The sequence below is a fragment of the Sarcophilus harrisii genome, chromosome 1 (genome assembly GCF_902635505.1).
Source record: "Sarcophilus harrisii chromosome 1, mSarHar1.11, whole genome shotgun sequence".
Lineage (NCBI taxonomy): Eukaryota > Metazoa > Chordata > Mammalia > Dasyuromorphia > Dasyuridae > Sarcophilus > Sarcophilus harrisii.
In genome coordinates, this window is record NC_045426.1 from 48,758,675 (window position 1) to 48,819,383 (window position 60,709).

The window sequence follows — 60,709 nt, forward strand, 5'->3', positions numbered from 1 at the left end:
GTATCCGGTTATTAATTTCACTGGCCTTATCTATGGACACAGAGAGCACACTAGTGCTGGGAAATGCCACATGAGGTGTTCTCCCTATGTACAGAACTGGGAAATCCATTGGTCGTCTTGATTTTTTTCTGGCCACTAGATTTTGATGACTCAGGAAGAGAGAGTGAGGTGATGATTTGGCTCAGCTCTACCTCATTTAAATCCAATTCACATCCAAGTCAAGACATCATCTCATGATGTCACCAGTCCACTTGAGAGAAAGAAGGACAATTGACAAGTGAAGCACAAATCAGGCTGGAAGTCAAGTTCTGAATTCTAACTCACTGAGTTCTAGCTCATAGAACTTAGAAAAAAGGAGGGACCTTGGTGATGGGAAGGATGGAAAGGTATAGGGAAGGAAACGGACTCAGAACAAAAAATAAATAAACTGTCTAATGCTACATCAGTAGAAAGAAACAGTAGATTTTGAACTCAGGTCATAGAATAACAGACATAAAAGAGACCTGAGAGACCTTCCAAGTCAACAGAGATTAACAAATTCCAAATCAGTGAGTTCTTAAACAAATAACTTCACTTTTCCCAATCTCATTTTTCTTATCTATAATATATTAGGGGAAAAACCCAACATCCACAGAAGAGATGCTTGATGAATTTGTTGAGCCCTAAATAGCCTAATAAAGTATATTATTGTGCAAGAAAAGACAGATTTCAAGAGCAAAGGTAACAAGAGATTTGATATTATGTATTGCCTAACAATAGGTTCCAGGCCAATGGAACCTAAACCTGGAACCTAAATGACCTCACTTGGTCATTTTCTGGGCCCTAATTGGCTCAGGGTAAGTGTCAATAGCAATTGTTTCTATTTGGGCCAGAAACCCTGAGGGTGTACTTTTCCCAGATTGATAGACACCTCTGTGTGTGTGTACACATATAAAAACAGAGAGAGAGAGAGAGAGAGAGAGAGGGATAAGGAAGGGGAGGGAAGAAATGGCAAGCATTGTTCAATGCAAAATATATTGCAAGAGTAGTTCTCTTTTTCAGCTCATGGGTAAATTAAGAAGATTGGATTATATGGTCTATGAGGATCCCTCCAGCTATAAATCCTATGATGAAGATATGTGGATGACTCACAATCTGGTAGCTTCTTATACTGATATTGATTATAAGTTGCCACTTTAAGAGACAAACAAGAGAGACAGAGAGATAGAGACAGAGACAGAGAGAGACAGAGACAGAGCAAGATCTGACATTCTCTGCCTCATTTTCTGCTTAGCCTTAATCACTAATTGGGCATTGCCTCAGTCAAACTGAGACCTTGAAATGCCTTAGCTTAAAGAAGCCAAGTCACCCACTGCATCCAGGGCCATCTTCAGTCATCTTGATCTATATCTTCCCATTGGACCCAGATGGCTCTGAAGGGGAAAGTGAGGTAGGTGACTTTGAACACACAGTCCTCCTTCCTTTCAATCCAATTCACTCACATGTCCTGGCTTCACCTTCCTGATGTCATGGTCCTCTTCAAGAATGAACATACAACAACACAAGTAAATAAATAACCTGTAAGGGACTATAAAGGATACTCACATCATCATGTAATCTTGGATAAATTGCTTATACATGCAATAGAGAGGCAACCATCTTACAGATGTTCCTTAATGCTACAACACTCTGTTAACTTGAGACTGATGTGGTTAATTAGTTCATGTCATTAGTTCTGATAGGGCAATCTGAAGTTTGGAACACAAATCCATTTTGTTTTATTTAAATTTAATTACATGCATCAGGCTTCACCAGGGACCTTGGAATATTAAGCAACCATATCTTAGAGCTCCATATGTTGCATTTAACCTTTTCAAAAATACGGGGGTTGATCTAGGAGATCTCAAAAGTTCCTTCCTATGTACTGTGATGTCATACACATCCATGGAGATAAGTAGAGATACTGTGAGTCTACGGTGAAAGGCACACAAAGCTAAAGACCGGACACCTGTTCTGGACTAACTGTTGCTTTGAATTAAATCCTGCCTCCGTGGGTCTCAAGTTCCACCTCTTCAAAATGAGGGGCTTGGCCTAAATGATCCCCAAGGCCTCTTGGAATAACATTGGGTGATTGTGCACACCCAGGATCAGAATGTCACTGACAGCAGATACGGTCCCACAATATAAGACAGGGATGCCAGGACCATGAAGTAAGCGGAGGACTTCCGGGGAATGTTGTGAGCCTGTGGTACCAGATATGAGCGCTGGGCGTGCAGTCAGCTCCTACCCAGAGACATAAAAGCCAAAGCCAATTGGATAACCGAGGCAGCAATTTGAAAAATCCAACACTCCCCCTCCAAAGCCACCACAAATAATCCCTCTTGCAGGTAGGGAATTACAGAGAGAAAGAGAGAGAACACACATGAGAAAAGCCTTTATTAAGCATTTATCTGTAAAGCAAATTACAAAAGAAAATTAATCGATAATAGGTAAATATCATCCTTTAGCAATTCACAGAAATACCATGGTATGCATTTGGTAGGACAAAGGTAATCGCCTCACACTTAGCATCTTGAAGTTTCACCACAAGTCAATGAAAATTTCTAACCCATCCTCTACAATCTGAACTGCCAAATACATTCATTTCCTGAAATTTCTAACATAAATAATTTTACCCTTAAATATGTTACTATCTAGATCCTACCAGAGGCAGATGCTGAAGGAAGCTGAGGATCCTTCCCTCAGATCAGCCTTTTTATCCTCCCCCCAATCTGACGGACTGACCAAGGACCCATTAGAAATAGGCCAGTAGAGAGTCCTTCTGGCTCCTCTATCTCAGACTTTATTACTCAGATGCTCAATATAAATTTCTCACCTCTCCACTCCCAATGGAACTGAACTCCATTTCATTCCAACACTCAGATCTACCACCCCATTCTGAACAGTCACTCATCAGGAACGTGGCTACCCATATTCCTTGGATGACCAGAAAATCACCCATAATTCTTCTGACAAGATGGCAACCTACTGTGCTGTGCTACTGGACCTTTTATTGTTCCATAATGTCCACTGAGATTTACCATACTATTTACCCAACCGCCATACATTCTGAACCCTTGGCCATTGCCATCTAACCTGACATTGCCCTCTAAGGATTCTTGACCCTTATCACCTACTCTGCTGCTGCAACCCTAAGAACCCTAAGGCCCAGGAGGGCCTTCCATCTGCCCTACAGCCATGCCCTGCTATACATATATACATACATATATACATAGCATAAATATATGCTATATATGTGCATGTATATATATAATATATATATTTAGAATATAGGATTCTTTACTATTTATATCTTAGCACAGTACTTTGCACGTTGCTTAATAAATACTTTTCCATTTCATTTTGAGAGAATTTTCCATTGTCCATTCCGAGAATTAAAATTTAGCCCCATAATTTTTAGAATCTAGTTATTTTTAACATTTCAGCTTAGTAATAAGATTAATAATAGAATTCAAAGCAGGAGTTGCACATTCCCTCCAGAACCATGTATGTCTTCTCCAGAAACTAGAAGCTAGAAAAATAAAGAAGTCTCTTTTTCCAAGGCTCTATTCCTCATATAGGGGTGGACCATAGAATTATTATTTTCACCAATGGGGAGACTCTATGTAGATATCTAGGTAAATAAAAACCTGGAATGTTAGTACCTTTCAGAAATTCATTTGCAGCCTCAGCTTCGCTGTAATTCACTTGGGTTTATTCAATTCTTTAAAAGCCCTTCTTTTTTTTTTTTTTAATCAAACTTCTGGTCTGTTTACCTAAACCAGATTGTCCAATATGGTGGTCATGGCTACATTAACCTAATGATGAATAACCCCTAGTTAATCTGTACCCTAGAGCAACTGTTTGCCGCTCCAGAACAGAAGCAGCTGGTCAGCATTTTTTCCCTAACTGTGCTAACATAGCTCTTAAAACCCTAGATTTTCTGTTCCCAATTTTCCCTTCTCCTTCTAGCCACATGCCCTACCAACCATTCATGCATTCCTCATTACAATACTGGCAAGTAACACAACAATGAAAGCACCGCTGCTCTACATTTGCCCTAGATTTACCTTAAATAAGAATGTTTGGAAGGCTACAAACATTAATTTTTGGTGACTTTTCCTTTTATACAAGATCTGTGGAATTATCCAATATAGCGAGTTACTTGGGCCACGGAGAAATGAAGTGGCTTGCCCAGAGTCACACAGACTATTTTCAGAAGCAGGACTTCTCTAGGTTATCCCTCTCTCTCCATTCTTCCAGGCTGCCTTTCATTTCAACAAAGAATAAAGGCAGATCCACAGAAGCCATCATCTGCTCAGGAGGGAGGAGAAGGGAGTCTTGAGTACTTTATGGGGTCAACAAGAGATCTTGCCAGAAGGCCCAAAAGATTGGTCAATAGATAGGAAATGGTACAGAACCTCCATAAGGGGTGATCATTTTGACTATTAGGTCCATATTTCTGGTACCCCATATTGCATGGGCCCAAGTTGTATCTATGTACAGAAGCTTATAATTATACATACATACATATATATATACACATACATTTGTACATAGACCTCCATGATAGGTCAGAAATTCCCTGCAATACAAAGTTAATTAAATTCAGAGACTTCAGAACCCTTTGTGTGTGTTCTTCTTCATTCCCCAGCTGGCTGGGTGAAGCTCTTCAGGCTGGAGCTCTTCCGGCTCAGGACAAAGGTGGAAGAGTTGCTTTTTTTGCTGGCGCTGGTCTCACCCCCTGGGTTGGTCTTCAGGTAACTTGTGGAACAGCAGAGGAAACGGTGTACTAGGTCATGAAAGAGGTGGCCTGTGAACAACATGTAGATCCAGGGGTTGCAACAGCTGTTGAGGCTTGCCAGGAGCATGGCAATGATGAACAGAGAGGCTGCCGGAAGAGTGAGAGTAAGAGCAAAGCATTAAGAGGACATAAAGTCAATGTGGCAATTAATAGAGCCAACCTGAGGGGAGAAAAGCACAGGAGGTGCCCACCAGCTCTAGCGCAGCCCTGCCTTACTTTCTATGTCCCTCAAGCTATTCTTGATACCTTCCTTCCCCACTCACCCAAGGCATCCCCCATCAGCACCCAAGCAAGATTCTAACATTTCTAAGCTATTAAAAATTAAGCATAAATATAATCCTGTCACTTTCATATTCATACTTCATATTTCATACACAATGGTTCCTTATTGCCTCTAAAATTAAAAAAGAAAGAAAGGAGGGAAGGAAGGAAGGAAGGAAGGAAGGAAGGAAGGAAGGAAGGAAGGAAGGAAAGAAGGAAGGAAGGAAGGAAAAAAGAGAAAGAGGGAGGGAAGGAAGAAGAAAGGGAGGAAGGGAGGGAAGAAGAGAGGGAAGAAATGGAAATATTTCTTCAAATTCTCATTGATCCAGCCAGTATACTCAGGCTTCAATGCTTCTCAGACCTAAGACTTTATCAATGTGAAGTCTCCCTCCACTAGCACAGATCATGACTCCAGCCAGACAACTTAGTGAACAGTTTTTAACAGTTGATCTAGCCAAGAAAGCCACCATACAGTTGCCAGACTGATGATGAATTATCCCAACAAACAATAATTCTAGAGTCATAGCATTTGGATTCAAACCTCACTTTTGACATTATCTTTTTGGGAAACTCATGCAAACCTTCTCCTATATCTCAGTTTTCTCATCTTCAAAATTAGGAAAAGTTGCATTACATATCCTCTGAGATCTCTATCAACTTTGGATTTGTGATCCTATGGTCCAAGGGAGATATCAGGGTAAATGACCTTGGACCTCAGTTTCCCCATCTGTTAAACAAGAAGTTTAGCCTAAATGACTGCTTACTTGGGTCTTTTCTAGTTCTACATTTATGATTCTATAAATATGGTTTTACAAATAGGCTACTGAATTTGTTGCTGTTGTCATTGTTATTGTTTGTTGTTGCTGCTGCTGTTGATTTATTGACTGGTTGGTTTGGTTTTTTTCCTGACGATAGGAATCAGAAATCTATAGGAACCATGGATACCAATACCTAACTCAGCCATTTTCATCATTTAACCCAAAGCCAACTTTAATCAAGGAAATTCAACATGGCAGCAGAAGGGCTACTTCTCCCAGACTGAGATGAATTTCTAAATTTGTTCAGAGGTGAGGGAGCTCCTGGAAGCTATGTCTCTCGGCCCAAGCATGGCCCTATAGAGAGATTGTCTAGGTAGAAATGTTCATTTGTTCCCATAAGAATGTACTTGATTAAATAGCTTCATCATTACTGGGGCCCTCAGAGCTATTCAAAAATCTTCTCAGCTTCTCAGATCAGCAAGAGAATTTACTAACAGAATTGAATAGATGGAAAAAGACTTTCTATGGAAAAGGGGAGAAAGGGGAAATTATCAGCACAGATTTGGTTAAACAAAAGATAAATACTGAATGAAAAGTCGATTGATTTATGCTAAATTAGTCCAATGCATCAGTCAACTTCCTCTGCGAATCTTCCCTTTCTCAAGAGTTCCCAGTTCTTATTAGGTTAAGTCTGAAACTGTAGATTTTAATAAAGAAATTGTTCAGGTCTGTCAAGCAGAGGAGAGCCACCATTTCTCTCACCAGAGTTTTCCCTCTCTTCTCTCTTCCATCTCTCCAAATCCTATCTATCCATCAATCCCAATCGTCTTTGTGAAATTCTCCCTGATCTTCTGAATCCTCACTGATCTCTCCTTCCTCCAACTCTTAGAGTCTGAGCTGGAAGGGCCCTCAGAAGCCAAGGAGTCTGACATTTCACAAATGAAAAAAATAAGGCCCGGAGAATGCAAGGTACTTGCTGAAGGTCACAGCTAGGAAGCCTCAGAGGCAGGTTTTGATCCCAGCTGTTCTGGCACTCCAGTCAGTGCTCTGGCGATTGAATCATGATTCTCCTGGAACTCTGAATGTGTGCCACACTCCTGAGCACTTAATTAGATACTGTCTTAAGTGACTTAATAATAATCCCTTCTAGAGCAATATAATAAAATTGAGCAGGTATTGTTATTCAGATGTTTCAGTAACATTTGAGTCTTCATTACTTCATTTGGGATTTTCTTGGCAAAGATACTGGATAAGTTTGCCATTTCCTTTTCCAGCTCATTTTACAGATGAGGAAAGTAAGAATTAAATAACTTCTCCAGGGTCACAGAGTTAGTGTCCAAGAATGTATTTGATTTCAGTTCTTCCTGATTCCAGGCCCAGAGCTCTATCCATTGTGCCCCCTAGATGTCCATAATAATCCCTTATAGAGACTCATAATAAAATCAAATAATTATGTGATTCTTTAAAGTTTGCAAAATGATATGTACATGAATATATGCACATCTATATATAAATATCATTTGGATGACACAATTGTGGTTTGCTCCTCAGACTAGATACTCTATTTCTCAATTCCAGGCATTTTCACTTGCTAATCCTCAGAAGGGCCTCCTTCTTCATGTCACCCCCCCTACTCAATGAACCCCAATGGCTCCCTCTCGCCTCCAGTATCCAATATAAAATCAGTTTGGTATTCAAAACTCTTCCTAGTCTCCTCCTTCCACCATCAACCTCCCCAATAGACCTTACTCTCATACAAACTGTGGGTACGGTGACCCTGACCTCCTGGCAATTTCTGAAACAAGAAACTACACCTCCCAACTTTTAGCATCGCCTCTGACTGCCCCCATGCCTACAATGATCTTCTTCCTCATCTCCCACCTCTTGACTCCTCCAACTTCCTATAAGTCCAGTCAAAATCCTACCTTCTACAAGAGACCTTTCCTGATCCCTTTCAAGACTAGTGCTGTCCCTCTGCTGATTTACCCTATTTGCCCTTACCACATAGTTTGTTTATACACAGACATCTGCATGCTGTTTCCCCCATCAGTCTGTGAGCTCCTTGAGATCCAGGACTGACTTTTGCCTTTCTTTGTATCCCCAGCTTTAGTACAATGCCTGGCACATAACAGGTGCTTACTAAATGCTTGTCAACTGACTGATGATTAATTGAAATGTCTGGTTCCAGAGTCAAAGGATATAAATTAAAATCCTGCTTCTGTTATATGACCCTGGGCAAATCAATTTATTGTTCCTCTAACTCAGATTCTTCATCTACAAAAATGAGAAGATTACACCAAATGCTGAGACCCTGTAGAACTTTAAGCCCTTTATTTTTGGGGGCAGATGCCTTTTTATTATCTGTGTAAGAGCTCCCTGGTGAGTAAAGTCCCTCTCCCAGCATAGAGCAGCAATGGCTCTGTAGTGTTTAACCTTAGAGAGTTGCCTGAGCTACCTGAGAGACTAAATGACTTGGCTAGAATGGCAAAAATTATCAGCTATTTTTGCAATATGCCATGTAGCCTCTCATGTTCAATATGCCTAAGGTTTATCTCTACAATTTAAGTCCATTTAAGTCCAACATTCTAAAAGGCACATCTTGTACTTCTCTCTATTCCAGGGTTGACTAGGCTGCCCAGCATGGACTGGACATATAGCAGATACTCAGCAAATCTTGGTGGGTTGATTGCTTGAGTTAATTCAGAGGGAGTGTTGGGTAGAGAAACAATAGAACTCTGAATAAATAAACATATTCTATCCCCTATGATTCATCCTCCTTGCCAATGATCATTAGCAAGAAAGGACCCAAGAATGAAAGACAGTCATTAAAGCAGGAAGTTCTTATATCAAGTAAAGTCAACAACATAGAAGAACTAATACCCAACATACCATAATGATGCTGAATAAATGTTAAAGAAAAAACTGGGAACAAGAAGGGACTTAAGTGCTTAAGGTGCAATAATATTATTTTTAATTATATCAATTGTTTAATTTAATAAAGTTATTTATTAATTAATTTAATAAATTAAATTAATTATATAATTGTTTGATTAGGATTCAATAATTAAATTAAAAATAATTAAATCAAAAAACAAAGGACTGAGATCTCCTAACATAGCTGAAGGTCTTTCAAGGGGTTATGATTTTGTCTCCAAGACCTTCCAGTTAGCAGACAAATATTTCTGAGGACAAAAATGGTATTTTAAAAGAAGATAACATGTTAGTAGAAATGAGAGTATCAAATTGCAAAGAAGAACTCTGAAGAAAGATGCAGGATGATAAAGTTTGAATGGAAAGAAGGATAAAGCCAGAATTTGGAAGAAGCACTAGATAAGGAGACTGTGGTTGGAAGGTGGACAACCTTGAAGGAGGACATTGAAGAAGGAAAGGGGCACAGAAAGTGGTGACCCAGGTGATTTTGTTTATTTTGCAATAGTACCCACATCCTGCCCACAATATTAAAACAATGTTGTTCCTTTCCGTGATTGGATATGAAATCAAGCAGGAATAATAATTTATAAACAATCTTATAGACCAAAGCTTCATAAACTGTTGTTTATGTAATGTAATTAAATATAAGGTCACAGAATAATGATTTATTATCAGTAAATGTTTGGTTTGTATACCTATTTTATATATGTATATATCCAGCATTGCATAAAAATTTCTCAAGCAAAAAGATCCTGTCTTAGATTATAGAACAGTCAAATACTCCCTCCCTTATTCGGTCCTTCTGAAGGCCTAAATTAGCCAAGAACAGCTGACTGGCAGTCAGCCACGTGTCTGTCTAGGTGTGGCTAGCCCCATGGTCATATCCAGTACAGAGACATATAGTCTACTAAATCTAAACCAAAAAATTCAAGAGAAAAACACTTTAGTCCTGCCATGTTATCTAGAATAGCAGTGTTTTAGTTTCTTTTTTTTCTCTTTCTCTTCTCAAAACTCTTTGATGGCTCCCTATTACTACCAAATGATAAAGGAACTTGTTGATAATAGCTAACATTTACATAGAGTTTTAAATTTTATGTAATATTTTACAAATATGGTCTCATTTCATTCTCACAACAACCCTTGAAGATTGGTGTTGGTATTATCCCCATTTTATAGGTGAGGAAACCAAGGTACAGAGAAGTTGAGTTCACCCAGTGTTATACAGCTAATAATTATTTAAGGCAGGATTTAAACTCAGGTCTTCCTCATTCCAGATCCAGCACTCTAACCACTATACCACATAGCTACTTAAGCATTTAAGGCCCTAAAGGCTGCTACCTTTCACTTCTAGTCTTATCCCATGCTTATTCATCCTTATATCCTCTCTACTCTAGGCAAACTGAACTGAGCATGTACTTTCCAATCTCTATCTTTGCTTATAACATGTTTCATGCATAGAAGGTCCCACTGACCAGACCCAATCCTACCTGTTGATAAAAATTCCCCCCATCTTGCAGGACTCATTTCAAATATTACCTTCTCCTTGAAGCCTGCCTTGCTCTCCTCAGTTAGGAGTTAATTTTTCTTCTCTGGACTCTATATAGCTCTTTGCCCCCTTTTTGTACTTATGACATAAATATAGAGCTAGAAAAGAATTTTGAAGTAAACCCATCATGTTTCAAAGAGGGAAAAAGACCTATAGAAGGAAAATCACTTATTCAAAATTAACTATGTGACAGAATGATTTCAACCCAATCTTCTATCTGCAAATCTCGTGTTTTTGCCATTGAATCACATTGCCTTCCTTTAGCTGCTCTATTTTATGTCATAATTATTTCTGTACATACCATAATCTTCACTTATATTTTAAGATCTATGAAAGCAGGAAGCATATCAAACTTAATTTGCTATTTCTCCATTATCTAACACAATGGGTGCTTACAAAACTTTTGCTGAATGATATCAGTCATAACCAAATAAATTTATATTTAAATAGCTCTTCAATATTACTTCATATTTTAAAAATTGGCAAAGATGGAAAATGAAATTATTGTCAGAGCTATGAGAAAATAGTTACATTAATTTTCTACTCTTTTTTCTTTTCTCTTTTATTTTTTTATTTACAAAGCATATGCATGGGTAACTTTTCCACCACTGATCCTTGCAAAACCTTTTGTCCCAAATTTTCCCCTCCTTCCCCCACCCCCTCCCCTAGCTGGCAGGTAGTCCAATACATGTTAAATCCAATAAATGTATACATATTTATATAGTTTTCTTGCTGCACAAGAAAAATCAGATCAAGAAGGGGAAAAAAACCTAAGAAAACAAAATGCAAGCAAATAACAACAGAAAGAGTGAGAATGCTATGCTGTGTTCCACACTCTGTTCCCATGATTCTCTCTCTGGCTCTCTTTATCACTGAACAAGTGGTCTTCTTGTTATTGAAGAGAGCCACATCCCTCAGAATTGATCTTCATATAGTCTTATTGTTGCCGTGTATAATGATCTCCTAGTTCTGCTCATTTCACTTTGCATCAGTTCATGTAAGTCTCTTCAGGCCTCTCTGAAATCATCCTGTTGGTCATTTCTTACAGAACAATAGTATTCCATAGCATTCATATACCATAATCTATTAAGCCATTCTCCAATTAATGAGAATCCACTCAGCTTCCGGTTTCTTTCTAGAAAAGGGCTGCTCCAAACATTTTTGCACATGTGGGTCTTTTTCCCTCTTTTAAGATCTCTTTGGGATATAATCCCAATAGAAACACTGATGGGTCAAAGAGTATGAACAGTTTGATAACTTTTTGAGCATAGTTCCAAATTGCTCTCCAGGATGGTTGGATCTGTTCACAGTTCCATCAAAAATGTGTCAGTGTCCCAGTTTTCCCACATCCCCTCCAACATTGTGCATTATCTTTCCCTGTCATAGCCAATCTGACAGGTGTGTAGTAGTATCTCAGAGTTGTCTTAATTTGCATTTCTCTGATCAATAGTAATTTGGAGCACCTTTTCATGTGACTATAAATAGTTTCATTTTCTTCATCTGAAAATTGTCTGTTCATTTCCTTTGACCATTTATCAATTGGAGAATGGCTTGAACTATTATAAATTTGAGTCAATCCTCCATATATTTTAGAAATGAGATCTTCATCAGATCCTTTGAATGTAAAAATGTTTTCTCAGTTTATTGCTTCCCTTCTAATTTTGTCTGCATTAGTTTTGTTTGTATAAAAACTTTTTAACTTAATATAATCAAAATTATCTATTTTGTGATCAATAGTGATCTCTAGTTCTTCTTTGGTCACAAATTCCTTTCTCCTCCACAGATTTGAGAGGTAAACTATCCTATGTCCTTCTAATATGTTTATGATATCATTCTTTATGTCTAGATCACAAACCCATTTCGACCTTATCTTGGTATATGGTGTTAGGTATGGGTCTATGCCTACTTTCTGCCATATTAGTTTCCAATTTTCCCAGAGTTATTGTCAAACAGTGAGTTCTTATCCCAAAAGCTGGGGTCTTCAGGTTTGTCAAATACTAGATAGCTATAATCATTGACTATTTTGTTCTGTGAAGCTAATCTATTCCACTGATCAACTTCTCTATTTCTTAGCCAGTGCCAAATGGTTTTTATGACCTCTGCTTTATAATATAGTTTTAGATCTGGTACAGCTAGGCCATCTTCATTTGCTTTTCTCTTCATTAATTCCTTTGAAATTCTTGACCTTTCATTCTTCCAGATGAATTTTATTGTTATTTTTTTCTAGGTCAGTTAAGTAGTTTCTTGGGAGTCTGATTGATATAGTACTAAACAAATAGATTAGTTTAGGTAGTATTGTCATTTTTATTATGTTAGCTCGACCTATCCAAGATCACTTGATATTTTTCCAATTGCTTAGATCTGACATTATTTGTGTGGAAAGTGTTTTGTAGTTTTTCTCATATAGTTCCTGACTTTCCCTTGGCAGATAGATTCCCAAATATTTTATACTATTCTACTCTTGGGGTTATGAAGTGGTCTAATTATTTGGGAAAGTAATGTGGAATTATACCGTAAAAGTTTTTAAAAATTATTTACACCCTTTCTCCTACCAATTTCAGTATTAGGTTTATACTTATAAGGAATATAAATGTGTATACATATACATATATTATATATATGTAAAAAGAAAAGATCTATTTGTGCAAAAATATTCCTAGAAATTCTTTTTGTAATGACCAAAAGTTGAAAATAAATTATATGTGCAACACCTTCGGACTGATGAAACAAGCCATGGCATATATAAATGTAATGGAATATTACAATCCTGAAAGGAACAATAAATAATAAGGTTTCTCCCAAAAAAATAGGTAGACTGGCATGAAGTGATGCAGATTAAGGAAAACAGATCACAAAGATCAGTATACACAGCGATTATGGCTATATAATGAAGAGTCGATCTGGTAGCACAAGTCAGGCTAAATACAGTAAGTGACATTGGAACTGGCTAATTAGAATTAAACCACATAGCAGGTTTTTATTGACAGACCATCCACTTAGCTAGTTTCATTGATTTTCCCCTTTTTTTCTGGAAGAAGAGAGAATTTACTGGATAGGAAAATAGAGAGCAATACATTTAGAAATGAAGCAGTGATGAAAAAACAAAAGCTATCAATAAAAAGTCATTTCTTTAAAATTAAATCCTACCCCCTTCCTTACTTTTGACAAGTGATAAATTACAAGGGGGTGCAACTGAATATATAATCATTTTTTGTATTATTATGGTAGAAACAAAACTGATAATAGATTAGTAAAACAAAATATTTCCTAAGCTGAATTGAGTTAATAGAGGTTAAGAGCTTAGACAAATTCTCTCCATTCTAAGAAGCATGAAACAAATTCACATAAAGAAGTAAAGGACTGACATCAGCTTATCTCCATGGCTTGTGTAGTCCTTGTTTTACAACATTTTTTTTTTGCTGAGGCAATTGGGGTTAAGTGACTTGTCAGGGTCACACAGATAGGAAGTATTTAAGTGTCTGAGGCCACATTTGAACTCAGGTCCTCCTGACTTCAGGGCTGATGCTCTAATCACTGCACCACCTAGCTGCATCAACAGCACTTTATATTATAAAGCACTTTCTTCAAAAGAAAAAAAAAACTTTGTGAGATAGAGAGTTTTGAATATATCTGCCCCCATTTTACAACAGAGACTGAGAGAGGTCACAGTGACTTGCTGATTTCACAGCTAGCAAGAATAAGAGCTGGGATTGTGTAATGTCATTTCCATTTTTCTATCTTACCCAAAAAGATATTTTGAGTGGGGGGAGAGAACAGGAGGGAATTGTGCTCTGAGAGTAAGGGATGGAAAACAAAGAAGGGCCACCTTCTGTACACAGAGGACATTAAAAAAATAGACTGGGGACCTCAAAAGACAAACATCACCTGCTTTTTGAGGACGCAAGCGATGCAAGCTGATCAATTATCAAAGACTGCCCCTTAGTGGCTGGTCTATGAGGGATTGCAGAACCATTGAGTCAGAGGGATGGAAAGGGTCTTGTAGGTCATTTAGTCCAACCTCTCTCCAGGATCCAGGGTTCACTTTACACCGAAGTTGGCACCCAGCTTGTATGTGAATGTTTTCTACCCTATCCTAAATCTTCTTTGGGTAAGCTCTTTCTTTTCTCTATTCATACCATAGCTCCCTTCTGCCCCAAACCACAATCTCTTTTCCACACCTTTAAAACCTCTGAAATATTGAATCCTATATCCAGGACAATTCTCCACAAGTGTACTTAATTTGATCACAGTCATGCTAGGATAGAATATTGGAGTTGGAACAAGAAGTTCTGTGTTCAAATCCTACCTTGGACACTATATAATCCTGGGCAGGTCACTTTATCTCTCTTGACCTGTTTCCCCATTTATAAAATAGGGATAGTCTCTCCCTCATAATATTATTCCAAATGTCCATTATTGTTCTTTCAGGGCAGCATTATTGCATTCCAAGTGTCCAGATGACAGAATAAAGATAAAGTGATTTGCAACCTTAAAACACTGCTCTTACTCTAGCTTCCCTCCCCTTATCAAGGGTCCCAAATTCCAGGCAAAACAAGCTATAGCTATTCCCCCTTCCTTCCAGGTATCCCTTTTTACTATCCCTGCCCCACAATGATCAACCTCCTACCCACTACATCACTGAAACCTGCAATTATCTAAGCTCCCTGACATGATCACTAATAGAAATATGAGAGAAGAGAGAAGGGACTCTGGATGACAGGTGATTTATCCGTGGTCACACAGGTAGTATGTCAGAGGCAGACATAAGCCCAAGTATTTCTTCTTTCAAGATTGACCCCATTCCCACAATGTCTCTCCCATTCTCTTTCTTTCTTTTTTTTTCAGACTGGATAGGCTATCCACAAATCTTAGACTCCCCAGTAGCAGGGCTATAATATGTGCCATCATGGCCAATGCCTTTCTGTTTTTACCTGGGTTCAAAACTTGCTTCAGCCAAATACTTTTAGACGCATGACTCTGGATGTCTCATTTAACATCTCAGCACTGCAGGCAATTTTCTGTTGGATCTGGGCAACAATGATATATTTGAAATTAGAGGACCCAGTTTCAGATCCCATCTCTTTCACTTACAAGATGCATAACCTTAGGGAAGACATTTAATTTATCAAGCTTTGGTTTCCTTAGAGGCTAACCTCTAAGATTTCTTCCAGTTCTATGATCTGCTAAAGCCTAGATTGTGATCCATATTGATAGAGGAAATTCTCACACCAGAAGTTCCTCCATCCACCCAGAAAAAAAAATCCTTGTTTGACAGGGAGAGTAAATGTGTAACAAAAGATGGGCTTTAGGGACAAAAAACAATTTGATATCATTGCAAAAGCGATGCAATTTCCCAGCTATAACCCCACCCATTCTCCTACTATTCCTATACAACTCCTATTTAGTCAGTCAGTGAATAAGCAAAAAGAGGAGGTGACAGTTGCCTATGATATGACTGAAAACGGCAGCATTGGGATCTCATGCCTGAACACCTTGCCCAACTATTATGACAATGATCATCTTGGAAATGGTGAATGGGTCAGCACTTGCAAAGTATCTTTTACTGCATCCTATCTTTGCTCACCCACAGAGGGAAAGAAAAAAGTGGTGTCATTTATACATTGTGACCTGTGATCTAAAACTTCTGAGTCTGGAGTACCTATGAACTGACTGTGGGTGACCTGGGCCTTGGGTAAGCTACAGGTACACAAGCATGCAGCAGTTTAAGTGAATTCCCAATTTTGTTCCTTTTATTGATTCTATCATCATGATAAAATTAAGCATAAAGGATGCCTTCTCAGGGACATATGCAGTAAGTCCCTTTTTTACTATATTCGCATGATTAAGAAATAGGCAAGAAAGGCAGTCATTGTCAGTGGGATGGGGGCTCAGAGCTATTCTAAATCTGATTCATTAACTTCCCCCACCAGAAACTACTACAAGGGGTATACCCCTTAGTAAGAATAAAAGCATCCATTCATTCCCTGAGAAATCAAGCGAGCATGTCATTTCCCCAGGGCTCCCCCTGGTGTTGAATGGAATATACAAACCTACAAGTTTATCCAGAAACATAACAAAAATTTTATTCTTACTATAAATAGTGAGTAGCAGAACAGTAAGGTGGGTTATAGATTGTAAAGGATCTGTACACAGAATAGAAGCAAAATCAGGTAAATGGGGAAAATGCAAGTGAACACTACAGTCCTATAAAAGCAGAAAGAGAGAAGGGAATTATTTAGCTAATCAGAGTACAAGTAGATCAAGAAAGTAGCATTCCTGCTTAGGGCTGTGACAATCCAGCTTTAAGGAATTGTCAAATAAAAATTGAATAGGATCATAATTTGGGTAAAAAAAACAGCATGCATAAAAAAGATAGCACTCCTCAATTTCCATCTTGCTTTTGTCTTGTTTACCAGAGAGATCAAACTTCAAAATGGAAATATGGAATAAAGGAACATACTTAATAGGGAACTAAAACCTAAGATCAGTAACAATATGGTAAGAGAATTTATTAACTGTTTTTTAATGAAATCAAGTCATCTGGTCCAGAAAAATCTCATCCAAAAGTAAAGAAAAAACTCTCAGGTATGATTGCTGAGTGGTGACTAGACACTGACAAAAGTTCCAGTTTTCACAAAAGGGAAGGAGGTAGAGTCAACCATAGGTTAATGGATTTGTTATCAAATCTTGGCAAATTCTAAGATGTATTATTTTAAAAGCTGACTTGTGAGCACGTAGAGAAGGTGCAAGTAGCAACTAAGAGCAGTCATGCAAAATAACCTTCATTTACTATTTTGATTGAGTTACTAGGAAAAATACATCAGAAGAATGCTACGAGCACAAGTATGAATGACACAAAGCCAGGAGGACAAATAATGGATGACATATCTGGGATTCCAAAAAATCTCAACAAATAAGGGTAAAAAGTTGAATTTTTAAAAGGGATAAATGTTAAAAAAAAAAAAATCCTGCACTTGATTTTTTTTCGTTACCAAAGTCTAAGGCAAGGGAAATTAGGTTCAAAAGCTATACATAAATGAATGAATAAGATGAATTAACTGAATGAAAAAGCATTTGTTAGGCACTTATTGTGTTCCAGGCATTTTTGTGCTCAGCACTAGGAATAGTAATGCCAAAAGCAAGATAGATTTTCCCTTCAAGAAGATGACTCATGAGGAGAGTAGTGTTTTGGTCAAGAGAGTTACAGGGATGGAAGGTAGAGAAGATGCAATTGATTGACAGATTTCTTCCAAGAATTGTCCTGTTTACTCATGGAAGAAAGATATAAGAGTTTTAGTAGACTCCAATATCAATATACCAGCAACATGGCATGGCAACCAAAATATAAAATGTAGCATTGTTTCAGTGATTGTTGGCTTTATCATTAGTAGAAGGGGTAGTCCCAAGAAATTAAATCACAGATAGTTTGAGAAATAGAATAAGTAATTTTTCCTTATGTTAAGCCTAAATCTATCATTTTATAACTTTCACTTATGGATCAATGGAGTACTCTGTCAACCCCCTCAGGTTCTGGTGTCTCCCACTCATACCCACCTGAGTTCCCTTGAGTTTTGTGCACATTTTTTATTTATTCTTCTAGGTACGTTTCTTTGTCCCACCCCAATGGAATATATATTCCTTAGGGACCAGGAGAATTTTTGCCTTTGTAGACAAAGTACCTAGCACTGTATCCAACACATAATAAATGCTTGTTGATTTAACAACGTATTGATCATCATTTGGGGAGTTTCTGACCCCTTCATATTTAATTTACTAAGTTTTTCTGTCCCTTATCCCTCCAAATGTTTTTTTTCAAATGGTCTCATTTGATGATAAGCTTTTCTGAACCTTGTTAGACTAATCCTGGAACAAAAGACATGTGGTATACCCCCAAGACCATATTCAACTATTTTCTAATTTGATCAGGCTGGCCAAAGCCTGAGACTCTTCCCCTTCAGAGTGAGGCACCAGCTTAGAACTTTAGTGGCAAAAATTTTATCTAGCTTTCATGAATTGAAGTATTATGTGTAGAGTGAGAGAAATGAGAGTCTACAGACCTCAAGAATATTTTGCTCACAAATCATTCCTGTAATCTAGGGTTCTGGAATTTTATTAAGCATTGATGTCAAGTACAAACCAGTCCATAGTTTTAAGTCTTCTGTTTTAGTCAAATCACAGTTAGAATATTATTAGGTGTGACTGCCATGTTCTATAAAGAACACTGACAAACTGAAATGATTCCAGTGAAGGACTGCCATGGTGGTAAAGGGCTTAATTGAAACTATTATTCAAATAAATTGGGCATGGTTAGCCTAGAGAATGAAAAACAAATGCAACAGAAAGGGATGTCAAAGCTCTATAATATTCATAAGATCATAGTTGTTGGGGCCAGTACAGTGATACGTCTTCAGTGTCATAAATAAGAAAATGCTTGAGAGAGATTAAATAATTGACCCAAGGCCATATTGATAGTTAACATCAGAAGCAGAATTTGAACTATGTTTTCTGATCAAGAGGATAGTGCCCTTTCTAGTATAAAACACTATTTTGTTTGGCATTGTAGAATATAAATAGGATCCATGAGAGGACGTTATAGAGCAATAGAACATAAGTTTAGCATTAGTAAAAAAAAAAAAAAAAAAAAGTTTTACATCATTAATATTCCAGTTGATCTGTGACTTTGCAGATTTAGGTATTCACTCCAACAATGTATTATAAACCACAATTCATCTATACCTGTCCATGTTTACCATAAGTGTCCACTTAAAGGAAAGAGGTCTTCCCTCAGTTACTTTTGCATCATAAGGATAACAGTGGAGCATATAGACTATTAATTGGTAGTTCCTCACTTACATTATGTGATCTTTTTTCTAATCATACATTTTTCCTTGTTTGTAATGTACTACAACCTGCAGATATCCACTATTGACTTCCACTTTCCAATGACCTTTAAAATACATTGGACATACATTTGAAGAATATAATATTCTATGACTCACAGCCAGCAACAGTTGGTATTTAAAGAGATAATTTTCCCTTTTATAAAAAAAATAGACTCCTAAAAACATGGAATCATTAAAATATTCTTTTAGCTTCTCAAAAGGCAGTCCAACTTACTTCTATACAATTCTGGATCCCACTCAAAGTATACTTACAGAAGATGCCCAAGATTATATTTCTATATATGTATATGTGTGTACATATATTGACAGATAGATAGATATGTATCTATATAGATACAGGTAGAGAGAAAGGGGAGAGAGAGAGAGAGCAGACAGACAGACAAAGAAGGAGAGAGAGAAACATAGACAGGGGAGGGAAGGGGGCGGTGTACATGGATAGAGAGAGGGATAGGGAGAAAGATATTTCTCTACCCAATTATATATCATAAGCTGAAAGAGAAGTATTTCTCTTCCACAGTGTTCCTGAGTGGATAGTTATGCCAAACTCTTTTGAGTAGTTATTGATCTTGTAAAAATCTTGTAAAAATTTTATGTAAATGAGGAAATTTTTCATTTATACATACATATATATTAGTAATCAATAATATTTTCTAAGTAACTCCTTTTGCTAATAATGATGTACAAAAACAAGTCAAAAAAGCCTGACCTAATTTCCTCTTCATTGGTGGAAAGTTCTCCCTTTTTATTTTTAAGACTACTAATTTCATTTTCCTCTCTCCTTTTTCTAATCAGATTTACCAAAGGCTTATCTATTTTATTGGCTTTTGCATAGAACCAACTCTTACTTGTATTAATTAGTTCAATAGTTTTTTTACTTTCAATATTTTTAATTTCTCTTTTTAATTTTAGAATTTCCAATTTAGTATTTGATTGGGGGTTTTTAATTTGGTCTTTTTTTAGTTTTTTTACTTGCAAGCCCAATTCATTAATCTTTTCTTTCTCTGTTTTATTCAAGTAAGCCTCTAAGGATATAAAATTCCCTCTTATTACCGCTTAGGCTGCATCCCACAAATTTTGGTATGATGTCTCATCATTGTCATTATCTTGAGTGAAATTATTAATTGTATCTATAATTTGCTGCTTCACCCAATCATTCTTTAAGATGAGATTCTTTAGTTTCCAATTACTTTTTGGTCTATTTCCCCCTAACTTTTTGTTGAATGTAGTTTTTATTGCATCATGATCTGAAAAGAAAGCATTTACTATTTCTGCTTTCTTGCATTTAATTTTGAGGTCTTTATGTCCTAATATATGGTCAATTTTTCAATAGGTTCCATGAACTGCTGAGAAGAAAGTATATTCCTTTCTATCTCCATTCAATTTTCTCCAAAGATCCAACATACCTAATTTTTCTAATATTCTATTTACTTCTTTAATTTCTTTCTTATTTGTTTTGTGGTTTGATTTGTCTAATTCTGAGAGTGCAAGGTTGAGATCTCCTACTATTACAGTTTTGTTGTCTATTTCTTCTTGCAACTCTCTTAACTTCTCCTTTAGGAAGTTGGTGCCATACCACTTGGTGCATATATGTTTAATATTGATATTGCTTCGTTGTTTATGCTACCCTTTAGCAGGATGTAGTTTCCTTCCTTATCTCTTTTAATTAGATCAATTTTTACTTTTGCTTGATCTGAGATAAGGATGGCTACCCCTGCTTTTTTGACTTCACCTGAAGCATATTAGATTTTGCTCCAGCCTTTTACCTTTACTCTATATGTATCTCCCTGCTTTAAATGTGTTTCTTGTAAGAGGAAATTAGAGAAATAATAAGGAGTTATTTTGCTCAACTTTATGCCAATAAATTTGATAACCTAAGTGAAATGGATGACTACCTCCAAAAATATAGACTTCCCAGACTAACAGAGGAGGAAGTAAATTGCTTGAATAGTCCATTTCAGAAAAGAAATAGAACAGGCAATTAAACAACTCCCTAAGAAAAAATCCCCAGGACCAGATGGATTTACATGTGAATTTTACCAAACATTTAAAGAACAATTGGCCCCAATGCTATATAAATTATTTGATAAAATAGGGAATGAAGGAGTCCTACCAAATTCCTTCTATGACACAGACATGGTACTGATACCTAAACCAGGTAGGCTGAAAACAGAGAAAGAAAATTATAGATCAATCTCCCTAATGAATATTGATGCTAAAATCTTAAATAAGATATTAGCAAAAGACTACAGAAAATCATCTCTAAGATAATACACTATGATCAAGTAGGATTTATACCAGGAATGCAGGGCTGGTTCAATATTAGGAAAACTATCAATATAATTGGCCATGTTAATAACAAATTAACAAAAACCATATGATCATCTCAATAGATGCAGAAAAAGCATTTGATAAAATCCAACATCCATTCCTATTAAAAACACTTGAGAGTATAGGAATAAATGGACTTTTCCTTAAAATAATCAGCAGCATCTATTTAAAACCATCAGTAAGCATCATATGTAATGGAGACAAACTGCAACCATTCCCAATAAGATCTGGAGTGAAACAAGGTTGCCCACTATCACCATTACTATTTAATATTGTATTAGAAACGCTAGCTTTAGCAATAAGAGCTGAGAAAGAGATTAAAGGAATAAGAATAGGCAATGAGGAAACCAAATTATCACTCTTTGCCGATGACATGATGGTATACTTAGAGAACCCCAGAGATTCTGCTAAAAAGTTATTAGAAATAATCCACAACTTTAGCAAAGTTGCTGGTTATAAAATAAACCCAATCACTAACAAAATCCAACAGTCAGAGTTACAAAGAGAAATTCCATTTAAAGTAACTACTGATAATATAAAATATTTAGGAATCTATCTGCCAAGGGAAAATCAGAAACTTTATGAGCAAAATTACAGACCACTTTTCACACAAATTAAGTCTGATCTAACCAATTGGAAAATATTAAATGCTCTTGGATAGGGCGAGCAAATATAATAAAGATGACAATATTACCTAAACTAATCTATTTATTTAGCTATACCAATCAGAGTTCCAAAAACTATTTTAATGACCTAGAAAAAATAACAACAAAGTTCATATGGAAAAACAAAAGGTCAAGAATTTCAAGGGAATTAATGAAAAAAAATCAAATGAAGGTGGCTTAGCTGTACCAGATCTAAAATTATATTATAGAGTAGCAGTTACCAAAACTATTTGGTATTGGCTAAGGAATAGATTAGTGGATCAGTGGAATAGATTAGGTTCAAGGGATAAAACAGTCAACAAATATAGCAACCTAGTCTTTGACAAACCCAAAGATCCCAGCTTTTGGGATAAGAACTTACTGTTTGATAAAAATTGCTGGGAAAATTGGAAACTAATATGGCAGAAACTAGGCATTGATCCTACTTAACACCATACACCAAGATAAGGTCAAAATGGGTTCATGACCTAGGCATAAAGAATGAAATTATTAATAAATTAGAGGAACACAGGATAGTTTACCTCTCAGACTGTGGAAGGGAAAGGTCTTTATGACCAAAGAAGAACTAGAGATCATTACTGATCACAAAATAGAAAATTTCGATTATACCAAACTGAAAAGTTTTTGTACAAACAAAACTAATGCAGACAAGATTAGAAGGAAGCAATAAACTGGGAAAATATTTTTACAGTCAAAGGTTCTGATAAAGGCCTCATTTCCAAAATATATGAGAATTAACTCTAATTTATAAAAAATCAAGCCATTCTCCAATTGAAAAATGGTCAAAGGATATGAACAGACAATTCTCAGATGAAGAAATTGAAACTATTTCTAGTCATATGAAAAGATGCTCCAAGTCATTATTAATCAGAGAAATGCAAATTAAGACAACTCTAAGATACCACTACACACCTATCAGATTGGCTAAGATGACAGGAAAAAATAATGATGATTGTTGGAGGGGATGCGGGAAAGCTGGGACATTGATGCATTGTTGGTGGAGTTGTGAATGAATCCAACCATTTTGGAGAGTAGTTTGGAACTATGCTCAAAAAGTTATCAAACTGTGCATACCCTTTGATCCAGCAGTGTTACTACTGGGATTATATCCCAAAGAGATTATAAAGAAGGGAAAGGGACCTGTATGTGCACGAATGTTTGTGGCAGCCCTTTTTGTAGTGGCTAAAAACTGGAAACTGAATGGATGTCCATCAGTTGGAGAATGGCTGAATAAATTGTGGTATATGAATATTATGGAATATTACTGTTCTGTAAGAAATGACCAACAGGATAATTTCTGAAAGGCCTGGAGAGACTTACACGAACTGATGCTGAGTGAAATGAGCAGGACCAGGAGATCATTATATACTTCAACAACAATACTAGATGATGACCAGTTCTGATGGACCAGGCCATCCTCAGCAACGAGATCAACCAAATCATTTCCAGTGGAGCAGTAATGAACTGAACCAGCTATGCCCAGAAAAAGAACTCTGGGAGATGACTAAAAACCATTACATTGAATTCCCAATCCCTATATTTATGCACACCTGCAGTTTTGATTTCCTTCACAAGCTAATTGTACAATATTTCAGAGTCTGATTCTTTTTGGACAGCAAAATAACGTTTTGGTCATGTATACTTATTGTGTATCTAATTTATATTTTAATATATTTAACATCTACTGATCATCCTGCCATCTAGGGAGGGTGAGGGGTAGAGGTGAAAAAATTGGAACAAGAGGTTTGGCAATTGTTAATGCTGTAAAGTTACCCATGCATATATCCTGTAAATAAAAGGCTATTAAATAAAAAAAGAAAGAAAGAAAGAAAATAAAAAAAAACAAAAACAAAAACAAAAAAACAAAAAAGCCTGACCCTGGAAAAATATGCAAGAAGTCCCCAGCTAATAACTTTCTCCCCTACCTTCTTCTTCATTTTATTTCCATTTCTTAAATTGAACTTTTAGAAGAAAAATAACAAGACAAACAATGTCATCCTGGGGCACTAGTCCAAAATTAAAACATTAGTTAGAAACTTAATGTAATTTACAATTGCTGATTCAGCCAAGAAGCCTGATCATTAACTATACAGCTAATTGAAACTTCAAGATAAGGGAATTAAGCATTTGATTGCTCTTGGAAAGCAAATGAAAACAAGCTTGATTTTCTTCATGGACACCTCCTCAGTGAAGTGGGAGGGGGCTGGGAGCTTTTACAACCTGACCTTCCTTCCCACTATGGCTTCAAATGGAAGACCTGAATATCCCCTTCAAGTAGAAATATCCTTCCTACTAGTGCCAGGCTGCTATTCTAATGGAATCTTAGACTTAGAAGGGATATTAAAGATAATCCAGTTTCAAATGACCCATGTTAATATAGTACCTCAGTATTCATAAAACACATTACACATATTATCTCATTTGATTCTCACAACAATCCTGTGAAGTAGATGTTGTTTTTCCCCATTTTATAGATGTAGAGCCACATGAAACTCTGAGAAATTAAATGACTTGTCCAGGGATAGAGAATGTGAAAATATCTGAAGAGGGATATAAATCCAGGATATAAATCTTTTTGCCTCCAAATCTGGTCTTCTAAGCATTATGATCTTTTTTTAAAAATGATTTTTAAGAATTCTGTTTAAATATATACTATGCTTCTTTGACAACAATATTGACAAATAGGCTTTTAGGTTTTTTTCAAACCCTTACAATGATAGGGAACTCACTATTGGCCAATGGTGGAGTGCTCTGATGATTCCTTATGTTAAATCCAAATCTACTTTTCTGTAACTTCTCAGCAAGTATTCCAGTATCAGCTTTTCTCTACTGCTACATTTGTGTCTTTGACTAAAATATGGATAGTACTAATACAAGAAGAGCTACAAAATTCTTCTTTTATTACCCCTTCCTTCTCCAAACCAACAATAATAAATAATTGTTAATCACTTACCATATGCCAGGCATTGGGCTAACTGATGGGGATACAAAGAAAGACCAAAAAAAACCAAAAAAACAAAAAACCAACCTCTTTCCTTGAGGAGTCACTGTCAGTGGAGGAGGACTCTTATAGTCACTGAAACCTGACTCCTTCCCAGGCCATCCTTTCTGGTAGTGACTATACTTTCCTTTAAATCCTCAATTCATTACTCCCATTGGTAAAGTTGGGGTATTCCTTGCTCCCCTTTGCCATTTCCAGGATCTTATGAGTGAGGATCTCTCACTCAGTAACCTCTTCTTTAAGGTTCATTTAATTCATATTGATCAGTCAAGATTCTAGCAACTAGTATATATCAATTGACAGGACACACCTTCCTTCTTTCCTCAAAAAGTTCAGTGACTGATTCAGTTTTTCTCTCCTTCCCAATTCCTGCCCTCTTACTAGGAGGTTTCAACATACACATGGATATTTCTTCAAGTACCCTAGCCTCCCAATTCCTCAACATGCTCATTTTCCATGGCCTACCCCCACAAAATGGACATACCTTTGATCTTGCCAATACCCACAAGTAATCCATGTTCATGAACTAACTCCCCATGTATCTGGTCATAAACTTGTATCATTCCACCTGTCCCTGTGTCTTACAAGCTCTTTCATCGTCACCATGATCTTTACTCTCTCCATTCCTCAGTTCTTTTTCATTCCATTATCCTTGTATTGGCTACATGCTGTCCTCCTTCCCCATCTAAATCTGTCGTCCACTTTTCCTACCACCAGTCTTGCTCTGCCATGCCTCAGTCTTGGACTGCTTCCACCTTCTATTGTCTTCATTCCTATTCCTATTCTCCTAGACAAAGCTGGAGAAAATCAAAAAACTATACTACTGGGTCCACTAACAGCATCAACTGGGCCTTCATTACATCAAGACAATCCTTTACATCTTCCAAATTGATTCTCTATCTTACTCACCACATTGGCTTTCCCAAATGTTTTTGTTCCTCCTCAAACTTCCTATAGAGTCACCTCTCATCAGCCTTTTCATATGAGAACCTTGCTTCATATTTCACAGGCTTGAAATGGCCTCCATGACTTGTCCCTCCTTGCTTGAGTATATCCTTCATTCAGCTGTCAAACTGACCTTCCAAAAGGGCAACTCTGACCATATCACGTTCCTCTTCAATAAACTCCAGGATCAAATATAAAATCCTCTGTTTGGCTTTTAAAGCATTTCATACCCTGACTCTATTCTAATTTGGCAATCTTCTCACATCTTACTCCCATCCATCCAATCTACCTTCCAATGACATTTGCATAATTACTGTTATTGGCACAAGGAGCTCCCCATTCCATGCATTTTCACTAACTATCATTCTCCATGCCGGAAATTCTCTTGTCTCCTCTGCCTCCTGACTTTCCTGGCTTCCTCCAAGCCTCAGCTAAAACCTTACCACTTTCAACAGGAAGTTTTTCCTGTACCTCCTTCCCTCTGAGATTATTTCCAATTAATCCTAAATATAGCTTCTTTATGCAAAGATGGATTGTATGTTGTCTCCCATATTAGAGTGGATGCTCCTTAAGGTCAGGAAATGTTTTGTTTTTTTGTGTTTTGCCTTTCTTTGTACCTTACAAAGGTTTTAGCGCAGAGCCTGATCTATAGGAATTGCTTGGTAAGCGATTATTTTCTTAAATTAACAAACTGGTCACATTCTTAAGTGGTCAACCAGTCAAATCTCATTTATTGAGGCTATACTTATAAATGTTACTTAGGGAAAAGATCATATATTTGAAGCTAGGGAGGAGTGAGGAAGTCCACGTCCAATTCTTTAATTCTATACAAAAGGAAACTGAGGCAAAGACATTAAGTGAATTGCCTAGGATCACATAGTAAGTACTTAAGGTATGATTTGAATTTGGGTATTCTTGACTTCAAGTCTAATACTCTATCTCTTAAATAATGTTATAGTATATCTAAAGTATATATTTGATAGTTATATGGTTATATAGCATATCATGGTAGATGGAATTAAAAAGACAGGTTGAAATCTTACCTTTCCTACCTACTGTGCTATGCTATGTGACTATAATTAAGACACTTGATCTCTCTTTGCCTCAACTTCTCATCATACAGATAAGGATAAAAAAAATTGTCTCATCTGACTATTGTGAGGCTCAAATTAGATAATCAATGGAAAGTGCTTCCTCAATTTTGAAATGCTTTGCAAGCTAAAATACCCTTAATGGCTTTAAGTGAGGGGAGAGCATGTGCAATCTTTATGTTCAAGAACTAGGACCAATGGATAAACAAAAAAAAAACAAAAAAAAAGGTATAAAAGCATTTCAATATATAAGAAATTATCATTATGATTTCAAACATGAAGAGTTGCAAAGTGAAATGCTTCATGTTCTGGCTTTCATGTGATAAGAGATCACTGACCCATTCTCCAGTGTAGGCACATGGATACTGAAATAGAAAACTGTAGGGGAGGTAGAAGAGAGAGGAGTTCTCATCTTCCCACTTAAAAATGTTCCACTCTGACCTAAGAAATCTACTTTATCTACAAAGTGCACTTTAAGAGTACATTTTTCCATAGATTATCAAATTTGAGACTCATAACAGCAGTGAGACAAGTATTTTTATTATTTTTATAGATGAGGAAACTAAGGCAAAAGGAAATCAAAGCTCCATCTATGGTGGGGGGGGAAGAGGGGAACATCTATAGTAAGAAGCAAAAGTGAGAAAGAGACATTTGCCAAGAGGCAAAAACGCAAAATAGAGCTCATTAGCTCTAATCCTTAACTTTCTTTGTTCCTCAGCAGATACTTAAAGTTTCAAGAAAATTTGTATAAACTAGGAGCATAACCAGTAAATCATTCAAAGCAAGTCTGAGATTGTACTGAAGGACTTCTGTTTGGGATGAGGCAGATTAAGAAAAAGAAAAGTCTAACAGCTGTTTAAGGGACACTTTTTGTGCCAACGACTGGGGCACAGATATGTGCCTAACCTACAAGATTGCTGAAAATGATTTTGATTATCCCCCAGACATGTTGATCCTGTAATAATTCTGCTCTTGTAAAAGAAAGTGAAGCAGAAAACAGCTTCAGCAGACGGCAAAAGCCATTCATTCAAGAAATAATAATCAGTAACTGCAGAGGCAGAAAAGGAAGGGTGTTAACAAATAAACATCTACACGCTGAAGACAACTGCCCAAAGACAGAGGTATAAGAAGTGTGCCAACATATCCTCAGAAGTATACAAAGTCCAGAGTGTTTCCTCTTCCAATAGCATGGAAAATCATATCTCTTTGTATATATAGGCAGCACAGAAAGATCCCATGATTTGTTCTCTCTTGTTATTTGCTTTGCTGCCATGTTACATAACTAAAACTTTGCTATCTGATTTTTTATTCCTGCCTAAAGAACTGGAAGGCAATGCACTAAAGGGAAGTTTGAACTATCTTTGTAAAACTATACTAAAACAACTCACAAGCCTGGCTTATGGCAAAGGGAATCAAGATATTGTGAGACTCATTGGAAACTAAGAATGTTGGAGAAAAAGATGCAGAGTTTATGACCTTTAACCTCATTCCTGTTATCCCAGTTTCCTTTATAGTCAGGGACCTTTGCTTTATAATCCTCCAACAGCTGCAAAGATCTCTGCTACCTTTATATTGCTATTACTCCCCATGGGCAAATTTGTGAGAAAAACAGCAATATTTTAAGAGCTAAACATAGTTCATCCATAAATAAATGTCACCTTTTAAAAAATCAGATTGCTTTACTCTTTGATTCCACAATCACGATTTCCATGAACTATGACGTGACAAGGTAGTATCTGGTTATAAAGTCAAAGATGCAGAAAGAATTTTAAAGAGTGTCCATTCCAAATCAGACACTGAAGTCTGGAGAAACTGATCAAAGGTTAGACAACAGAACCAGGACAGAATCCCCATCTCCCAAAACTCTTCATTATTCCACACAAATAGGTCTTAATTATCTCTATATCCTCTTCCTCCCATCTAGAAAGAACTGCACAAGGAAGGATTTAATGAATAATAGCCATCCAATAACATCTCAGAGTGTCAGGTAACCTAATGATGATGATGATAATGATGGTGATGATAGTAATAATGATACCTCATAATGAATATGACACGGTAGAAAGCTCACTGGTTCTCGAGTCAAAATAAATAAATTTAAATTCTGTCTTTGGTCCTCTATGATCTTGAGGAAATCACAACCTCCTTTGATCTCAGTTTCCCACTCTATAAAGTAAGGACATTGAGCTAGATGACTTATGATGATATAAATTATTACTTAGATGATATGATAAGATTATATAAACTATACTAGTTTATGAAGCATTTTTAACCACACAATCTGACTAGGCAAATAGGTGACACAATAGATATAGTTCTGAACTTGCTGTTAGCAAGAAATGAGTTCAAATACAATTTCTGACATTTACCAGCTAGGTAACCCTAAGCTTCCCACCCTGCCTGCCTCAGCTTCCTCAATTATTAAATGGGGTTAACAATAGCCCCTACAATGTGAAATAATATTTGTAAAGTGCTTTGCAGACTTAAAATGTTATACAACTGCTAGCTGTTATTAGTCTAAATATTATCATCTTAATTTTACAGATGGGAAAAATATTCATCCTGGGATGGGGGGAGGAGGGTGACAGAATTCATGCTCATTGATTTTACCTCTATTTTAGTCATATTTTAGGCAAATGTGTGCTGAACAGCAAGATCCAATTGTTAAATTTTTAGTGTGAACACATATCTTAAATACTGTCAAATCCTACAAATCAGGAAAAGTTAAGTGGTTTGCCAAGGTCACAAAACTTTAGCTTTATGAGTCCCAGCTCAAAAAGGCAGAGCTCCTGACTGGTAGCATCTTGAATCCTCCTCAACATTCTAGGCTACATGGCCTCTTTCTACCCCTTCCCAAAGAATTCTGAGCATCAGACAAGGAATAGGAAGGTGAAGGACTAAAAGAACCATACATATCAACTATTGCAAAATAGAAGGAAGGCACTTGCAGCTAAGGAAAATGAGATATACCCCTAACACCACTACCTATTGCCACTTACTCCTCTCCTGAAGTCACCCACCCTAGAGCTAAACCTGAGTAACTCTACTCTAATACTATCCCTCTGCCCTGGGTTCCTCCAGCAACACAACCCCCCCACACACACACACACACACAACTATCAAATACAATCAAATGCCCCAAATATTCAATAGGAAATCCATTGTGATGAACAACATCCCAACTCAGTAAAAGAAGCAAAACTTATTCCTCAACTCACCCCCAACCATGAACTCATGTTCAAATTTAAAATGAGGGTTACCCCATTCAAGTGTGCTATTCCTCCTAGGGGAAGCTGCATTTTTTCAAAGAGGTCAGAGCTTAGGCAAAAGAAAGTTATCTCTTTCAGGCAATCTTTGGGAGAAATATTCCAGGGCAGGAGGTCCTCCTCTACACCCCTCAAATTACACCTTTAATATGGCCAACAATTTCCATGAGACCATAATGATGGTCTCACCTAAAACTAGGATACTTCAAGATAATCTGTTTCTTCCCTTCTCAGGTTCTTTTTTCCCCTTCACTGGCTATTATATGAAACAAACATTTATTGTCATCATATTTTTATACTTACCACTATTTCATATTAATTTTCTCTCTCATACTTTATATAGCTGTTTCTCAAAAGCAAGATTTATTTTTTCTGTGGGTCAGTCATCCTGAAGTTGTGAGGCAGGGATGATAATATGAGTGATAATTTACTTCTTTTAATCATACTTTAGTCAATGTGTGCTGGACAGCAAGAACCAATTGTTAAATTTTTAGTGTGAGCATTTATACCGTGAAAATTGTCAAACCCTACAAATCAGGACTTGATCTATTGCATTATTAATTTCTAGTCTGAAGGAAGTGATAGAGAAAATTAATTTTCAATTAATTAATTTTCAAAGTAGACAACACTTTTTTGGAGAGACGATTATTAAACATTTGCCAGCACATGGATGAAAACAATAAATGGAAGGTAGTATAGCTTTGAATAGGGTTGGCTTAGGACAGGGCATATAATAGTGGCTTAATAAATGTTTATTAACTGACTGACTGCTTGGAATCAGAAGAACCAGGAATCGCAGTCTCCCTTTAACTTGCAAAGAGTCTTGGATTCCAATCTTAGCTCTGATAATACTAATAGTGTCCAAAGCTTCCTGACCCATATGAGGTTTTCTTGACAAAAATACTGGAGTATTCTCATTAGTTTTTCCAGTTTGGAAACCGAGGCAAACAGAGTGAGTTTGTGAGTACCACACCTAGTAAGTACCTGAGGCCTGGATTCAAAAATTTAAGCCTTCCTTACTCCAGATCTAGCATTCTATCTACTCTACTCCCTACCTGCTTCCAAAGTGTGTCATTTATCCATACTATAATCATTGGACTAATTACTGTGTCACTAAAAAAAAATCATTTAATCTCTTACTTATCCATTCCTCTCTCAAGCAACTATTGAAAACCATACATTACAAATGAGTTGCCAGTCTTTGGCAATGGAATTTCTCACACTGAGGAAGCCACAAATATTTAGAGAAATACTCAAGATGACATAGTGCTATAAAGTTTATAAGGATCTTTCTTTATAATGCCTCAGTGGAACTGGTAGGACAAATGACATATTATTATTTTCATTTTACAGAGCAAGAAACTGAAGCTTAGGATCACACAGCTAATAAGTGGCAGAGTCAATATTGGAATCCAGGGTTCTGTGCATTAACTTCATTGTTCTTATGCCTCAGCTGTGACCACACTGAAGAAGAGTAGACTTCCCCAAACAAGATAAGACTTATATTTCCTATTCTGTTTCAGATTGGGGTGGAGAAGGAAGGGAAAGACAGTCTATTAGTTTCCCACTTACATAGTAACCTTTAATAATCCTCAGGATAGCAATGGCAATGGTTTACTTAATGGAATCGTAGAATTCCATGAATCTCTAGAAGAGACCTTAGAGGTCATACTCTCCTTTAAAGGTCATACATATTGGGTTTTAAAGCCAGGTCCTGTGTCTTCAGACTCAATGTATTTGTTCTTTCTATCATGCTAGTTCTCTCATGCTGCCTCTCTCTTTTTATATCTGAAGAAACTGAAATCCATAAAAGTTAGGTGATTTTCCTTAGTCACCCAGGTAATAGCATTTGTAATAGCATTTGAACCCAATTTGTCTGTCTCTAAATCCAGTGTTCTTTCCCCATCATTGCCCGTAAAACTCCCCTATTCTGTTTACAAAGAACTCCATAGTTTTACAATCTTACCTTATTATTCCCCCTAAGTACTTGCTAACCCCTTCCTCGACTGGATACAATGGATGCCATTTAATATTCTTCCAGGTTCCATTTTAAGCCACTTATGGCCACCAAAGAAAGGCCAACTACAAAATCAACATGTGGCCATTTTGGTATAAATAGTCCCTGCCCCGGGATCTAATTTGCCACTTAAGCTTCTCTAAAGTAATTTTCTCCAGACTAATAAGAGAGCCTTTTTTCCAGAGAACATTGCTTGTCCTCACATCCTCTTTCCTGTTATGGACTAAAACTGGATAACCTGTCCCCCTGACCCAACAACCTTCTTGTGTCTGGCCAGACAGCTGTCTCTTGGCCATCTCCTCTCTACTCCTCTCATGCCTAGTGACTCCCACTACTTGATGACCAACCATGATCCCAGGGGACCAAAGTAGAAGCATGATCTATGTTCACCTCTTCTTCCAGAAAGATCACAGACTCAAGATATGGAATGAGACACATTTGGGGGACAAAGAAAATTTGTTATGTTTCACCATGTGTATTTATTACAGGATTTGTTTATCTTTTTAGCAGAGAGTGAAAAAAAGAAGAAGAAAAGAAATACTCATTAATTGAAAAAATAACATTTAGCAAAATTTTTAAAGTGTTGAGTGACTAGATAAAAGTCTTATTTTCACAGCAATAGCACAATCATTCATCCTGGTTTCTGTCTGCATCAGTATTCTTCTCATAACACTATGCATAAAAGAATAATGTTGAAAACCAGAGAAACACCCTGCATAACTCATTTGGCACACACTGTTTTCTTTGGGGGAAATAAAAGTCAGAGAAGCAAAGGAAATCACTGTGACCTAAAATCCCCTTTGCTAATATATTTCCTTGCTCTCTGCAGTATGATTGGGTAACCCTATTAATTAACTAAAGGGAAAACCAAGTTGAGGGACATATAATAGCTAAGTAATATATATGTATGCACATATATATGTATATATACACACATATATATAGTGTGTGCACATAGATGTATGTGTGTATGTATGTGCATATATATACATGTATATTTATATGTATATGCATGTGCATATTTATGCTTGTGAGGGCTGCTAGGTGATGACTGATGCAAAGTTTAACAGCTAAAAAGTGATGAAGGAGAGATTCTCTGTCTCTTTCTCCCAGAACATTTACCTGATAGCTCATATGTCACCATAACTGATATGTCCACATCACTTAACTCGTTCACCCCCAAAGAGCCACATACCCAGTGAGGTGAGTGAAACCACATGTCCTGGCAGGAAGTGTGACAATTTTGAGGACCATAGGTTCATAGACTTAAAGGTAAGGGCATATTAGGTGTTACCTATAAGTTTAGGAGACTTGAACACATTATGACACTATACACCTTGGAAAAAACATTTGGAATCTAAGGAAATAGGTAGAAGTTGCTACCTGTGTGACTTGAAAAAAATCACTTAACTTACCTAAGCCTCTGTTTTCCAACCTGTAAAATTTGGGAGGAAGTGAACTAGATGACTAGAAGTGGACTTTAAGGTCTCTTCCAGTTCAAAATCTATAATCTTAAGAATTCTCCTAGAGAAAGAACAGCATTTGACTAAGGGGAAAGAAAGCACCAGGATTCCTAAGTTTCAGGCAAAATAGAATATACTTCAGCATAGTAGCCTGGTGTCTGCTTTGTTTTGGTGTCATCTCACATGTGGGGATTAGAGGCAGAGGAAGTTGGTCTCTCTATTCTCCCAATCAAAGCTAGATATTGTAAGAACCGTGTTATTCCCTTAAGTCTGGGCAATTCCTCAGATAATAACTCCCCATAGTACCTACCTTGGATAGTCATTGTACCCAAGAGCCATAGACCATCCCATTCCCCCTTCTAGCCTTCTACCTAGAAGCTAAAATGTCACCCACAGAAGGGCTGGGAGAAAGGCTTGTGGTTATGGTTGGTATCCAGTAGCCACAGCTGAGAAGAAATAAGCCCTCCCACCCTTCTGCCTTCCCCTTCTTACTTTCTTTAGGGGCATTGGGATCCCAGACGGACCACATCTGAACGAAGAAGAAAGGAGTCCAGCATACGATGAAAGCCAAGACAATAATAAAGGTCATCTTGATGGTGCGGATTTTGGCCTTGGAGATGAGCTTGACGCTGCTGACGCGAGACAGGGCTGCCCCGTGGCTAGCATCTGCCGCACAGGTAACAGAGGAGGCCAGGGGCCCGGTAGCTCGGGGCTCCTGAGCTGTCTTAAGCTTCAAATTCTGCCAGATTTTAAAGCTGATAAGGCCGTAGCAGGCACTGAGCACCAGCACGGGAATGATGTAGACCGTCAGAGTGATCCAGGTGATATATGCCTTGGGTCCCCAGGGCTGGATGAACACGGCCCAGCAGTCGTACACGCCTTCACTCACTTCCCTCAAGGAGAAGATCTGAATCTGGGGCACGCTGACTACCAGACACACTAACCACGTGCAGAGGACTGACAGGTGGTCCGACTGGCGCCGCAGGGAGCGCAGCGGCTGGCAGATGGCCAGGCAGCGGTCCAGAGACATGAGCAACAACAGATAGGTCGAAGCGAACATACCCACGACCTGCAGGTACTTGACGAGGCGGCAGAGGAAGTCGGGCCCGTAAAAGTGGAAGGTGATGTCCCAGAGGAGCTGGGGCAGCACCTGGAACACAGCCACCACTAGATCGGCGATGCTGAGATGTTTCATGAAAAAGAACATGCGGGAGTGCTTGTGGCGGGTGGTGCGCAGAGCCAGCAGGACGCACAGGTTGCCGGTCAGCGCCAAGAACAGGATCACGCTCAGCACAGTCACCTCCACTTTGGCCATGGCCTCGTTGCGTTGGACGGGGACGGAACTGCGGTTCCTGGAGTTGGAGAGCTCCTGACTCCAGTTGGCGCTGCTGTTCAGAGACCCCGGTTCTGCCGCTTCGCTGGAGCTCTCCATGGTGGGCTGGGGTCTTGCCGATCTTGCTGCCGGTCCAACGACTCACAGCCCGTGGCACCGGGTTCCGGTCATAGCGCTCAGACCGCAAGAGAGAGACCCAGGAGCCGTGCCTAGACGCACCCCACTGCGCGTCTGTGGAGCTGCGCTCCACACTCGCCTCTGCCTGCCGACCAGCCGGGAAGCGCTCTTTATAGGAGAGACTCGCGGGAGGGGGAGCAGCGCGTGGGCCCAGCTGCTCTGCCCCTCCCGCCCCTGCCCGCGCCCCTCCTTCTCCGAGGGGCCAGACAACCAAAAAGGTTTCACACTTGACGGTGCGGGCGTGGGATTGGTGCTGGGGTCCAGAATATATTCCCCTCCACCACCCTAGAGAGTAGGGGAAGCTCCAGGAGCTGGGCTCAGCTGCTCTCCAAAGTCCTAACCTGTAGGTAAACAGAGAGGAAGATAGAAAACCCGGGCGCCCCGCGGTATCACCCCTTCCCACCCACCTTCCAGCCCGCACCCTGCTTTTGAGTCCCTCAGAATTCTGCGAGAGACTTCCAACGCGCAATCTTCTGCAGACTGGATCCGGATCCAAAAGAGCAGCCTAGGATCTTTGCCCGCGCTCCCCGGGATTGCCAGCTTCCCACCTCTCCCGGACTAGCTCTGTCTCCTCGGAGAAGACCAAGCTAAACCTTTCCTATTCCTCTCCATCCCTTTCCTCCGCTCTGCCTTATCCCCTCCAGGGCTAGTGTACCATCCCTTTGCCAGCCAAGTATCCACCGCTCCTACCTGCTACTAAGGGAAACTCGCAGGTGCCCCTAAGTTTGCTCCTCTAGAAAGTTGCTCTTCCCCGTTTTTTGAAGATCTCCCGGGGTTAGATGCAGTTCTGTGGAAATCTCCTCCAACTTCAGCTTCTCCCTGCGTCCTTCTGCCAGGCTATTTAGCTTCAAGCTGAGTCAGGAGGGAAAGGGAGACCAAGGGAGATGCGGAATCTCTTGCAGGAGGCAGTGGTTACAAGGGTGAAGCACCCGGGACTGGCTTAACCACATGCACTGCCAAGAACTGGACTCGAGCAGCTTGGTCGCTAAGAGGCGCAAGAGGCTACAGATTGTTAGATCCTCCTCAAATCCAGCTTTCGTCCTAGCATGCTAATAAACATATTTATTTCCCAGGATGGCAAAAGCAAAAAAGATGGAATGAGCATCGCAAATAGCCCTGATGTTTTCTTCGGTTTTGGGTTTATTTGACTTGTTTCCAAAAGGGAGGACTTTATTTTGATAGAGAAGCCGTTCCTAGAGTACATGATGAAGATCTTTTTAAAATCAAAAACTCATCGTCGTTGTCATCAAGGGAATGTACTCAATATGATATTATAATTGAAGTGCTGATTTAAAAAACAAAGAGTACAGAGCGTGATGGTTTGGGGAATTAATACAACCAAAGCCTTGTTTAGGAAAACTCTGTCTACTTTTAAGTCCCTCTATAAATCACTTAGTTTTCTGATCAAATATTCAGAAAGTCTAAATTCTTGCTTCATAAGTTCAGCTCACATATAATATAAATTGCATTTTACAAACTTCTTTTTTTCACCACAATCCCATGATGTAGTATTTCTCAAACATTATTATCTCTATTTTACAGATGGGAAAACTAAGTCACAAAGGACGTGAAATGGCTTGCCTAAAATCACAGAACTAGCATTACAGGGATCTCATGGATAGTCTCCTTTAGCTTAAATGAGGTATTCCTTAGTATTTGAGGAGGAGTCTTGAAAAATCGTATCTTTCTTTATTAGGCAAAAGCAAGTCCATTTTGCTTGTTTCTATCTTAATGCTGGTTTGCAAATCCTCTGTGGACAAAATTTACATCTTGTATGTTGACAAGAAAACATGAAAAATGGCATCCTTTCCAATTTCCTTCACCACTCATTTTTGGATTTTCTCCTGTTAATGTCAATATTGATAAGAATTAAAAACGGTATTAAAAGTGAGGGAGAAGAGAATCAAACAAATGGGGTTCTATAAAAGTAATAGAAATTACCCTATTCACTGCCTATTTTCCTGTGTTTTTTGTTCGTATTTTCACTTTTCCCTCTATTGAATGTCTAAGAGATCCCAGTTAGTCAAGGACAGTCATCCCTGAGTTCAAAATAACAGTTTTATACCATTACATCACTTTTGACTGTGACCAGAGTCTGAATAGGACAGGATTTTCAGTGCCTAATATAGTCATTCCTTTTACAGCATTCAATAAATGTTTGTTGAATGAATGAGTGTAAGGATGAATGGATGGATGGATAAATGAATGAATCAATCTTCCAGGACCTCAGATCCAAGATTTTGTTTAAAAATACATTTTAAGAGGAGACCACAAACTTCAGTTAATATATTATTGAGCTTTTTCTTTCCCTTAGAATTGTTAAAATACGTTAAGCATTTAATAGACAAAACCTACTGCAGTATCACTTTTATTTGTGTGGCACTTAATTAGCTCTTACAAATCCCTCCATGCTCTCTACAATAGTTTTCTCAACCATAAAATGAGAGATGTGGAAGGACATTCATCAATCTGAAGCAAATCCAAAGGAGATGTCTAAAATCATGAGGAAACTCAATCATGTCAAATTAAGAAGTCAGAAAAAGGGAGGTTGTTTGATATGGTAGAAATAGATTACTAGCTTTTGAATCATGAGAGCTGTAGAGAATATAAAATATTTGGGAATCTACCTGCCAAGACAAATCCAGGAACTATATAACACAATTACAAAACACTTTTCGTGCAAATAAAGTTAGATCTAAACAACTGGGAGAATATCAAATGCTCATGTATAAGCCAAGCTAATATAATAAAAATGACAATTCTACTTAAATTAATCTACTTATTCAGTTTCATGTCAATTAAACTGCCAAGAAGTTTATAAAGTAGCAATTATCAAAACCATTTGGTACTGGCTATCAGTGGAATAGACTCGGTTCATAAAATACAATAATCAGTGACTATCATAATCTAGCATTGATAAAACCAAAGACTCCAACTTCTGAGAAAAAACTCACTATTCGACAAAAATTTCTAAGAAAACTGGAAAATCATATGGCAGAAACTAGGCATTGACCAACATCTAATACCCTACACCAAAATAAGGTCAAAATGGGTTCATGACCCATGGGTTCATGATTTAAGCATAAAGGGTGATACTATAAGCAAATTAGGAGGACAAGTGGGTAGTCTACCTCTCAGATCTTTGAAGAAGGGAGGAATTTATGACCAAAGAAGAACTAGAGAACATTATGAAATCCAAAATAGATAATTTCCATTACATTAAATTAGAAAGGTTTATACAAACAAAACCAATGCAACCAAGATTAGAAGGGAAGCAGAAAGCTGGGGATGGGGATGGGGGGAGAGAATTTACAGCCAGTAGTTTCTGATAAAAGTCCTCATAGCTAAAATATATAGAAAATTGACTCAAATTTATAAGAATAAAAGTTGTTCCACAACTGATAAATGGTGAAAGGATATGGACAATTTTCAGATGAAGAAATTAAACTCATTTCTAGTCATGAAAAATATGGTCTAAATCACTGTTGATTAGAGAAATGCAAATTAAAACAACTCTAAGGTACCACTTCACACTTCTCAGTTTGGCTAAAATGACTGGAAAAGATAATGACAAATCTTGAAGAGGATGTGAAAAACTGGAATACTAAAGCACTGTAGGTAAAGTTTTGAAATGGTCCAACCGTTCTGGAGAGCAATTTGGAACTATGCCTAAAGAGCTAACAAACTGCATAACCTTTGATCCAGCAGTGTTTCTACTGGGTCTGTATCCCAGAGATCATAAAAAAGGGAAAAGGACCCCCATGTGCAAAAATGTTTGAAGCAGCCCTTTTTGTACTGGCAAAGAACTAGAAACTGAGTGGAGAAATTGGGGAATGGCAGAATAAGTTATGGCATGTCAATATAAAGGAATAATATAAATAGAATAATACTATTCTATAAGAAATGATGAGCATGCTGATTTCAGAAAAGCCTGGGGATTCTTCTGTGAACTGATATTAAGTGAAGTGAGCAGAACCAAGAAAACGCTGTACACAGTAATAAGATTATGTAATGACCAACTGTGATAGAGTTGGCTCTTTTCAACATTGAGATAATTTAAGGCAATTCCAATAGACTTGTGATAGAAAATGCCATCCACATACAGAGAGATGGAATGTGAAGCAAAATATAGTATTTTCATCTTTTTGTTGTTCATCTGTTTGCTTGTTTTTTTTTTCCTTTCTCATGTTTTTTCTCATTTGATATAATTTGTATTGCTCAGCATGACGAATATGAACGAATATGTTTAGAAGAAATGCACATATTTAACCTATGTCGGCTTACTTGCTGTCTTGGGGAGGGGGAAGAGGGAAGAGAGGTAGAAACATTTATAACAAAAGATTTTGCAAAGGTGAATGCTGAAATCTATATTTGCATGCATTTGGAAAAATAAAATACTATTAAAATTTATAAATCTTTTTTTAACCATATCATACTGTTTGCTATATGTTTTCTCCCTTTCATGACTGATATCCTTTCAAATGCTTTTACATTGGGGACCTCCTCTTCCTCTCCCCTCATCTGCTTCTAAATTCCTTCTTCCCTGAATTCCACCCTCATAATTTCCCAAAGCTCTGTCCTTGGCCAGCTTCTTCTTGCTCTGTATTTTCTAACATGGTAGTCTCATCAGCTCCGAGGGCTTCAATCATCATTTCTATGTAGTTGATTCTCAGATCTATATATTCTACCTTAATCTCTCTCCTGAACACCAGTCCTATATCACCAGATACCTTTTTAACACCTCTACTTGGATGGTCTATAATCATCTCAAACTCAATTTGTAAAATACAAAATTCCTTTACTATTCCCAAAAATCTTTTTCTCTTCACAATTTTCTTATTACTTTTATGGAAGCTATTATCCTACCATTTAGGTTCTCAGTCTCAGTCTCAGTCATCTACATCTTCTTATTCACAATCCCTCTATATATACAAACTATTATTAAAAAAAAAAAACTACCTTCACTTACATCTCCTTTTCATTCCTTTTCATTATTCAACTACATCTTCATAAACGCTTATCTGGGTTATTGCAATATTCTTTTAATTGGTCTACTCTCCTCAAGCTTGAGTCCCCTCTAGTCTATCCTCCAATCAGTGATTTTCCTGAAGTGTAAAAAAGCCCATGCCAACCCCTGCTCAGTAAACTTCACTGGCTTTCTAATCCTTCCAGAACCAATAATAAAATCTTCTATTTGCATTTAAAACCCATTCCAATCTGCCCTCTCTCTGGCTTTCTAGTTTCTTATCCTTTACCCTTCCTTGTTCACACTCGATGCTACAACTGCAACAGTGTCCTTGCTCTTCCTTGCACAAAACACTCCATCTACTGAATCTTGCATTTCCACCAGCTTTCTTCCATGCCTGGAATGCACTTTCTCTTCAACTTTGTCTTCTAGTTTCCCAGGAGAAGACTCAGCATGTTCTGCTAAAGACCTTTCCTGGTCCTCTCAACCTCCTTATACCTTTCCTTTGAGTGTATCATCTATATACATTGCCTAACTCATGTATATACATAATTATTTTCTCCCCCATTAAAATACAAACTCTTTGAAGGCAAGTACCATGTTCTGGCTTTTCTTCATATCTCCAATTCTTAGCAAAGTGCCTAGAATATAGTACTTAGTAAATGCTTGTTGAAGGACTGAATGACCCCATATGAAGTTTCTATTACTTGACCATGTTACATGTATACAGGGATACCAGCACAAATTCAGCTGTTTATGTATACAGGTGTATACAAATATAAAATCAAGTGTTCATTATGGAGTGTTCACATATGCCAATATAAATTTCCTTTTGATCTTCCTACATAGAATTAATCCCTCTTTTGGAGAGCTTAATTTCAGCCAACATTCAAGATGCAGATAAAATATCTCCTCCTAGAAACTAGACCTCACCAGCACATTGTATTTCTCTCTTAACGCAACTAGCATTAGTTGTCAGCTGAACTCCTTGGGCAATTAATCACATATCGCCAAACCAAGAGTCTATTATTGCCCCAAAACTATTACTTGACTCTAATGGTTACTCTCATTTAACTTCTCCCATGTTTATGTCTTGTCTTCTCTACTTATTTTCTTGTCTTATGCTCTCCTTGTTTCCTTGTTTACAGAATTTAATTTGCCCCCTGTGCCAAATACCTTTATCTCACATCTCCCCATTTTCAGCTTCTCCCCCCCATTAGAATATAAACTCCTTGAGAGCAAAAATTTTCTATTTACTTGTATATCCAGTGCTTAGCACTATACATAGAATATAGTAAGTGCTTAATAAATGTGTGTTTCTTTCCTTCAGGGAAGGCTTGAGCATATAACATGAGCATGTCTCATGTCTGTGCCCTATATATACTTGGTATAAGGCAAATTCTGTTAATTAGTTGACTGATGGATCATAAGCTAGTGCCCTAGGAAAAGAATGGCTAAATGTGTAATTCACACATATTTCTCATTGGGGAAGGGGGGGTGACAGTGAAGGTAATAAAACAAGGAAACTCTTGTTTAAATAAACACATTTCCAATTGAGGACAGAAGTGTAAACAGGAAGGAGATTGAGTAATCCTTTGGCTGATGTTCATTCATTTATAGACATAAACCCATCACAGAATTTAGAGGGGGACAGAAGGGGAAAAAGTTGAGTATAATAGTGATTAGGATTTGGGGTTGTTGTTTTTTCTGGAATAACTGAGTTTGGAAGTGACAGTGCGATTTTTTTTTTTTTTGCTTTTGCTAAAGAAAAGCCTTATTGAGAACTAAGTTCTTCCCTTAGGGGTCGACTGCAACTTGGAATCTCTCCAAAGTAGCAGAGCCTAAAGGAGCAGAGTCTAATTAAAAGAATAAAATCTAAAAGAGAGAGAGCAAGAGACTGGCTGTCAAGGGAATTGGATTTATATCTTTCATCACTGGCACATTCTGAGAGACTGGGTAACCGCTCTATGCCTCATTTTCTCCAACTTTTCTTCTACTTTTTTCTTTTTTCTAGGTCTACTTTGTATTCCCAGGTGTGGCCCAATGCCTGTCATGTAGTAGGTGCTTAATGAGTGCCTATTTATTAATGATTGATTATGTCCCCCCTTTTTTGCAGCACCCTTCCTCCTTCCCTAGTTTAGTTGCTCATCCCTGAACATAACACTCCCAACTCCTGTATCCATATTTTGCTGCTGGGCAGTCCAGCAGATATAGATAAGTATTGGAGGCTTAAACCCTGTGTCAAACATTAGTTGACCATCCTTTTTCAGCTTCTCTCTCATCTGCAGAGTAAGAATAATAATAGGTCCTCCCTCACAGGGTTGTTATAAAGATCTAAGGAGATAAATTATGCAAAACACTTTGCAAATATTGAAACCCTGTATAAATGAGTTGGTATTTTTTTCATATTACACTATATGTCCCCATGCCTGGAATACTAGTTTTTCTCACTTCTGCCTCAGTTTTCCTGGATTCCTTCAAGATTCACAAATCTCACCTTCTTCAGGAGGCTTCCCTAGATACAAATACCTTCTTTTTTGAGATCATGTCTCATCTACTCTGTATATATCTTGTATATACTTAGTCATTTACGTGTTTTCTCCTTCAACATAATGTAAACTACTTGAAGATGGGGATGGTCTTATCCTTTTTTTGTATCCTTGTATCTCAGCACACTGTCTGAACATAGTAAACCTTAATAAATATTTGTTTACCAACTGAATGAATGCCGTTTAGCCCATAGTTCCCAACCTCTTCAAAAAAAGAAGGAAAGCATGTTTTCTCATATCTTTTCCCAGGCCAATCTTAGTCATGGTATTTGTGAAGCATCTGACACCCATTTCACATTTATTCACTCATGGGCAAGTGTGAACTTGGGTAAACTAAAAGGCAATTAAATAGTCATACAATTCCAGATGCCAAGTCTCTCTCTAAAGTCCCATTAGACATCCTTGTCCTTTTCAAATCTGCTCATTTCTCAGAACCATAGATCACACAGATGAAAGAGTCTCTGAAGGTCATCTAGTGTACCCCTTTTCTGAAACATTAGCTATTCAAGAGTCCTTAACACACCAATATATTCAAGGCAAATAATACTTTGATGAATCTATCCAGGATCTCAGCAATCCCCACACCTTCTATATTTACTTATCTTGTATGATTCTTCTCCATGTCCTCCCACATATATGTCCTTGTAGATAGTAGATGAGAAGTATAACCTTTCCCACCTGAATGAATGATCTGTCCACAGAGATTTTGCTGTTTTCCTTGATGTACCTGTTTGTCGTGCTGGGGGACATGAAAAAAATTATTCCCTTTCTACTTTCTCTCTCATCTCATTGCTGGCTGATCAACTGGTATCTCCACTCACTCTGGGTGAAGTTCCCCACTCTATTTAAACCATATTTATTTGCTCTAGTTTTATTTCCAGATAAAAAGAAGCTGACTTTTGTCATATTCTGAGCAAGCAGTTGTGTGTTAGACCATGCTCAAGAGAAGGAAAGACAAAAGGGAACCTGAGACTAATTTCCTCAGATTAAACTATAACCCCATTTAAAAAACTGATGACTATACAGAAAAGGATATCACAAATATAAATGCTCAAACTTTCTTTCTTATTTTGTTGGTTCCAGCACAGCCTTCAATCTATCCATGTTATATCTATCACTCTTAGCATGTGACAAGATCACACCCTTTTCCTTTCACCCTCGTCCTAGATGAAACTTCTCAGTGTTATTTTCCATATGAAAATAATTATTGGCAACAAAACAATGGAACAGAAAAAGTATACAAAAACAAAACAAACCCAGAATCCTATCTATCCTGTATATGTCATTTCTTTTTTATTTTCCTCTCAAGTACTGACATCAGCACCTGCAAATAGATTTGCTATGATCCCCATCTCTAGGGTGTGGGACCTTCTGCATTTTGACAAAACACAGTGCTTCACTAATGGGTAGCTCTGAGTTCCAGAACATATTGGAGAAATTCTATTGGCTTAAAATCCATCAACCAATAAGCAGGAGACAATATAAAAGGAGATATTAAAGGTCCCTCAGGAATCTTTGGGCCAGCTTTGTGGCTTTATACATTGATAACTTCTCCCCACACCTCCAGGGCTTTAATTTCCTCATCTATAAAAAATGAAGCAGCTGGGCCAGGCAGTCTCTATGATCTTTTCAAGCTCTCACACTTCAGCTGACAGTCTATTTAGGAAGGCAAAATACACCCCTGGGAAAGAGAGACTACCACACAACAGAATAGAATCTAATCCTCATTCTAGGGTCAAGGCTGAAAAAGTCTGATTGAGTCAGACCCATTCCATAAGGCTTCTTCCTAGAGAACAAAACAGTCTGATGGGGTGAAAAGACCCCAGCAAAAGGCCTTGTGTCTGGTAGCCAGCCATTGTCTAGGTAAGCCCCAGGGAAGGATACTGACAGAATTACCTTGTCCCTAGGTGGACCTTTATGGAACTTCTTGCACAGATAGGACTATCTTGTCTCTAAGTAGGGTCCTGTTGAATTTCTTGTATTGATAGGATTCTCTTATACAAACAGAGATTGCCACAGTTACTATATACAATCAAGAGGTCTAGCTATAGATACTGATTCCAGATGTTATCTTGTATAAACATTCTTTAATGACCAGTTGACTTTCAGATGCAAGCAACTAAACTAGTTAACATTTTGCTTTGAATCCTTTCCTATAAAAGGTTCCATCTTTCCCCTTTTAAATGACATGTTCATTAGGAACTATGCTCACCTTATGGCATGATACTAAAGCTTTTACCCCTTGACTAGAATATGGTCTGAACCTGTGAATTCTTTCTGGATGACTCCCCACCTACATGACTTCTTGTACCTCATCAAGTCCATCTCTGCTTCCCAACTTTCCAATCTAGCTTTCCCATAGAAAATGGTTCTTAGAGATGGCAAAAGAGATATTCTTGTCAGGGACAGCTTTTGTGCTCATAAAAAGGGGTTAAATTAAGTGGAAGGAAACAATGAGACTAGATGTTTTCTGCCTATAAAAGGTTATAAAGTTCCACAGGGACCCGGGCAGGCAGAATGTCAAACACCATACAGAAAAAAAAAAAAAAAAAAAAAAAACTACTAACTTATGTAGCTTCAACTTTGCTCTATAAGTGCTTTGAGTTTTTTCTCTGTACAATATTGGTGTAGTTCAGATATCAAGTCTTGTCCCTTGCATTCTGCATGATCTGAGTAAGTCATATCACTTTTTTCAGCCTTCGTTGGCTCATCTATAAAACAAGAAGCTTGAAATAGTTGAGGTCTCTTTCAGCTCTATATCTATTCTTGTCAGATATTCATGACCCCACCCCAATCTAAGAATCCTTCAATCAATAACTTCGGTCAAATTGCTTTCACATTTCTTTTAGCAATTGCTAGTCTATTGATTCTTCAAGCACCTGTGACTTTGAACAAGTCACTTAATGCCATTCAGCTTGATTTTCTTTTTTTGCAAAGTAGAGATGATAATAACCCCTCCCTCATAGGTTTGCTTTAAGGACTCTATGAAATAATATATATCAAGAGCTTTGCAAACCTTAATTCAATATATGAATGTTATTATTCTTGGAGAAATTCAATATTCACATAAATAAATAAATATAAAATCATTGAGGAAGCAAAAGCTACTAATAACTAGAGAGTTAAAGAAAGGCTTCCCAAGGAAGGCTGTACTAGGGGTGATTTTAAGAGGAGACTCTTTAGAGCTGGAGATGAAGAGTGCATTTTATTACTGTAAAAGAAACAAGAATTCAAAGTATAGTAAGTAAGGCAGTTTGGCTAGAATGTGAAGTCAGTGGAGGAAAGTAATGTGAAAAAAAAACTTGGAAATGTAGCCCAGAGTTCAATTATAAAGGGTTTTCAAAGCCACATTGAAAAATGTGTATATTTTTCCTAGAAGGAATAGAGAGCATGAAGATTCCTGACATAGCGAGACCTATAATTTAGGAAGACTATTTTGGCAGCTGTGTGAAGGATGAATTTAAGAGGAAAGAGACTAGATGCAAGATGTCCCAATTAGAAGGCTATTACACTAACCCAGCTGAGAAGAAATAAAGACCTGAATGAGACTGGTGTCTCTGAACAGATGGAAAAAGACATAAAAGAGTAGGAAAGTGCCTGGCAGAGTTGGACATAGAAATGGGCTCTGCCTGGCAGTTAACTATGCGCTCTTTCTATAATATACAGCTGCTTCTACCTTAGCATTCACTTTTTAGGACTCCCCCAGAAGCATGTATATATTTCAAACACTCTTTTTCCATAGAAAAAATTAAGAAATCCTAATCTACAAAAACAAGCTTGGACATGGGTCTCTCAACCCCAATCCAAATGTCTTGGATCTACTTTGATATCCATTAACTTTACAGTAAGTGGAGGGGAACACAGATGGATTGAGCCAGTACCAAATCCATCCATTCAAGCATCTCTTTCATCTCTTTCTTAGAATATATCTTCCCCCTCGACCTAACCATGTCATGGAATATAGGAGCTTTGTTCCTAAACAGCTGCAAAGTAACCTAAACACACTGTTTGTTATGTGCTGAGCAAAGAAGTTAAAAATGAGAACAGAAACTTCTAGAAACAGCAATGGCCTTGGAAACATATAATTTTCTTAAAAAAACAACTTTAATATAGGCTATCCTTGATAAATATTTGTATTTTTTCATGTACAATCTTTTTTCTCTGTTCTTAGCATATGGAAAAGCATGAATTCATTGGTGTTTATCGATTCCCAAAATGTTTTTAACAAAAAAGAAAACTTCCCAAAGCATTTTGTCTAGCAAAAATGTTCACCAAGCCACAAGTGTTTTTCTACTTCTTCCAACCTTCACTTGCACATAAAGTCCTCGGGCAGATTATATTTTCTTTGGAAATCCTCTCACTTTCTTTTTCAGATACTTTCTGCCTTCAGAGTTCCATTATCACAGGGCCATTTTCTCAGGGAACTGGATAGGAAGCCTTCTAGGAATCATCAAACAGCTCTAACATTACAATACTTCCAGCAGAATGATGTAGAAGCTACACAGCTGGCTTTAAAGACAGGAAAAGATAGGCTTTTGTCCTGCCTCTGCCACATGCCAGCTGTGTGATTCTGAGAAAGTGGTTTCACCTCTCAGTACCACAGGCCATTCTCTAAGACAATATATTACAGACCCAGTATCAAGATTCATTATTGAAGGGGTGTTCCAAACTAAGAGTACCTTCACACTAGGGAAATAACAGATCTAGATCAAAAAAGATCCAAACAAAATACCCAAACCTTGTCCCTTCCCCCACTCAGACATTATATATTAATGGGATTTCTGGACATTTTAAGATGAAAAAGACATGGCTTTTAAATGGTGGAATTCCATGCTAAGACAAATAGAGGAGAGGACAGATTTTGAATTAAAGTAACTTTTCTGGATCTTACCAAAACACTCCATTTAGGTAGCTACCTACTCCATTTACTTACAATGACTTAAGTGCTAATCACTTGAACAATTCAGTTCAATCTCTTCGTTTTTTCATTATTTAAGAAGGAAAATGAGAATCATCATAATGCAGTCCTGGATAAAGAGTTGGCTTAAGAATAAAGAAGATAGAATTAGGGTTCGAGTCCTGTCTTTATATATTTTGGTTACATGATGCTGAGTAAGTCCCTTAACTTTTTATTATCCTAAGTAGCTCTCAAAATATTAGCTACATGTGACCACAATCCACTCTTATATTTTTTATTTATATATACACACTTTAACAGAATATTATCTATATGCATATATATACACACACATAATACACACAATAAAATTAAATCCCATAATACAAATTTTCCTTAAATGCATTCTATTTTCATGAGAAAATAGAATTGTGAATTATATTGGCTTAATAGAGGTAATAAAAGAATTGAATCATAAAATGGAAGTATAAGATATTCAGTTTAGAAAACTCTCCAATCCAACCCTATCTCTGGCACAATACTACCTTCTACTACATTCCTATTTTTTATTTGTTTTAATTTAAATTTATTTATTTTTAATACACATTGCTTTATGAATCATGTTGGGAGAGAAAAATCAGAGCAAAAAGAAAAACCATGGGAGAGAAAAAAACAGTAAAAAGAAGTGGGACATAGCATGTGTTGATTTATATTCAATTTCCATAGTTCTTTTTCTGGATGCAGATGGCATTTTCTGCCCAAAGTCTATTGGGATTGCTTTGAATCACTGAGAAGAACCAAATTTTTCATAGCTGATCATCACACATTCTTGCTGTTATTGGGTATAATGTATTCCTGGTTCTGAGCAAAAAAAGCTCAGCATCAGTTCATGTAAATCTTTTCAGGTCTTTCTAAAATCAGGCTTGTTCATTTTTAATAGAATAATAATATTCCATCCTCTTCATATACCACAGCTTGTTCAGCCACTCCCCAATTGAGAGGCATGTACTCACTTTCCAGTTCTTTGCTAACACAAAAAGCGCTGCTACAAACATTTTTGCACATGTGGGTCCCTTTCTTTCCTTTAAGATCTCTTTGGGATACTGACCTAGTAGAAAAACTGTTGGATCAAAAGGTATGCATAGTTTTATAGCCCTTTGAGCATAGTTCCAGATTGCTCCCCAGAATGATTGGATCATTTCACAATTCCACCAACAATACAATAGTGTCCCAGTTTTCCTATATCCTCTCCAACATTTATCATTATCTTTTCCTTTCATCTTAGCCAATTTAAGATGTGTGAGGTGGTACCTCAGACTTAATTTAATTTACATTACATTTCTCTAATCAATGGTGATTTAGAGCATTTTTAGATGGCTTCAATTTCCTCATCTGAAAATTGTCGGTTCATATCCTTTGACCATCACTCTTACAGACAGGGGAGCTAAGGCTTATGATGGTGAAAGCATTTGTTCACAGTAATACAGACAGAAAGTATCAGAGTCAATATTTAAATACAACCTCCAATGCAAATTCAACAATCTCTCCTTTGAGGTCATAGAGGCATTTGTTGATAAAAGGACTAGAACCCAGTTCTCTTGCTCACAGTCCCAAGATTCTTTCCAGCATTGCTATGAATGTCAATGTTCACAGCATACATTATAGCATCATTCCATAAGGTTTGCCCTAATTTTTAATTCATGGACCTTGATCCCTATGCCAATATTATTCCAGCTACCTTATATTAGGAACAGTGGTGGGAAGGGGGGCTGGAGAACCCTTTAGTCTCTAGTCCATGGCTTATGAGGCAATGTAACTCTGCAACCAATGAACTGAGCCAATGGCTCCTGGCTGTCTACACTGGGGACCCTCACTTTGTTCTTAGGATAGAATTTGAAATGGAGGAATTCAAGCTTCTGTATTTGTAGAAGAGGAGGATCATATTTTAGATCTATTTCCAAGACTCCCTGAAATTCTCTGCTGCTGTCTCAATTCCCCTATTTCTGATGCAGCCAAACCTGGATTATTATTCATTGTTACTCATTTATGAACTATGGTTTTGCATCAAGGGACTGCCTTTGTTATTGCTGCTCTAGGTAATCTGATCCCTTTAAAAAGTTTGCCTCTTAGATAACCAGGTACTACTTAGCACCTACCCCTCAGGATTATTGAGAGGATCAGATGGAATGATAATTGCAAAGCCCTTAGCATAATTTTTGGCACATAGAAAACTCTATGTAAATATCAGCTATTATTACTATCAAGTGGCTGTACTACATAGAGCAGTAGAATTGGAGTCAAGAAATTTTGAGTTCAAATCAGGAATGCTATAGGAATAGTCCTTGTTAAATAAGCATGATGAACACTTTGGAGAGGGTCCAGTGTTAAATATGGATTTTACTGACCAATCCACATTGTCTCTATAGATCTTCTCATCATTCAAGATACCATATACTTGCAAAATATAGTTTTTGTTTTCCCTAAGACTCGGGTTATTTCATTTACTCAGTTTATCTCCATTGCTATATTAAATAGAGATAGTCACAATTCTATCTCTCTCACAAAGCTATTGTGAATGAGATGATTGAGGTCAGTTCTAATGATTTTTTGATGAAGAAAACCATGTATATCCAAAGAGCGAACTGTGGGAACTGAGTGTGGATCACAATAGCATTTTCACTTTTTGTTGTTATTGCTTGCTTGCATAGTGTTTTCTTTCTATTTTTCCTTTTTGATCTGATTTTTCTTGTGCAGCAGGATAATTGTATAAATATGGAATTATTGGAATTAACATAGATTTTAACATACTTAACAAAAAAAGCTATTGTGAGAATAAAATCATAAAGATGTGATTTATAGTTATTGCAGCACCTGCAGCATGTGGAACCCCTACATAAGCTAATCCATGTTCAAGACACTCTGTGGGTAACTTCCAAGGGCAGAACCAAGATGACAGAGTACAGAAAGCACTTAGCTGAGTTCCCCCAACATTCCTCTCCAAACAACTATAAAATAACAACTCAAATCAAATTCTGGAGTGGCAAAGCCAACCAAAGATCAAAGTGAACATTCTTCTAGCCTGAGACAATATAGTAAGTAAGAAAGAAAGATTTGTGAAAGGCTAAAGGAGTCTGTCCGAGAATCGTGTGGATGAAATACCTATGGTGAAACTAGGTTGTATTGACAGAAACAACAACAGTTTCAGGAGTCCTCGAGCCAAACATGGTAAGGAAACTTGGCAAGTGCTCAGAAATAAAATTTAAGAGATCGTTATGCTAGCACAGGACCAAATATAGTTTGGTAACTCTATTGCCTCTACCCACTTTTGCACATTAATCAATGGCAGAGGGGAGCACTTGTGGTCAAGGAGTGGAAAACTTGAGGAACAGTATCAATGCTGGTCCCAAGAAAAGAGGTACCTTGAGGAACAATATCAATTGCAAACCCAAATGTTTAGGGGTTCTTTCTATATAAGGACCAGAGAGTAGATCAAGAAAACTGTGACTCCACTTCTCCCCAGATCATATCATTTTAGAAACACCAAAAACTTCCAAATCCCCTGAACCAGATTTGAAAACAGTAAAAAAAAAAAAAGTCTAAAGATTAAAATAGTAACTCTTCCCACCTTCCTACCAGGAACAGACCCCAACCTTAACATAAAATCAAAATCAAGAAATGAGATGGAGAAATAAGTAAATAATAGCAACAACAAAAGGAACCTAACTACACAAAACTACTACGCTGACAGGGAAGGTCAAGACAGAAACTCAGAAATAAACAAGGAAGTCAAAACAGCTACAAGCTACATGAAAAAATGTAAATTGGACAAAAGCCCAAAAAGAATTTCTGGAAGGGCTAAAAAAATTTTTCAAAGTCAAATAAGAGTGCTAGAGGAAAAAATAGGCAAAGAAATTAAAGCAAAGGAAAAAAATTATGAAAATACAGCTCAATGAAAGCTGTGGAAATTAACGCTTGGTAAAAGAGGCACAAAAAATTGTTGAACTCTTCTCAGGGCAAAAAAAATTGGAAATAGAGGGAATCCCATCATTTGAAGCATGGCTCAAAAAAACAGTTATACGAATGTTTGTGGCAGCCCTCTTTGTAGTGGCTAGAAACTGGAAACTGAGTGGATGGCCATCAGTTGGAGAATGGCTGAATAAATTATGGTATATGAATATTATGGAATATTATTGTTCTGTAAGAAATGACCAACAGGATGATTTCAGAAAGGCCCGGAGAGACTTACACGAACTGATGCTGAGTGAAATGAGCAGGACCAGGAGATCATTATATACTTCAACAACAATACTATATGATGACCAGTTCTGATGGACCTGGCCATCCTCAGCAATGAGATCAAACAAATCATTTCCAATGGAGCAGTAATGAACTGAACCAGCTACTCCCAGAGAAAGAACTCTGGGTGATGACAAAAAACCATTACATTGAATTCCCAATCCCTATATTTATGCCCACCTGTATTTTTGATTTCCTTCACAAGCTAATTGTACAATATTTCAGAGTCTGATTCTTTTTGTACAGCAAAATAAGGGTTTGGTCATGTATACTTATTGTGTATCTAATTTATATTGTAATATATTTAACATCTACTGGTCATCCTGCCATCTGGGGGAGGGGGTGGGGAGTAAGAGGTGAAAAATTGGAACAAGAGGTTTGGCAATTGTTAATGCTGTAAAGTTACTCATACATAAAACCTGTAAATAAAAGGCTATTAAATAAAAAATAAAATAAAAAAAACAGTGATATATTTTTGTGATGGAATATTATTGTTTTACAAGAAGTGATGAGCAGGATGCTCTCAGGAGGACTGGTAAGTCCTCCATAAACTCAAGCAAAGAGAAATGTACTATATACAAAGTAAGGCAATAACAGCTGTAAATTACTTTTATATTCTCAGTCATCCTTGACTACTCTGAAGGACTCATGATGAAAAATTCTGTCCATATCCAGAGAAGGAACTGATTGTATCTGAGTACACATTGAAACATTCTCTCTCACTCTATCTCTCTCTCTTTTTTCCCAACTTAATTTTTCTTGAGGGTTTTTACTTTCACTAACTAGGATGGGAGACTTATTGTCTTTTACAACTTGATTTTTATGAACATGATTTGCATAACATCACATGTGGTTTCTTAATTGTGTGTGGAGATAAGGGAGAGAACCTACAACTCAAAAAATTATAAAAATAAATGTAAAAATGTTGTTTTGAACGTAACTGGGGAAAGAAAAAAACACATCAAGAAGAGATAATTTATGAATTGTTGGATTACCTGAAAATCATGATCAAAAACATCACATTTCAAGAAATTATCAGAGAAAACTGCCCTGATATCCTAGAACCAGATAGTAAAATAAACATTGAAAGACTTTACTATTAACGTCTGAAGGAGAACCCAAAATGAAAATCCCCAGTAATATCACAGCCAAATTCCAGAGCTCCCAGAAAACACTTTAAGAGGTCAGAAAGAAACCATTCAAATACCATGGAGTCACACTTAGGATTACACAAGATTTAGCAGCTAAAGAAATAGAGGCAAAGGATCTGTGATTACAACCAATAATAACTTACACAGCAAAACTAAATATGATCCTTCAAAGGAAAAAAATGAATATTTAATGACATAGAGGACCTTTAAGAATTCCTGATAAAAAGATCAGAGCTGAATAGATATTTTGACTTTCAAATATGAAATTCAAAAGAAGCAGAAAAAGATAAGCAAGGAAGAGAAATCATAAGGGACTCAATAAGGTTAAAATGTTTACTTTTGTATAGGGGAAGATAATAACATGTATCTTCTAAAAACTTTACTATTATTAGGGAAGTTATAAGGATTCTACATAGACAGAGGATATGGAAACTAATCCATTATGTTGAGATGATATATAGATATATATATATTAATAGAGAAAAGAGAGATGCTCTGGGGGAAAGGAAAAAAAAAATAATTATTATCTCTCATAAAAGGTTCACAAGGAAGAGCTTTTATGGTGCAGGGGGAAATGGTGAGGAAGTCAGGTAACTCAAATCTCACTCACATCTAAATTAGTTCAAAGAGAGAAAATACATATAAACACGCAGTTGGGTATAGAAATCTATCATACCAAATAGGGAAATAGGAGGGAAAGAGGATATAATAAAGGGATGATGATGAAAGGGAGGGCAGAAAAAGGAAGGCAGTGATCAGAAGCAAAACAGACTTTTGAGAAGAGAGACAGAGACAGAGAGAAGGCTAAACAGAAGAAGAGAGGAGAGAGGGAAATGTCCAGTTAGTAATCCTAACTATGAAAATAGTCTGTAGATCTCCCCCATGTCTAAACCAAAGCTCCCAAATCCCATTGATATAGTTAATTCCACTAGTCAACCAAAGGACAAATAAATTCCAAGACAAGATATTTCATGAAATAAGATAGAAAGAAAAACTAACAAGAGAGCATTTTTATGCTGTTTTATACAAATAAATACATTATTAGGGAAGAATGGACAAACCTAGTACACATGCATGGGATACACCCTTGAAGCAATATATATGATCGTGGAAGACATGACATGAAGAAGCAGCTCTTACCTCTGATGCTACAGGGTCACCAATAATATTACCTTCTAGTAATATCATCATGCTGGCCCCACTGGGCCACTATGTTTCTTACTAGTCTCACATGGCATGCTGTCTCTGCCACATAATGTTCATATGACCTTAGAGTCCCTCCTAGGCATTTTACTGCTAGGCACATGGTTAAAGATCTTGGATAAGCTCCCATTTCAACTCTTTGTACTTTCAGGATACCTGCTGACCCTCTCAGCTGTCCTTTGCCGAGGTATAATAACAAAGTCTTTCCCTAAGCACAGAAATAATAATTCTCTAGGGAAGCCAAGGCTCTGAGCCACCCATTTCCTTATTGCTAAAGGCCAGATTTAAAGTAGAGTACTGTTAGGTTGATGCTAAGTCTGATTTAGAATTTATTTCTTTTTGTTTTGATTCACATATTTTCCCTAAACCAGTATCAGACATAAGGTGAGAAAGTCTTATCATTCTCTTTTGGAGATGCTGTTCCTCCATACCCATTTGGGGAGTGCTGTCAAAGACACTTTACATGGCTATATTTTCATCACCCCAGATACACACACACACACACACACACACACACACACACACACTTTAGCTCTTGCCATGCAAAGATAAACCAAGAAAATAAGGTTATTTTTCTCTCCTACCTATCTACATTTCTGCTTTTATTATGTATATATAATTAGCAACAAGCAAGCAAACAAGCAACAAGGTTTTGAGCTGCTTCTTTTTTCCTAGTATCATTATTTCATAGTAGTCAAAGTATTATAGATTGATAACAGTCAAGTATTTCTTTAAGATATAATGATAAATTATTTTTTTAAAAAAACCACTAACTGGAGTTCATATCCCAGGCTTTGATTACTTCTTTCCATGTGTGTGATTTTGGCCAATGCACAGCTTCATCATCTTTAACTTGAGGGAACTAGATCAGATAATCCCCAAAATCCCTTTCAGCTCTGAAATCCTATAATTTTGACTAAACAAGGATACCTTTTTAGAGTAAGCTGATGGCTTGTTCCAAATGAGGCTCTTCAAAGCTGGAGTGCACTGGTATATTCAGGTTAGCTTGAGGTATGACTCCAGGTTTGGGACATGTGAAGATAATATCCATGGATCTATCTAAAACTGGAATATAGAAGTCTGGTAGGGTCTGGAACCAAGATTGGATTGGAAAAGACTTAGCATCAGACTAAAAAAAAAAAAAAAAAACTATAGAGCTCAAGGAGTTTGCAGCCCTAAGTCTTCCTGCTTTTAGCTTCTTCTACCCTGAATGGAACCAATCTCACTTCCGAAAGATTTTTGTAAATTAAGGTAATTGAAAACAGCTGGCCAGATCTGATGTGAAGGAAAGTAAGTGGAGTTCTTATCAGAAGCAGTGCCCATCTTATAGGATTTCCTCAATGTTGAACATATAAAAATAATCATTGCCCCAACATTTGAGACCTCTTTCTCTGTGGGTCAGCAAGTTATTTTCTATCTATCAGTAATTTGTCCTTTTGAATTGCTGAGACTTTGACCTCAATAAACCACCCTGAAAACACTAATCCTTTTGCTTTAGTGTGATTTTCTTTTCATAAAATGGTTATTTGACATGGTTAATCCTTTCCCAGACATATTGCTTTGGGGCTAGGCAAAAGCCCCCATAATACTGGGTCAGAAGAACCAGTGGGCAGAATTAAAAAATGAAGGGCATCTCTGTGGTTCCTTCATAACCTGTATTATTATTGTCAGAATTCTTAGTTTGCCACATACTTCTAGCTTTAAATCCTTAGAGAGAGCCAGCCATTGGTTTTTGTATATACCTACAAACTCTATTACCCTTTTCACTGCTTATTCCCTATCCCATTCCTTGAGTAGAACCAACTATAGTTTTTTTAGCCTTCTGCTGTCTAGAAGCAGAGTATTTGGAGCTAGAAAGAACTGTAGAAATCATCTAGTCCAGTCCCCTCATTTTAGAGATGAAGAGATTGCACTTTGGTTTATCCCACTGGGAACTCCATGTGATAAATCAAAATATCTTTGGCCCATTAGCCCTCTGCTATTTAGAACTAGAGAATTTAGAGCTAGAAAGAATTGTAGAAATAATCTAGTCCAATTCTCTCATTTTAGAGATGAAAAGACTACCCCTGGTTTATCCCATTGAGAACTCTATGTGATAAATCAAAATGTCTTTGGCCCATCTATCAATGAACATTTGTTAAATGCTTATTCTATACCAAGCACTTTTGTGTGTGGTAAAAAATACAAAAAAAAATTAATCAGTCCCTGCCCTTAAGGAGCTTACATGTTATGAGGGAAAATCACATGTACACACACGTACACATAGACACACATTTTATGGGGGGGCCCAGAAGCTAGGGGACCAGGTAGGAAATTTCACTTGTACTTTGAAGGAAATGAAGAATTCTGAGAAGAGTATCAAATGTGAAAAATTACAAAAAGGCCACTTAGACTAGATGTGAGAATTCTTGAAGAAGAAAAATGTACAACAGGAGAGTAAATTATAATAAAAAGAATAATGTGTAGGTTAGAACTAGGATGCAAAAAGTTTTAAATGCCAAAAACAAAGTTTATATTGGAGCCTAGAAGTAATAGGGAACCAATGGAGTTCTTTGAGCTGAGGGGTGACGTAGTTATAGCTACACTTTGGAAATAGTACTTTTGGGGTAGTAAGATTGCTCATTGAGTACAACATCAGCCCTGGAGTCAGGAGGACCTGAGTTCAAATGTGACCTTAGACACCACACTTATTGGCTGTGTGGGTCACTTAATCCTAATTGCTTGCCCTTGCCCCACCAAAAAAAAAAAAAAAAAAAAGGAAATAGTGCTTTGGCAGCTGGGCTGAAGTTTCTGACACCAATAACTATACTAATCCTATTGTTGTTGGAAGAATTTGGGGGAAATGCCATTCAGATAATGCTTCATGGATGCCTGAACTACTGTATCTCCTGTTAGCAATCTGTGTGCACTGAGACACCATTATCTTTTCTGGCTTCTGAAATGCTCAGAATCATGGAAGAGAAGAGATCAGTTACAGTCACATAGATGTGTTTTGTTTGCTTAGGAAAGCAAAGCCAATTGGCTTTCATGAAATCAATGCCCTTTTCTCTCTTTGTAAAGATGTTCAGAAGAGTTTATTTCTTCTCTGAGTGAGAGCAATAGATCATGAAAGAAGACTAAGTTCTCTGGTTAGGGAAAAAATGCAACTAGACCTTGAAAAGACCTGCTTTTTTCTGGAACCTGCTTCCTACCCACAAAAAAACCTTTTTTGACAGTAAGATTCTTCTCAATCATCATTTTTGTTATCCTCTATATAAGAACTAAGAGGACATACAGATAATAAACAGTACAGATAAATTCATCTTAAAGTTACAATTAGAAGGGATCCCATTTATTCCTATTAGACCATAAAGGATTTTCAGATAGAAACTGTCATTTTGTACCTTTCTATTCCCAGAAACTTGTACAATCCTTTCTTCACATATAAGAATTTTTGCTAGATATTTTTTTCAATCAAATAGGATCATCTAAACTGGGATGGTTGACCAGCATCAATCAATAAGCACTTAATAAAGCCTCTACTAGGTGCCAAGCACTGTGTTAGATACTATTGACACAGATTTTTTAAAGTCCCTGCTCTCAGGGAGATGACATTTTATTATTAAATAGTTATATATATATATATATATATATATATATATATATATATATATATCTTAGCTCTAGGACTAGAGGAGAAGTTTTGATTATGTTTCCTTTGGTGCTTAGATTATTATCCTACATAAAGGGCATTTCAGACCCTCCTCAATTTATAGGCATATGATAGGACATATTATATATATATATAATATGTATATATTATATATATATAAAATTCTGAACAAATCATTTAACTATTCATTTAACAACTCTTTAAGATGGTAAGCTATAAAGCTGGTATTGATCTGCCTCGATAGAAAGCACCTTCTTTGTTCTAATAAAATGACAAATCCCAATTATAGATTAGATAGGCAGGTAGGTAGAAAGACAGACAGACACAGAGAGGTGGATAGATGAAACAAATAGAGAGAAAGAGAGAGGGAGAATGAGAGAGAGAGGGAGGGAGGGAGAATGAGAGAGAGAGAGAGAGGAAGGGAGAATGAGAGAGAGAGAGAGAGAGAGAGAAAGAGAGAGAGAGAGAGAGAGAGAGAGAGAGAGAGAGGCAGATAGAAAGATATAGAAAGACACAGATAGATGAATGGTTGGATAGACCAACAGACAGAGAGATAGATAGATGGATAGAATCAACCACCTCTTTTTCTTTACTTAAGACATACACAATGCCAAAAAAGAGACAATGGGGAATTCCAATAGATTGTACTTAGAGGACTTGAGAATAGCCCAGTAAAATCTATATATTGGGAAAATATTTTAGCAATTATGTGAAAAGTGAAATTAGAGCTGGGAAAAGGAGTGGAAGTAAAAGACATCTGTTAAATTTCTATTACAAGTGAGAGTGAATGAGGATCTTAACCACGATGACAACTGTGGGGGGGAAAGAATGGATGCAAGAGATATTGTGAAAATATGATGGCTATTTCCTGACAAGTGATTGGTTGTGAGAAGTGAGAGAAAAGAAATTGTCAAAGATGATTTTAAAGTTTCAAATCTGAGTAACTGTGAGGTTGGTGGTGATTTCAAAAGAGAGAGGGAAGTTGAAAGTAGAGCAAGGTATATTTTGGAATATCTTGACTTTGAGGTGGGATATTGGTGGGATTGGTAAATACATAGTACAGAAGCTCCTCCATGTCTCAGTGCAGGTTCTGTATGTATTTGCCTTAAAGATGAGCCTAAACTGGAGATGTGACCGCAGGGGTCCTCAAACTACAGCCCGCGGGCCAGATGCGGCAGCTGAGGACCATTATCCCCCTCCCCCAGGGCTATGAAGTTTCTTTATTTAAAGGCCCACAAAACAAAGTTTTGGTTTTTACTATAGGCCGGCCCTCCAACAGCCTGAGGGACAGTGAACTGATCCCCCATTTTAAAAGTTTGAGGACCATAGACTTTAGACAAAGGTCACTGTATAATCTTGAGGTACTCAGCCAGTTGAGTGATTTGTTTTCAGGAACCTAGCCAGTTCATTGAAAATAAACAACTGGCAAGAGCCTCATTAAGAAGGCTGGCTACCTCCACAATGCAGGCACCTAGGAAAATTCGGCCAGGAACTTTCTTGGTTATCACTAAGCCTTTTTTTCTAAAGTTAAGTCCTTTAAGGTAGAGCACCTTGGAATCTTACCCATGGAGAGGATGCTCTGTCTGGGACCTTCCCAACCAGGATCCCAAAAGCTGTGATTCGGGATTCCCCAGCTATTTGACTCAGATGTTGAAGCTTCCCTGAATTGGTAATGTTTTTCTTTCAATATTATTACTTTTCTTTTTCCCTTTGCTATTTTGCTTGCCCTTGTAATATTACTATTATGTTGTTGCAATTGTACTATCCCCCTTTTATTGTAATCACTAAACTACCTTATTAAGCTAAAAGTGGTGACTTATTGAAGAAGTGAATCCAAACCACATAATCCCTTAATCAGACAACAGCCAAGTAAAGCTGTCCAGCTGGCAAAAGATAAATACAGTGCTAGAGTTTGGGAGAAATCATACAATTATGGGAGCATAGATTTAGATCTTTAGAGGTCAATAAGCCAAAATCCTCCATTATATAAGGGAAAAATGTGAGACACAAAGATTGTAAATAAATTGTCTGGGCTAAATGGGTGGGAAAGTGTTGAGACTGGTTACAAAGGAAGAACCTTTGACTCCAAATCCAGTATTCTTTCCATGGCATAACAAAAGAGTGGGCATGGGTGAATAAGATTTGGGCATCATTTCCATGGAGAGAATAATTGATGCCGCAGGAGTAGGTGAGATCCCCATCACACATATAATGCAGAACACCCACAAGAATGAGGAATTTCTTTGATTACACTGTCAATAAGACAGCAGCAATATCTTTCTACAAAAATAAAAATTTTTAAAAAAAATAACAACAGTAGGACTAAACTATTCACTCTGTCTTGTAACTATAAAATATAAACATTTACAAAGAATCTTTCTCCCAACAACCCTGTGAAATAGATCACTTAAATAGCTTTATCCCCATTTTATTAATGAAGAAATAGAAACATTAAGAAGTTGAATTGTCCAAGATCACAAAATTAAGA

General features: G+C 37.3%; 1 protein-coding gene across 1 annotated transcript; it reads right to left on the reverse strand.

The window, feature by feature from the left end:
* Positions 1 to 3,585: 3,585 nt before the first annotated feature.
* Positions 3,586 to 36,799, reverse strand: OXTR (oxytocin receptor). The gene is made up of 3 exons (XM_003762422.3): positions 36,198 to 36,799; positions 34,490 to 35,848; positions 3,586 to 4,909 (listed from the first exon to the last, which is right to left on the reverse strand). Exons 2-3 carry the CDS (start codon positions 35,427 to 35,429, stop codon positions 4,662 to 4,664), a joined length of 1,188 nt encoding a protein of 395 aa, XP_003762470.1. The 5' UTR covers positions 35,430 to 35,848; positions 36,198 to 36,799; the 3' UTR covers positions 3,586 to 4,661.
* Positions 36,800 to 60,709: the final 23,910 nt, after the last annotated feature.

What these genes read in the sequence shown, in the direction of transcription:
- OXTR (XM_003762422.3), bottom strand. Translation starts at nt 35,429, where the DNA reads ATGGAGAGCTCCAGCGAAGCGGCAGAACCGGGGTCTCTGAACAGCAGC. An exon ending in TCCCAATGCCCCTAAAGAAA is followed by an intron (nt 4,910 to 34,489) that starts GTAAGAAGGGGA and finishes CTCTTCCGGCAG; the next exon opens with CCTCTCTGTTCATCATTGCC.